This window comes from Oreochromis aureus, linkage group 11, assembly GCF_013358895.1.
Source record: "Oreochromis aureus strain Israel breed Guangdong linkage group 11, ZZ_aureus, whole genome shotgun sequence".
In the NCBI taxonomy this organism is placed as follows: Eukaryota; Metazoa; Chordata; class Actinopteri; order Cichliformes; family Cichlidae; genus Oreochromis; species Oreochromis aureus.
Genome location: NC_052952.1, coordinates 27,085,987 through 27,145,576, shown reverse-complemented (window position 1 = coordinate 27,145,576; position 59,590 = coordinate 27,085,987). Strand labels below are relative to the sequence as shown.

Sequence of the window (59,590 nt, the reverse complement as noted above, 5' to 3'; positions counted from 1 at the left end):
TGAAAAGTCCTCCAGCACAGCAGCCCCCAACCTTTTTGGTGCCACGGACTGGTTTATGCCCGACAATATTTTCACGGACTGGCCTTTAAGGTGTTGCGGATAAATACAACAAAATAAAACCAGTACCGGTACCAAAAAAAGGAAGATTTATTCATAACACACGGGAAAAAACCCAGGGAAACCAAGTTAACTATAAAAACGATTTTAAAAAATGATGATAAAAACAAAACAAAAAACCCTGAAAACCATCAATTTCACACCCGAGCCTCAACTCTCGTGGCCCGGTGCCAAACGACTCACAGACCGGTACCGGTCCATGGCCCGGGAGTTGGGTACCGCTGCCCCAGCAGATTGGGCCTATTGCAAGAAAAATAAGGAATTGTTCGGGTCTACCTGATCAGGTCCTAACTATAAAAAGGAAATCTTAAAAGCAGAGAAACTGTCTGTCTCCTAAAACCAAAACTAGGCACTGGTTCCACATGAATAGGCCCCCCTAGTTTTAAATACCCTAGGAACCAATAATAAGCCAGTGGTCTGAGAGCAAGGTTCTCTATTGGGGTGACGGCGCCTGATTATTCAGGACCTTGTATGTGAGGGGAAGAGTTTGAAATTTAAAATCCTTCCCCTCAGATTTAACAGGGAACCAGTGAAGAGAAAACGCTAGAAAGAAATATGAAAGTGTGACATTGAGGCACATTGAAGGACACATGCTGGTCAAAAATGACTCCAAAATCTTTCACAGTGTTATCATTAGTGGTCAAGCTAATGCCATTTTTAGGGCTGACTATAATAGCCTCAGTTTTGTTCAAATTTAGAAGAAAAAAAAAAAGAGGTCATCAAGATGTTTATGTCTGTAATACATACAAAACTTAATGATTTGTGTAATGTCTGAAAAGAAAAAAGAATGAGATCTTCAAAGCATTCCAGGTCATAAAAACTGCTGTTGGTGGACCCATTTTCTTGAAATCTGGCTCGCTGCATCTTTCTAAGTTAGTGATGAACTATAGCTCAGAGAAGAACTTCCAACGGTCCACAGAGGGAAAGTCATAGGTCCATTTCATATCTCACACGACGTCCAAACTCATCTGACCTGCAAATCGATTGAGGCCTTCCACACAATTAAGGTCGTCAGAGTCCTTTAAGTTCTGTTTTGAGGAACGAGGCAGAGTTTTAAGAGAGCAGAGCGAGGACAGAAATAAGTGGAGCTGAGTAATATGGATAAAATCAATATGATGTTATTAATAAAAGTGAAAGTAGAGACCAGTAGTCCTCCACAACAGTAAAGTGAATGTTGCGTCATAGAGGTTTTTGCTTTACTATAATCTTATTTTTGACCAGTTTCACTTAAACTCGTCAAATTTTTTATATAAAATTGATTATAACTTAATAATAAGTTATAATAATTAATAATATAATCCCTTTCCTATGAAACAAGCATTTCTGATGGATTACTTGTGACTTATTATATTCTGTTTCAGCATCTGTGCGGCTGTTTTCTGCAAAAACTTCAGTGGATTTATTCACACAGTTGTTTCAAGTGATAAATATTGTTTTCTCCATTCACACAAACAGACTGCTTCCTCTTCCAGGAATCCTTCATACATGCACGTGCACACATGCATACAAACTAAATCACACATGGAATATATTTAGAGGAAAAGGTTTTCCAAGTAAACACCTTAGAAATGGAAAGAAGTATGTTGTTGCCAGAATTGTCTGTAGAGCTCATTGGCAGGTTTTCTGCATCATGGGCAGCTTCAAAAGCTACTCACAGTCTTCCATACAAAATCAGGCAACAAAATCAGTGCATGTTTATGGGGTCTCTATTGGCAGAAAGACCATCTGAAGCTTCCTGGCATGAATATATCAATATGAAATGGACTTTTCAAGCAAAAGAAAACTTTCTTTCTTATCCCCGATCAAGGCCGATCCTGGTGTTATCATTTATATGTGCACATTTTAATCAAAGGAATCTACTTGTTTGTGATGTTTTTACTGACCATGTGCCATCTTAAGATCCACGTCAACAAGAAAGATACTGACAAAAAGGGACCGTCAAAAGTCCAAAATATGCACCATGATTTGATCGACAGTACCTTCAACCAAATGTGAGTGTAATCAAAACTACATTTCATATTATATTTTCCATTATATTTAAAGTAATAGCAAAGTAGAAGGTGTGCAGTAGGTGTCAATGTAAATGAGTCAACCTTTCAGTTAAAGAACCTGACACACACTTCCAGTCAGTCAAAGCATCTGGAGTGTTAATTTGGCGAAACAAAGTATATGAGGACTGAAGGTTTGCACAAGTAACCTTGTATTTAGAAAAAAATCAAGGTCTTAAAGGTAAATCTAAAGAGGCTGTTTTAAAGGCTCGATCTAGGGTCACTCCAGAGTGATTTTAACAAAGTTCCAGAAACCCAAGGCATCGTGCACATTGAGTTTTCTTGTAGAATAAACTTTATTCTACTACTATTTGGGTAAGAAACCTTTAAAAGGATCATTTGAATTTAGTGTTCTAATATTTCTAATACAAGTGTGTCTGACTAATGTCAGTATGATCCTGTAAGTGGTGTCAAGGGGTTAACGTGAACAGTCTAAGATTGAGGAGAATCTCACACATGCATTTATGCTTTTTTTGACTGCAAACCTATTCACAAGGGGTTGTCACAGCAGATGGCTCTGCATATTTTGGATTGGCATAGATTTTTACACTGGATATAAGCCCCCCAGAGCTTTGTGTCTCATCCTAGTCTTAAATCAGGGATCTTTGCATGTTTGCATGTTAAGCAAATGTGTTAACCACTACACTAGTCTACTAATTATGATTAGGAAGAGGTGAAGGGGGTAAAAGCCAACAAGAAACTGACAGCTGTTTATTAATATTTCAGTATCCTGAGTGGGCATAAAAAAAAAATCAGGTTTGCAGTTGAAAACTTTTGTTCTGTGATGATGTTTACAGCTCAGTTACTCGGGTGGTGTTTTAATTTTTTTCTTGCAGTGTGTTGCTGATTTGACAATGGTCATCATTCCCACACAGAGTGCAGTGTAATGCTGCAACATCCTGCGATGCAAACCTTAAGTTGTCTTCCTAATTCTTACCTTATCAAGTCAGTGCTCACCATGAATGCCCCGTGCAAGACAAAAGTAATGAGGAACAAGTGCAATTAACTATCAGCAACTGTGATTATGTTATTTCATTTGAGACGCTTTTTAGCTACAATAATTGTTAGAATGGAATTAGACTGCTATGTTGTCTACGTTTAATTACAAGTAAATTAAAGAAACTGATAAATACAGAGTTCTTTGAACAAATTAGTGTGTTTATTTGAGTTTTATTAGGTTAATCTTATGAGACAGGTGAATTAAAGTGCTTATTAAGTTTAAATAAGTTGACTTACATAATAAACAGTGCAATGAAAAGGTACAAGTAAAAAACAATTGTTTATAAAGCTATTTCATCAGCTTAAAATACGGCAATTAAATGTCTTTTTAAAATTACATTATAAATTACATTTACATTATTTGGGTTTACACTGTACAGCTGGTGATTAGTGTACAGATTATAATATTGCACATCAACCTGTATAATGAGCTATAGGCAGCTGTCAGAGTGAGCTGCAGGGATGAAACAATAAAAATCTATCTTGAAATCTATAAACTCTCAGTAAATTGCCAGGCAGTGATGATAATGACATGACAAATAGAATATTACTTTTGCGTTACGTTTGACTTTATTATATATCTGATTTTTTAAACTGACTAATCCCCACCTCCATAATTTGCTGCAGAAGCAATTGACTATAATTGGAAGGAAATCCCAGTAATTTTTTATGTATCCAGGAATAATTAATATAGATGTTTCCGTAATGTATATGAATGTATAACAGATGTCAGCAACATGCTTACAAGTATGAATTACAAATTTAGAGAGGAAAACTCATGTATGGGTTAATTATTGGGTAATTACCCAATAATTATTATTATTATTGGGTAATATTATTAATTTATTATTATCGGAAAACATATGTTGAATAAGCTGTCAAACTAAACCCTAAACCTAAACCTATTCCACTAAAACCTATTAAGTTAAAAAAATGTAAAAGCTGTAAGTAAAAAGACTATTTTGGAATGAATGTATTTAAAAGTAATCTACTTTTTTTCCATTTCAAAAACAGAATTATCCACTCACTGGACACAGTGGGCTGTGACTTGCCTTTTATTCTCCGTGGCATAGATTCAACAAGGCGTTGGAAACATTCCTCAGAGATTTCTTTGAGTAATGGAGCGCATCAGTTATTCACAAGCACATTTGTTATTTATGTCACCTATATTGTTATTTCTTGTGTTATGTTATTTCACCACAAAGGCAAGTTTACATAATTCAAATATAACTGAGCAAACGCGATCAAACGTCAGGCTGAATTTAAGAACGTGAACCTGTTTAACCATCATCATCATCACTTCTTGCATATTGCTTACAGCTCTCCTCCCCCTGGATGCGTCTTCTCTCTCTCTCTCTTTTTCATTCTTTCCTGTGGGACAGTTCCCTGCTCTCTCCCTAACTTTGATGCCATCTCTGTCCCGCACTTATTCTCTAGTGAATTTTGAGATCTACCACTTTTCACAGTGGTAAAGTCACAGTTACAGATATATATCTGACAGCTGAGATGGAGTGCAGGCTTCATCCAGAGGAGGGCTGGTTTATTTCCAAGTATTTCACCATGTAAATCTAAAGCCTGTGTTACAGTTTTCCTTCATGGTGCTTATAAGAACACAGCCCATTACTTAGTTACTCAGTAACTGACACATCGCCATTGTTTTCTTTCTGCATGCCACGTCATTGTAGCTCTTTATTAAGGTCAGATTTATATACTGTAAGATTCTTGTATAAATAAGACCCCCCAGAGCTTTCTGAGTCCCATTAATTGGAGCATTTTGACAGACATTTCAGTGCTGTGTATTACAGATCTGAGAGAAGAGGTAAAACACACTACATAAAAGTGATTTGTGGTGTTGCAGAACTCTATGACTGCACTTGGGTTCATTATGGACTGATTTCTATAATTTGACTAAAAATCTGAAACACTCCATCGGCTCACTTTCAAGAATATCTTGATTGCCTGCAAGAGAAACTCCTACAAATACATATGTGATAAGGTCAACTGCAAAATTAACTATGTCCATGGGCCAATTTACTTACAGTTTGCTACAAAATTGGCGTTAAAAAGCTACTGCTGGGATTTGATTCAACCCCAACAATAGCAAAAGGTGCAGTTGGTTTTGTGACTCAAAGGTTTGTACGTTTGTAGGAACTTTTGTTTCATAGGACGACATTTTCAGAGGGGAATATTTAAATGAAGTTTGAGGCACTAAATTTAATGCTAAATTTAATACTGCAAAAAGGTTATTTTAGTTGTGGATTTGTGACAGTTGGAGTGTTTGTTTATTTAGGATGACACGTTCATAATTGGCATGCATGGATGCTCCGAGATGTGCTAAAACTCTGGCTCTGTCCTGTAACTTTGAGTAAGCCCTCTCCCTGCATGTTCAGAGCTGAGTCCCTGTCTGCTCCTCAGTAATAATACTCATATTTTATTGAAACTGAGAAGAACTGAATTGAACTGTGTTCCAGGTTTCCCAGTCACATTTCTACAGAGATATTGATACAAATTTTTTTTTATAAAAGCTCTGCACATCGTTTTTCAGCAGCGCACACACACAGAACAATTTTCTCGTAGCCTTTTCCCTTTACTTTTCTCTACTAAAGCCATACATTCAATTTTCCAATCCATCCAACCATTCTTTCTCTTCCGCTTATCCAATTCAGGGTCGCAGGGGAGTTGGAGCCTATCCCAGCTACCACAGACCATACTCCCTTTACAGATCACCAGACTGTCACAGTGCCAACATAGAGACAGATGACCAATCACATTCATATTCACACCTATAAGCAATTAAGATTATTTTTGAAACTGTCTGTCAAAATACAGCGTGTTAGTGTGAGATTAACATCTGATTCTTAAAATATGTAATATTGACTTTAATAAGTATCCTCAACAGTACACACAATGCACAGTATCTACACATACAGGCCAGCTGTTCAGCTGAGTCTCCGATCATTTCTATCAGAAGAGTTATCCTTTATATCAGGGTTAGGGAACTCCAGGCCTCAAGAGCCGGATGTCCTGCAGGTTTTAGATGTGTCCTTGATCTAGCACAGCTGATTCAAATGGGTAAATTACCTCCTCAAGATGTCTTGAAGTTCTCCAGAGGCCTGGTAATGAACTAATCATTTGATTAAGGTGTGTTGACCCAGGGTGATATCTAAAACCTGCAGGACACCAGCCCTCGAGGCCCGGAGTTCCCTACCCCTGGCTTATATGAAACCCACATTCTTCTGCCTCCTCTCATTTACCTAAATGCTCACGTTATTTTCAGAGATAAACACACATGTAAAACCTGTGCTGACACAATATCCTCTTTGTTTGGACATCACTCATTCCCTCACACTCCCCGATTGGCTGTGCTCGTTTTTAAACCAGCAGTTTATTGTGCTCTTGGCAGATAATTACTAAAATGAACTGACTACTTCTTTGTGTATAAATTAGCAGTCTGTTAAGAACTTTCCACTCCCCTGGATGCGTTTTTGGGAATTAATCATCACACTAATTTGCCCCACAGCTTTCAGTTGTAGACACTGCTCCTCTTTGGTAAACCTTGACAGTAACTTTTTGATGCCAAAGTGAAGCTAGCTAACTTCAATTATGTTTTGTGTGCATTGTGCTGGAAAAAATAAACAATAAAAAAAAAACATATTTCATTCATCACTTGTCTTTTTGATAAATGAGGAGGAAGGATTATGTCAATGTCTTGTTGCAGTGTGACTCAAGGAATAAGCTTCTGTCTTCCCCCTGGAGAATACAGGGCCCTGCTGTACTTGCTCAATAATAGTTGTTGCTAGCAGGAGAGTGATAAGTCTTCAGTCACATACCGTAGAGGAAAAATCGCTGTTTTTTTTCCGTGATTGATTAAATTTGTCTCCGAGAAACAAATTTCCTGTGGGTATCTGAGTCCATTAAAAACTGATGCCCATGTGGTATGAGGATATAGTAAGATGCAAACAATCTCAAACTGACACATCTAAAGTTGAGAAAATATAACTAATCACAAATCCAGGCCCCACAGCTTTCTTCTTCATCCTATTACTCATAAACCTCTCAGTTTCTCCCAGCTGTCTGCGTGGCACAGATAATAAGGGAGCCAAACATTTTTCTCTCTGCTTTATGAGGCTCCCCTGTCTCCAAAGTAGCTGCCGCTTTTTCAGATGTCTTTTTATTCTCTCCACCCGAAGAAACACTTCTGACGTGATTAGCTGAAAATATTTAATAAACAGGACCTGGTTAACGAGCTTTTCTCAGACTGAGGACTAAACATGCAAATTTATTTCTTACCTTTGTAAAAATTTGATGTGCTGATTATACAGGATTGGAGCCAAATGTCAAGGGTGTGTGACTGATCGGAGAATGTTTTCATTTTGAAACCGGGTGGAACATTGTCATGTATACAGTGTATGCTCCATTGACTGAGAACAGCTATTATTTGTTTCATGTGAGGGTGATGTTAAGTGGGAGGTGAATTAGACTGTGAGAGACAGCAGGGTTTTTGGATGATATTTTGTCCCTGCCAGGACCATCTGCACTGTTGGAGCTGCTCTCATGTTGAAGCCCTCGGTTTGGTCGTCACATCTGTTTGTGAATTCTCTCACACACTGCTGACATGACACGTATGCACATGTGCGTTTCTCTTCTGTCTTTGCAACAGATATTATGAAATTTACTCTTTTAAGGTAAGGACATCTGTTTAACATATGCAGACAATATGGACAGACCTCACAGTGAGCTTATGATTTATGAGTATGTTACGATATGACATCAACGTGTTAAGAGTTACTTTGACACTATTTAGAATTATATTTCATTAAATACTTCTTTTAGAAAGTTGTAATGTTTTGTTTCAAAGTTACTTCTACTCCTGTTTTCAATGCCTAATTCTACCAAGACCTCCAAATATTGTGTCATATACTTCTTTGAAACTTGTAAAAGTTGTATAAGTTACTATCAGCTCTGAAACCCTCGACTTCCACACACCTGCCTTTTCAGCCTATGGTACCAGATGTGTGAAACACTTTGCCTGGATCAGGTCCCATCAGGTCAGGCTTTTAACTTTTTTATTTACTAATTTGTTCCTATTTGAAGACAGTATAGCCCATGATTTAGTACGTCTAATTTACACATGTTCACAGAAAATGTCAGATATAAGCAATAATTTATTTAGTGTGTAAGAAACTCATGTTCAAAAAATGGTTTCATGACTTTTCTCAGTGAATTCACTTCTCACAACAAAAACAAAGACCTAAGACAAGCAAATACAATTAATTAAGAAACGGATATCTTTGTGAGAATGAGCTTTAGACAATCACTCATTTTCTTCTGCCTACTCTATATAATTCAGGGTCATCCAGCGGGCTGGAGCCTGTCCCAACTACCACAGGGCTTTTCTACAAACCAGAACTTGTTGTAAGAGACATTTTTTTTTTTCCCACAGGTAAAGGGTTAAGGCTTTTTACAGCTGTCATGTTTATGGGACAAAATATGATAAGTTTTACCCTTAGTTGATGTTGCTTAAGATATAATTAAGAGTTTTGGGAATGTATTACTAAAAAATGCCAAACAAACATGCCTCTGTGTCTGCATGTGTGTGTGTTTGTGTGTTTTACAACAAATTCAGAGTGCAGCAGACAGGAACCACTCTGGTAAAAAAGAAAATGGTAAAACAAAGAAATATGGGGGCCACTCTTAAGCATTTTCTAAAGGTTGAATTAACAAATAATCTTCACTCCTTGTTTGAGACTTGTTTTGTCAGCAGTGGTTGGTCAATTAACCGACTCATTTTGTTGCAGAGCAAATTAATTAAATACCTTCAATAATGGACTTTTTTGTCATTTTTTTAAAATGAAAATTTCTCTAGTTTCAGAAAAAAATCTTTCTTATCTTGTTGCTAAGAGCAAACTGATCTTTACAACTTGTCACACATTTTTCATAGTAAGAGCCACTTTGGCGACACCTGTCTGAAAAACTGCAAAAACCAAGCCTTTTTCCCCCCCTCACTGTATTTTGCATAAATAAATATTGTAAAAGAATGGTTTTGCCTGTTTGTGGAAATGAAAAAATTGCACATGATGTGCCAGAGATTATATTTAAAAAGCTCATCCAGTGAGATAAACCATTTAGCAGATGAGCTCACAGCTAGAAATGATTCGATGGGGTTTGGTGGTCCTGAGCCAAACCAGGACAGCATTTGGTCCATGGCTCACCCTGCTGGGTAATAATACTATTCACTCGGCTGCTCCTGTGCCCTCACCATCTGGGGATTTAATGAGCCCAGAACGGTCTTGTTGATGCCAACCAATTGCAGAGCTTGCACTCAGTCCCCCTGGTTAGTCAAACTCCAGCATGAGTCTGAAGCTTCATGGAAGCATAGATACGTGAAGTGTCACATGCAGCGAGTTCAAGTGAGGCGCTGCATGATAAGCATAGTTTTGTGGGCCCAGAGACACACCTGCGTATAACACTTTCTTCACGTATCAGTATACTCTTCATCATAAGAATCATAATTGCTTCAACAATGATTTAGGAAATTCAGTGAGGAGGTGCACTATCTTTGCAAAACATCTATAATTTGCAGGTCACACCATTTGACTTTTGATTAAGCCTTAGAAACTCTCCTCTATCTAATTTCAAACTCTCCATGAATGTGCCAAGTTTGCTTCTCTCGAAATTCCTCTTTCCTCACAAGGACATCAGATAAGACTGCGAGTGCTGAAGCAGGGAAGGTGAAGGCGGTTTACAACTAAAAGTCTGGCCGAAATTCTTTTTTCTCACAGTATGAGTCAAAAAGATCAATAGTCTGTGTTGCTCATGTTGAGCCCTGCGGGTCTTTGAGTGGTGTCTTGACATAGCAGCAGCGGCAGCTGCTGATTCAGAGTGCATTGGTGATGGTGAAATCCTCCCTGTGATCGAGAACTTTAAAGTGACAGAGCTCTCCCAGAAGGCCTGAGTGGGGCTCAGTCAAAGCCTTCTGATGCTGTTCTAGATGCTCGGAGAGTGAGCAGGACTGTAAGCTGCATGCATTCAGTTACACCAAAGCACAATGCAGTACAGCTGTTCTTTTACATGACTCGGAATCACAAGCATGATCACGGGGTTAAATATGTTTGTGACGTTTGGCAAGACGTTTTCTCAAAGAAACAAAAAACAAAACCTGTGTGTATACACTCACTGTAGAGCTGCAGTGATTGGTTAGTTAAACAGCTGGTTAATTATTTTATGTATTGAGGAACAAATGGGGAAAAAAAGGATCTGGTTTGAATCTTTTCTTTCTCATGCATGACAGTAAATAAAATAATTGGGGGATTCAAACCTTTTGTCAGACCCACACTTTTCACTTTTTGCTGTCATTTTATTAACAAATTAATTAATGGGTTGTTAATAAAAACAATGAGCTGATTAAGCTTGAACTTGATTAAAAATTATAGACATTTGGATCCACTACCAACTGAATTTTAGTAATGTTTGCATTTACAATTGTACTTGGAGAAAATTCAAGGAGATAAAACTGTTTTCCCTGCTTTCCAGCGCTGAAAAAGAAATACATAAAAGAGCATGTTGGTGCCAGTGCGGCTGAACAAAATCCCCATTAAATTATAAACAGAGGGGAGCTCTGACAGGATCTTAAATTATGAGACCATCTGGCGCTCTCTTATTAATTTCTATATGCTGATATACTAGCTTTCATTTAGGCCAACATTGGTTTTATTGGGTATCATAAAACTCATTAATACCAGATTTTTAACAGCCAATCCCAAATGTCACAATTGGACTTATCCTCATTGTGGGAAGTGACAGGAGAAACATACTGGGGTGCTCGGTACAGCAAATTTAAGAAGCAAGCACTCATATTTGTTAAGTTTAGGCACAAGAGAATAATGGAAATGGCATCTGCCTTTTATGAATTCAGACAGCATCATCACACAGTTGATTTAACCCTACCTATTATTTTTCCAAAGCTTTTATTTATTCTCGTGAGAACAATCCTGCTTGTTTAAGCCGCAGAGAAACCAACAGCACAATTATGACAGGAAAGTCAAAGAACTTTTTTCCCCCAGAAATGTGCAGCACAACAGCACAGCCATGGAGGAACTAATTAACCACTTTTTCCTCTGCTTCTTTTAACTGACACCTCACAGATAAAAGTGACTTCGCTGGCTTCTCAGTCGTCCCTTTGACCAAGCAGACTTTGTCAAGACAATTCAATTACTTCTTCATTGGTTACACACAGGGCTTGTTTATTGATGTTCCCAATTTTATTTGCCTTTGATTCTGTTTTTCTCTTCAAGAGACTTGCTAGTTATGCCCCACAGTTGCATATAGCTAATGAGGAGCTGTGTTTATGCCTGCTGCTTTTTTTCTCCCAACACTCTGTCACTGCCTCACAGCCCCATTCCCCTCTCCTCCTCCCAGCTCACGTAATGTGCCCTTCAGGAGACCCTAAAACTGCGCTCCACAATCTGTACGGAGGTGATCTTCTCTGTCTGCACCTCTTCCCAACTGAGACTGTAATTAACTTGCACTGATTGAGCCATCAAGCCCACTCAACGTGTGTTCCTGCTCATTTGAATCCCATAGAAGAAACAACACGAAACACCAGACGTACTGCTGTTAGCTTGATGACGGTTGCATTGTTTTCTTCCTTCTCTCAACTTATATTTTGTTTCTATTTCAAACGTTTGGGAATCTGTCTAGACAAGAATACATCAACACGCGAATGAGAGCTCTGTCGCACAAACACACACACTCACACACATGCAACCCATGCTTTAATCCAGAGAGCTTTATTAGCAATAATTCTGAGTTATCTCTGTAAAGCCTCATAGGCTCCGGCTCAGTGTGAGGCAGCACTCGAACCACACAGAGACCTCCCTATAGTGCCAAATTATTAGAGCTCAAAAAAGACTCTTCAAAGGCCTTTGTGACTTACTCCTCCAATCCTCAAGCACTAATTTCCAGCTGTGGGGTTTGTCTGGGGTCAGGTGGGGATTGTTAAAATTGTTTCAGGTCCAATTACGCAGAGAAAATAAGCCATGTTTATTGCCCAGCCGGGACTAAACTACAGCTCACTGATCTTTCCAATTTGATTTAGGAAGTTTAGATGCACTTGATGCGTTTTCTTGCATATTTCTTATCTTGACAGGTTTATTAGCTCGGGCAGACTGGCTTAACTCACTCAGAAGGGCACTGCTTTGTAACAAGTGATTTTCAGGACTTTCGGAGATGCCATCTTTCAGTCATTTTGATCAGCAGATTTGACTTATTTAGTGATTCTGTGAACTCAAGAAGGTCTTAGTCATACTTGAGATACCGCACTGGCCTGAAGTCTGTCTGTGTTAAATTAGGCAATGCAAACATGATACAAACAATGTTTAACTTCTAAACTTCTTGTTCGTAATTTACAGAGCGATCATGCTGACTATATCTGAAACAGCTTCATTGCAGAAACAATTCTAGCAGTGCTGCCCACGCATGAACTTTACGACAGGCTGTCTAAGTATATTTACTGACCTGTTTAATTCCTTTATCTGTCTGTGAGAACAACACAGTCTGTGATGAACAGTCCCATCAACCTTGTTTTCAGAGTTTAGTTGGTTGCTTTTCATTTTTTCCCTGCTAGCTATTTTTTTAGCCAGCTTTTTGCTGTTATGTTGTTGACTGGAACATCACCTTGGCTTCAGAGCAGAGGTATGCTCCATCCAGCATCTTTTTAAATGTATGTAGGAAAAAGAAGCATGCTGATTATGTAGAGTTTCAAAAACTCTGGTGTATCAAATATGATACACAGAAGTCAGAATTTTCTCTGTCACAAAGAGGCTCTCTTTTTGCCCTGCTAAACACTCCACCTAGGAGCAGGTTACGTATCCTCATATTTCCTGCATATTTTAGGTGCAATAAAGATTCTCTGCTGGGGGAATACATTTTAAATGTGCAAACTGATAAAATATGCCACACTAATATCGTGATTGAACCCCAGCTGTAAAGTTGGAACAGCACAAACCACGTATCGAATTGTCATAGGAAATTGCATGCATTCAGCTGGTAATAAGAAAATGTATATTCTTATTCTTCTAACCTGCTGATACATCTTTTTTTTACACTGCTTGAATTGCAGATACTAGAACACAGAACAGTCGCCAAGAACGCTTGTTCAAGCTTCTTTAGGCTGTGCTACAGTCAAAGCTGAACACACAGAGTAACCTTTGATGTATCCAGTTTAAGGTTTCAGAGCTCTAATGTGCAGCCGTCATGTCAGAAATAAACATCAGCACCGAATGTTTAAACACTGAAATCAAATTAAAATGTTTATTTTACCGCTCTGTGTGTTAAATCCAAAGGTTAATGATTCTCTGCAGTTTTAATCTCTCGTCCTGTTTGCAACAGTGTTTCATTTGCTTGTTCTTTACAGATTTTTAAACCATTTTGTCATCATCTGATAATATCTTTGGAGTAGGCATCACTTGCAGGGTCTTTTTGTGTGGAAGAATAATCATATGATGAATAAAATACCCCTTGAGCTTGAAGAAAAACTTGATAACCACTGTTGTGATACTTGTAACGTTGTAGCTTACCCCCTCATGGGAGCACCTTTGGTGCCATGCAGTCCTCTCTAATGTACTCTGCTAATGGACACAATGACAGTTGCATAAATTAAGCATAACAGGAACGACTACCTGGTCAACAGGTCTCCACCTGTCCATGTCTGCAAGTGAGAATAATCCAGGCTTACGAGGCTACAAGGATGTTGGCACAGTGTAACGCTTGTTGGTGAGCTTACAATAGTACTTATGGTGACAACGTGTTGACAGCATGATTAAATATTATTTCACTTCAGCTGTCTCCTGTTGGCTCCACACCTGTGTGTGAGGAGGAAGAAGGAGAAACCACTAAATTTAAGATTCTAGGCACTGCATCTGCAAATGACTCTCACGTTGATACTTTTTATTCTGGGATTCGTTTATTTTTTACATTTTATTTGACAAAGTTAGCAAAAATGTTAATGTTGGGCTTCATCTTTCCTGACACAGAACAGAAGGATTACAAGTCTCTTTCTGATAGTGAGGGATGAAGAATAAGAATTTAACACTGGTATCAGATCGTTTCTCTGTATCTGCAGATACCCATAGCAAAGATACCATAAAAACCTGGCCACCCCAAAATTTTCTTTCCTTTTAAAAACAAACAGACAAAAGCAAAACAAAGCAAAAAACCCACAAACCTTAGAGGAAAAATTGCACAGCAGATAGTGGCAGCTTAACAGTGAACAGGTGTTGTGGTTAAAAATACATAAAAATACAAGAAGCCTGTGGTAAAAAGTTTGGCTAATTAACTAAAGTTGGGCAGTCGGTCTCACGTGTGACAAAGCTATTTTCATAAAACTAAGTATACCACTTTAACACTGCCATCCAGCAAAGCATGAGGAATGTAAGCAGATACAGTAAACACCAGCAATTTGTCTTTTCCCCTTCAAACAGCAAGGCTCTTAATCTTCCTGCAACAACAGCGAACACTGCTTAGATAACTCCCATTTGCTGATGTAAATTTAAACAAATGACTATTGCTGCGAGCATTTCAGTCTGAAGAGTTTTTAAGGATTAATAGTGAGAAAGAGCTGCAACGTACAGACGATCAGTCAACTCGACTGCTCCACCGAAAAACCATATTTTTTCTGTATTTTGGTAATCTGTTGTGTCCTTGTCATTTTTCAAGTGAAATAGCCAAACGTTTCTAGGTTTTGCAATGTGAGCATTATCAATTACTGTATAGAACAATGTACATCTACTGGACTGCTGGTCCAATCGTTTTTGCTTTTCAGACACTTTCTGTGTTTCAAAAGATTAAGTCATGTTATGGTTTACACAGAAATTACACAGAACATAAGTTAAAAGAACAGACACTGTGTCTTCAGCTATTCCCATACATGCAATGCAATTGTGAGTTGTTAGAAGGATACATACAAGGAGAAGTTTAAGATTCTAGGCATTGTTTGGGAAACAGCCTGGAATGAAATTAGGAGAGACAGCAGTGAAATGGATCCTGGTTGGTCTCTCGCTCCAGTTAATCAGATAACAACAAAAGGCACCAGAGCATGGGGTGAGGAATCTGTCAGCGGGAAGTTGCGGCCTTGAAACTCTAGGAGAGGCAAAAAGAGATGGAGCGAGTGAACGGCACATGTATTTGGGGGATGAAAGAGCACAAGAGTATCCTTAGAGGACCGTGCATCTAATTGCTTTTGTAATAGATGCACCAGCAGGTGTCAGCAAAGCAAATGCTAACTAGGACACACTCCAAACCGCCCTTACATGAATTATTCTCCTTAATCCCCATTCTTTGGGCAAAACTGGAGCATGAAGTATGAGAAAGAGACTTTAAGTGCGACCTAGTGATGACAGTGACTCGTAAGCAGAGCGAGCTCTGTCATCTGGCTCCCAGTTTATTCATAATAAGCCAGGCACAAAACAAACACGGATAAGCTTACATCAAAACTCCATAAGTCCATTTTTTTTTGCATTTTCCTAATGTTGGGAGATTTGGATGCTTTGGTGTCTGCCATGAACAAAAATGAAACAAATGACACATTTGACCGTGTCAGGATGACTCACTGCCTCTCAGTGTGCAGCAGTAGGGGGTCCCTACTGTAACATTGCCTTTCATATCATACTGGGAAGAGCATGAAAACCCTCTTATTCAGTACATGACATCAACACAGGTCCCCGTGTGTATAATAAATACATCAATCAAATAATGAAACATTAATGTTGAGTATTGAAGTGTCAGCACATTGACAAACACATTGTGCTGAGATGGTTTCTGAACGGATGGTTTTTGGCTCACATGTTATAAAGACCAGCTTCTTCCAGCTTTTTCAAGTAGAGGATTTTTTGCTATTCTGTAAATTAATTAACACTGTTTTTAATTCAGTCTTAAACTGTATTAGTATTTAGATCTGTGAAACACAGAGACCGATATTTAGATCAATTAGAATTGAAATACAGATGAAATATGAGGGGAAGTATTTCAGCTGGGATACACATATCACTGGTTACCTGCAAAGCTGCTCTGGTGAAGATGTAAAGTTGCTGCTTTATCACTTTGAATTGAGCCAGCACTAATATACTGTTAACGTTACTGAATTTAATACAGCAGCTGAGTCTGTAGCTCTTGTGACATCGATACTGCTCTGCACTCTGATTTCATAATGACCGACCAATCAGTTTAAAATCAGAATCAATAATTGAAAAATATCAAAAGGAAACCGCAAATTTAAGAACAAAAAAACTCATTAATGTTGTCTGTTAACATGTGAATACTGAATGGAAGCTCGGTTTTAAATAATATATCTGCAAACTGAACTGCACTCTGTCTCATTCAGCCCTATGCTGTTACACCCTGTGACGTTATGTCAGCAGTACGGCTGACAAAAAGTGGCATTTGACAAGTGCTTTCCTCAGGGTACTCACTTGTGGTGCCTCATGGACTAATTTTCAAAAGCTCCTTTGGATGCATAAAGTGGTAATTATGGATTGCCTGTCTTGTAGGCGGAGGGTGGAGGACGTTTGGATGGATTGGCAGCTGTCTCCTGAGCAGTGTCAGGTCTATTTGCATCTCTATACGGTGTGAGTGCAGCCGTTAGCTAACGTCTGTCTGTCTCGTGTCAGTTAAATCCCAGAGTCTCTCAACTGCAATACCTCTTTTTCCTTTGTTTTACAGTTTCACTCCCAAGAGCTCTGACTCTAACTTTTCTATCTTTGATGTGTTTCTCCAATTCTCAATCTCCGTCTGCCGTCACTCTCTTACTTCCTCCTGTGAAACCCAGGATAATTTTATGATTTCTCACTGAAATTGTGACAGAAGTGAGCACACAACTAATATAACTCCCAGTTCATTCATTTATACACTTTCATAAAACTGCCATTCTTCCACACTTCCTTTATTCCTTCATTCCTCTGTTATGTCATATATTTCATGTGGTAGGAAGGTTTCAAATCAGTGTCAAGCCTGACCTTTCCTTTAAAAATTGCCCAACATGTACAACATGTATTGTTAGGTGTGCAGGCACGCATGGGTTCAGTGTGTGTGTGTGTGTGGGTATATATACTGAAACACAAATTCAATCTCCAAAAATAATAATAAAAAAGTAATCAGAATGCCATGGTCATTACCCCTCATTTTTCCAGAAAAAAAGCTGCAAGTTTACAAGAATCTATTTGTAAAAGGTCATGCATGACAGTCCAACAGTTCGCAATTTCATTTTCATTTTGTACTGCCGTCCTCTTGCGTGCATTTCTCTTTCTCACACCCCCTCCTGCCACCACTATCTCCTATTCCTGTCTGTCTTCCTCCAGAGCATTTCTCATCAGACAAACAGAGCCCATCTTGCTTTCCAAAGCAGCCACACCAAGTAGCTATCAGCCTGTCACATCTTATCAGAGTTTATGTCTTCTTTCCAGGGAGCGGAGACACTGGAATCATGGCTCGGTAGATTCCTAACCATTAAATAGTAATAATAATGTGGACCTGTTTCCATAGTTTGGGGAGCTTTTTGGTCACTGGAGTGTGCAAATTTGTCACAGGAGAGAGGGCCGAGTTCAGCTGCAGAAAACACAGATTTCTTTTAATGGCAGCCGACATGCTGTCAGCTTTCAAATGGTTCGTCTTTGAATTTTGTTAGATTACATTTTTACTGTTTTTCAGTGTATCTACCAAAAATAAACATATTTGAGCTAAAATGCATGTTTGGTGCTTTCTTACACCATTATGTGTAACTTTAAAATGACTGGCAATGTATTTTACTAAAAAATATTGTACTTTGATGCCTTATTAATGATATAATTTAATGTATAAAGTGTCAGGAAGGAGATGCAGCAATGGGAATGTAGAGACACCAGAGCCAAGGTGTTACATCCAGATGCTGGTGTTGGATGAGCAGCCTGCAGTTCACTGCAGTTCATTTACCCTAATTGACTGGAAGGTAAATGAACACGTTCTGCCTCGAGCCACTGCAAACTTTCATAGTTTTAAACAAGAGCATTCTCTTTCCTACAGCTTAAGAGAGCATTGCTTTATGATATAGTGAGAAATCTGCAAATAACTGAACAAACATTTTCTATTGGGTTGTAGAATCCTGATAGTTTCCATTTCAAAATTCAATACTTTTCCAGATTACTCTTATTATTCTTTAAAATAATAAAGAAATTTTCTTTGCGCAGAACTCGGCTGCACTGATAGGCTGATAAAAAAACACTAATTTTTATATTTTACAAAACTGCAAAAAATTCTGTTTTTCTTTTTACCTACATCACATGCTCTCAAATGTGTAGAAACCACGGATTCCTACAGTTATGCTCTAAATGTTTTGTGAGAAAATTCTGTAAACCTTTAAGTTAGGCCTCAGTCACACAGGCCTAGAGACCAGTTGGCAATGACCCGTCACTATAGGGAAAGATGTGTGTGGATGGTAAGTGGTTGCTTGCAGTTGCTGAGTGGTAGTTAAAAGTGTGAAAAGTTGGATGCAAACCAGAAACAGAGGCAGTTCACCTTCAAAGTAAAAGTTGTTCCTGTTGAAACACGTTGGTTGCGGTCGTGAGGCACAACTCTCACTTGCTCCGTTTTTTGTTGGCTTTGGAATTTTTTCACGTTTCATTACGACTCAGTGGGCAGTTGGTGACTCCTTGCAGGTAAGTCCATTTCAACCATGCAAACTGAGGGAGAATCTGCCAGTTTCCAAAGCAATAACAAAGACAAAGAGGTTTTTGGTGCAGCACCCTCTTTGTGACTGATTTCACCTTCCGTCAGCCAACAACCTCCAGCAACCACTCACCAACAGTTTGAGGAAATACACATTTTTCCCTAGGTTTTTCCGAAGGTTACCAGGGGTTTGCTCAGTCTCTAGAGCCATGTGACTAAGGCCTTAAGAGTTTGGGAAAAAACTGATACAGTATATTTTATTATCAAACAAAGAGATTTGAAACCTGTGCAGAGCAGTCCTCATGCTTGCTTTTTTATTTTAGTTTTTCAGCTTTCTTGGATTGGCTACCCTTCTGTCTGTCCGTACCAACTTCTAATACTTGATGGATACTGAAGAACAAAGAAGGGGTTGGAACAACTGTGTGGATAGTGGCAGATAACCTTTAGAAAGTCGTTTCATATTTGTGCGGCTTGAAGAGACTCATGAATAATGAGAGCCCCAGGCCGGAAAGTCTCCGCTGTTGAACTCATAATAAGTTCAACAACAAAGAAAGCTTTACATCCTCAGTACAACAACATTTCTAAGACCCATTTGCACCAAGGTCAAAGACCCCAGAGAGAAGTAGTTAATATTCACTTATTATTTCTAAAGAGCCTTTGCATAATGAATTCAATTATTTCAAAAAAATAAAAAAGGACATGGGAAACCTTGGCAGTAAACCAATGCAAAAAAGTAAACTTTATTCTTTAATCAAAAGACATGTAGAAAAATTCTGCCCTTTTCTTTATCCAGAAGGTTAATGGAATAGGGACTTATTTAGAGCCTTCTAATCAGAACAGGGACGCGGGGCAAATGGAGAGAGATACTGTAAATCTCTGACATCAGTAAGTCTCATTTATTTCCTCAGCTCTCTCTCAGTTCTCTGCTTTCCCTCTTAATTAACTGATAAAAACAGAGGATATGAAGAAACGTGTAATGGTCATTTCAGTTGTACGAATGAATCATATTCTATTACAGCTCCACAAACTGAAGGTGTTGACATAAAATTAGTCATTACTTCAGAAAATAAAGGCTTCTATTAATTGCTCATGATGGCTGGTTCATTCTAAAAGATGTCTTTTTTATTTTTTGCTTTCATTTGATGGGAAACTAGAAGAACTACATGCACATAGCAACTATTCTGATAAACTATGAATTATGTTTAATAACCATTTAAAATCACACAGCAGAATACCATGCCTTCTGTAATCAGGAAATATAATTAAATGTTAATTTTAATAACAAATATATAAGTTCATAGACATTTCTGTGCAAAAGTCTTGATTCACCTCAGCTATTTATTGAAGCATGCATACATGCATGGAAAAACAGTACAGTGATATAAAACATGGTATAAAAACAGTACAAAAGGCAAAAACTGAGGTTTTACATTTCTAACAAGCTTGTTATGACCTTTATTCTCCAACACAGCCTGAACTCTCTTAGGCAAACTTTCTTGTAATTGCTTTAAGTAGTCTTCAGGATTGGTTGTCCAGGCTTCTTATAGGTCAGAACTTTTCTTTGGATGCTGGCTATTTCCATTCTCTATAAAGATGATCCCACACAGCTTCAATAATGTGGAGGTCTGGGCTGTGGGGTGGCCAGTCCGCCAGTTATAGCGGTCCATTGTGTGTTTTTATATCCAGGTATGCTTTTACTGCACTGGCAGTGTGTTTGGGATCCTTGTCATGCTGAAAAATGAGCCTGTTGCCAATCAGATGCTTTTTCCAGATGGTATTGCATGGTGAATTAAAATCTGACAGAACGCCACCGGCTGAAATGCAGCCCTGAAACCTGACAGACCACCATTTTTTACACATGGCTGTAAACACTGACTACAGTACCTGTCTTCTGGCTTCCTCTATGCATAATAAAGACCTTCAGAAAGCCTGGAAAACCATTGCTCAAAGACCAATTTAAAAGAACATCTGGCTGCTTGGAAGCAAATTATTTTTAAAAAATGATGATGGGGAGTGGCTCAAGACTTTTGTCTAGACACTGGTATCATTAAAGTCAGATAACGTCTGCAGTAATGTGATGCACAAGAGACGATGTGTTCATCACAACTTAATTTAAACTATAATCATCCCCAAACCTTATTTGACTAGGGAATGGTTGTTGTAAATCCTCACTCAGACACAGAAATAAAAAAATGTACCTTTGAGCATTAATCAGGCAGTGATTTATGAAAACGCCACTAAATCATTTAACAGCATAAGCTTAATTTACAAGAAAATTGAGTTGCATCTTGTGCCTGATCTGACGACAGCTGGAGACAAAATTCAAAGTATGTTGCCTCACTGTGGTCTCTACAAAACGCTGAGGCAAAATCAAATGAAGACTGATTAAATATTTACAGGCTAAAGATTAACTGATTAAAGATTAACCTACACTAATTAACAAAGGGTTCTGGAAACTGTAGCACTCTCAAATAGCATTTACCTGAGGATTATACTTGTGTCTGGTACCAAAAGACACATAAAAACATTTATGTGTAATGGGTTTATAAAAGTTAAAGAAAAAAAGGTTCCCCAAAAGAAAAACAAATATCTTTGGCTCAGTCAGTGACGTGGTTTACATTCTGCTTTTCATTTATATATTTTCTGCTTGTTCAGCACTTGTTCTACAGCTTTAAAACACAATAAAATAAAATTTGTTTACTTAATGAAATATTCTAGGAGGCAAAACTCCCAATGCGGCTTTATTTGCATTCATGTACTAGAGTTCAACTTGAGCCCTCCATTTCTCTGTGATATATACTGTATATATGGGCCACTTTACAGGCTGGGCCAAACTAACGAAGCCTCAGCTCATCACTCGATGTCATGGATATATATCTTCCTTCTCTGTCTGACTGGTGATGGTTAGTCTCTCTGCTCACCTATGAAGTAATCAATACTTCAATTAGGGTAAAAGAGAGCGAAGGGTGGGAGGCAAAAGGACAGAGGCACAAGTCAAGGGTGACTGAAAAAAGGAATACTGCTGATGAGTGTTCATGGATCTGTGTGTGTGAGAGATGACAATTATAGGACTTGAACTAGGGTAAACGATGCTAAAAAAGGAGTACAAGCTGCATCAGTATTTTCTACTGAGTCACTTGCTTTAATCATAATTAGTGAAATAACTCCAGAGATTAACAACATTAAATTCTTTATTTCAGAAACATTAATTTAATTTGCGGTACTTCCAGGACTGAGTCAGTGTTCTGGGAACTCTTTGTCAGAATTTCCATTTTTTAAAATATCTAATCCAAATTACAAGCCAAAGAGCAATAACATAAAACTTACTTTATTGATCGGCGGTGGGGGGGGGGGTAGGAAAATTCAGTAAAAGTAATTGAACTGAAGTTGGTCAGAAGCCAATAATTTACAAGCAGGTCACAGTTTATTTATACATATTTATAGCAATTGTCTCACATGATATATTTGGTACCAAGTGTGACACCTGCCATTTGGTAAAAAACAAATTACCAGAATTTGCACAGAGAGATTGCTGGAGTGACCTTATCATGTGACAGTTACTCAATAATGACCTGTGATTACAATTTGGAGGGAATTAACTTTCACTATTAAAGGAAGAGGTACTTTTTCCTAAAACACAAATTTTACAAACATGTGTCTGAAAACAAATCAGAGGACTTGATACTAAAAATAATGATTTAAAATAGTAAGTGTTTAGAACCTGTTATAGAAAGTACAACCTAATACACTGTACTACACCACATCTAAAATCTGATGTGAGCTGTAATTTTGACTACAGCAGCGGGTACAAAAACACATTAGTCACGCTGACAACAACAACGAGAAAACACTGGGAACATATTATACAGCGGCACAGACTTTGACATTTACTGCATGTGTATGGCTGAGGCATCAGTATCTGAGGAGTTTCTAAGGACTCGAGAGATGATGTCTTAATGATTCATAACAACAAAGATCTTTTAAAAAAATGGTGTAATTAATGAGCAGTTTATTTTTTCTTTGTTGTGAGTTATTTACATAATTTAATAAGAGTCATATTGTTCACAGCTATAGTTAAAACAATAATGTAGTCCCCTCGCAGCAAGATGGTCGTGAATTCAAAATACACAGCGACACACTATGGTTAATATTCGCCCCAGGGTCCGACTACAACAGGATGTCACAGTCTGTCCGTGTTGTTTTCCTGTCTTGGGGACAAACAAAGATTTTACACTTGACTGGATGTCGTACGTGTTAATGTAGATTAAAAGCAGTAAATCACATGTGATTTGGGGCCTTTTTCTAGGCACAAAAAATATTTTATTTACATGAAAGTTTCAATAAACAGTGTTTACAAGGTCTCAATAATGCCATCTTAATATAAGATTCAGGCTGAGATATGATCATCCTATTCAGGATTTATATCAAATCATATAAATACACTTATTCCAAAATTTGCCTCTGCCACCACCAAACAATTGATTTTCTCAACTGAGGATACTCTTCATTGAGTTTTTATGGAAGAATAGAAACCCCAGGTTGCACCTATTACTATTGTATTTGCCTTAAGACAGAGAGGCCCCTTCAGGCCCCTCATCGGTGGAACCAGCTTCCAGTTTGGATTCGGGAGACAGACACTATCTCTACTTTTAAGATTAGGCTTAAAACTTTCCTTTTTGGTAAAGCATATAGTTACGGCTGGACCAGGTGACCCCGAATCCTCCCTTAGCTGTGGTGCAATAGACGTAGGCTGCCGGGGGACTCCCATGATGCATTGAGTTTTTCCTTTCTAGTCACCTTTCTCACTCACTATGTGTTAATAGAACTCTCCGCATTGAATCATACCTGTTATTAATCTCTGTCTCTCTTCCACAGCATGTCTTTATCCTGTCTTTCTTCTCTAACCCCAGCCGGTCACAGCAGATGGCCCCGCCCCTCCCTGAGCCTGGTTCTGCCAGAGGTTTCTTCCTGTTAAAAGGGAGTTTTTCCTTCCCACTGTTGCCAAAGTGCTTGTTCATAGGGGGTCATATGATTGTTGGGTTTTTCTCTGTATCTATTATTGTATGATCTACTATACAATATAAAGTGCCTTGAGGCGACTGTTGTTGTGATTTGGTGCTATATAAATAAAATTGAATTCAATTCAATTGAATTAGAAGGGCTTAAATGTCCAAACCCACTACTATTCGGCGGCACAGTTGAGAACGCTAATGTTTTACTATTCATAAGAGAATGTTCCATTGTGGAGAGAGATGGAAGGGTATACTCTGAAGTTGCCTCTTCCTATTTACCTGTACTCGGCTAATTTTATGAAACTCAGAAAAAACACCAAGAATCCTATGGTCAAAAATATGCATGACTGGGGTGTGGCATTAAGTTAAGATCCGCCTCAATGAAGTTGACTCACTCTCACTATTCAGTCCAATATGGGGAAATGATACAAAAAATCTTTACAATCCGAATAATAAACACTTGTTGATGAAATTGTTGCCAAGCATGACATAGCCCGCAGCCAGTTCTTATTGTGGATATTAACAACAAAGATTTTATTAGAACAGAGCAAAACCAGTTCTTGTCCATTCCTGGCGTATCAACACTCGAAGAAATGATGGTGAAAGATTGCCAGAGATGTGGCTTGATTTCTAAAATGTATAATGAACTGGTGGCTGCCTCTCCATTGAAGAGTGGGAGAGGGCTTTTGCCAAGGCACAATCACAAACAGTGAACACTCATTTAAATTTCTTGAAGTACAATTGGTTAATGCGTACTTATGTGACTCCAGTCAAACTTAACGCTTTCTACAGTACCATCCCGGATGTTTGCATTAAATGTGATGAGGAAAAGGGCGCAATTTTCTATTTTTTGTGGCAGTGTCCTGACACAGTTATTCCCCCCCACACTTAAAAAAAAAAAAAAAATGGTGTTATATAGTTAATAGTGTAATTATTTATATAGCACATTTAATTACAACAGGAGCATTGACCAAAGTGCTGTACAAGAATACAACATACCTAATAAAACAACTTAGAGTATTAAAAACAAACACCAAATATGAATTAACAAATAACTCTCATCCTGTATTAAAAGCCAGTACATAAAAATGCGTTTTAAGATAAGATTTAAAAAGATTGACAGTGGGAGCCTGTCTGATGTGTAGGGGTAAATTATTCCACAGCTTAGGCGCTACGACTGCAAATGCTCGATCACCTCTATGAACCAGCCTCGACCATGGTACAGCTAAAAGCAAAAGATCACTTGATCTAAGAGATCTAAGGGGGGTATAAGTCTGCAAGAGGTCAGACAAATACCCGGGAGCCTGTCCATTCAGGGCTTTGTAAGTCAACAATAAAATTTTAAAATTAATTCTGAAGCGGACAGGGAGCCAATGAAGGGAGGCAAGCACTGGGGAAATGTGTTCACATCTTTTAGTACGTGTCAGAAGACGAGCTGCAGCATTCTGGACCAACTGCAGCCTTGCCAGGCAGGTCTGGCTAACTCCAGCATATAAGGAGTCACAGTAGTCCAGCTGGGATATAATGAAAACATGAATCGCCCGTTCAAAGTTTTTAAAAGATAAAAATGATCTCACCTTAGATAAAAGCCTCAGTTTGAAGAAAGACCGCTGTATAACTGAGCTAATTTGTTTTTCAAAGGTGAAATTACTGTCAAATATAACCCCCAAATTTTTGGCATGCGATTTGACAAAAGGCTCAAGACTGTGCAGGTTAAAATTAGAAGTGTTGAGATTGCCGCTTGGTCCAAAAATTATCACTTCGGTTTTGTTCTCATTGAAGTTAAGGAAATTAGAGGCCATCCAGGATTTAACTTCACCGAGACACTGAAGTAAGGGTTCTAGTGAGGCAGGACTGTTTCCCTTCAGTTGAAGATAGATCCGAGTATCATCGGCATATGAATGAAAACAAATGTTACATTTTCTAAAAATTAGACCTAAAGGCAGCATATAAATGGCGAACAATATTGGCCCCAGTATAGATCCCTGGGGAACACCACAAGTAAGGGGAGCTGAGGAAGAGATAAAATCGCCAAAGCTCACAGAGAAGGTCCTGTCAGACAGGTATGACCTGAACCACTCTAATGGGGTGCCCTTTACGCCACAATGCTCCAACCGTGTGATTAAGATGCTGTGGTTAACAGTATCGAAGGCAGCGGTCAGATCTAAAAGCAGAAGCACAGCTGAGTCACCTGAGTCAGTGGCTAATAAAAGATCATTAAGAACTTTTAAAAGTGCAGTTTCTGTGCTATGAAGAGTTTTAAAACCAGACTGAAACCTCTCAAGAACATTGTGTCCATTTACAAAAGATTGCAGCTGAACAAACACAATCTTTTCCAAAATTTTCGACAGGAAGGGGAGCTTTGAAATAGGCCTGAAGTTAGTGAGGACGGAGGAGTCAAGATTAGGTTTTTTAAGTACAGGCTGTACAACAGCCTGTACTGTTGTACCATTGCAGTATGTATAGTTTGTAGTGTATCCACTTGTTTTGTTACATTTTAGCAGTTGTGTACAGGTGTTATGTTTGAAAATAAATAAAGACTGTTGGGGAAAAAAAAATCATAAATCCGTGAGGTATTTTTATGTATGCAGTTTGGGCAATGGTTATGCTGCGTTTCAGGTAATTTTGAGATGTTATTAAGCTTGCTGAAATCTAAATTTTATTTGATTTCACAACTTCTGGCACACTAAGAACAAAACAAAACCTCAGACTGACTAGATAAAGTTAATCCACAGAGGGGAGGCTGGCAGAGACGGGTAGACACACCTGCATAGAAAGGTCAGCCCTAATCTGACTGTTATTTACTGCATCACTCACAAGTTACAATCGAGGTATGTTTTTATTGACTCTCAGACTCAAAGGTCTGCTGATGATCTCTGTAAAGGATCAGTTTCCACTTTCCCTGTCCAGGCGTTTACAGATGCAGGAAAAAGAGGACAATGTCCTGCAGATTACGCTCTGCAGGAAAGCAGAAAATGTCTGTCATCAAAGCTGTCTTTTTTTAAATTGACAGCATTTTGCAGAGTTCATTCATGCTTGAAAATGTTCCAGTGTGGCTGAATTAAAACAGTTCTGCAAAGAAGCATTGGCCTCCACTCCTCCTTCACAGGAATGTCAAAGACTTATTGCCAATTATCGCAAATGCTTGATTGCAGGTGTTGCTGCCAAGGGTGGCTCAGCCAGTTATTAGGTTTAAGAGGAAAAGCTTTTTCACACAGGCACAGGTAGGCTTGGATAGCTTGTTTCCTTAATAAATACATTTTGATGATTAGAAATATTTATTGTGACAAATATGGAAGGAACTCACACAAAAAACACCAAATCAAGAAGAGGACAGGATTTTTCCATGGCACTGTATAGATGTGCATTTGATTTAGTGGCTTATTAACTCTACTTGTTATCATGTCTGTCCACGGGAATCCTGAATCCTTGTCTATCAGTGTCTCTAAACAGCTCAGGCTCTCTTCAATAATCCAACTTTAGAAGAGACACTTTTGCTGGTTGAGAAATAGAATGGTTTCATTTAACCATCTTCTCTCACCAGCCAGTTGGAACCTTTTGTTCTCTTCAGTATCTTTGGTTTAATTTAATTTCAACGTTGACTGATTTTGAAGAGTGGTGTTGTGTGCTTTGGCTTAACGTTGCCCATGCTGTCAGAATGGGTAATCAGCTTTCTAAATGTGAGAAAAACCCACGGGAGTCTAGCCACACACAAAACGTCACTACCATGCAAAATAATCCTGGATCTGAACGGCTTAGTCAGTGTGGTTTAATTGCATATACGTTGCTCTGCAAACAAGGGCATGCAAACTCTCTTCTGAACTACAAAAAAAAGTTGTTGTTGAGGGAAGGAAACAATCCACAGCCTGCCAAGTCTGTGTCATGATGTGAAAACCCGGTAGATTTGCAAGTTGCTTTGTCGACTCTAACAAAACTACCCGACACCGTAAAGCTGACATTGTGGGAGAAAAAAGGATGACTCAACCTTACTGTTGTACAATTTGTTTTGGTCACAGTGGTAAACCTAGCTTGAAGGTGGGAAATGGAAAAAGGAGGTGCTACCAGTTAATTTGCTTTGTGCAGGGACCTTAGCTTTGTAGTGACTTGGTTTAAAAAATAAATAAATAAATGCAGTGAGAGAATGCTGCACAGAATCCTCTGACAATCAAAGATTTACTCCAGGCCATGGTTGGTGTTGTTACTTGTTAGGCATGACACGAATATTTGTGATGGAGTGAGTCAGCAAGTTTCATCTTTTGATGCGAGAATAAAAATGTTTAATACTGTGTTGTATTGTTATTGGAGGTTCTAAATCTTTGTTTTTTGTTGTGCCTTCTCAAATTTATGGTGTGGCTGCTCAGGGAAGATCCACGCAAGCTTAACTTTATAAAGAACAAATGTTGACAGTGGTGAATCTTTTCACTTCCAAGAATCTATAAGTCTGTGTAAAGGTCTCAGTTTCGGTTCAGAGCTGATACTTGATTTAATAAATCAACGTGACATGTTTTTTAGATTGTGTTCTATGTCAGAACAGCTGTAGATGAAGTGAATATAATATGATAATCCAGATGATTTGGGATTTATGTTTTTAAAAAAAATATTATAATGTTCGTGCAAAGTTTTGTTCAGTCTCCCACTCATTAAGGAGACAACTATATACAGACATATATACATATGGCTGATAGGATGAAGTATAAGACTTTACATGTGTTACATAGCTACTCATCAAGTTGTTTTTTTCGTGGTCAAATGAGTCTCGTTTCTGCTGCAAAAACAGATGCAGGGGTTGGATTTTGGTGTAAACAGCATGAAAGTATGTCCATCTTGCCATCACTTCCTCCAGCACCCGATAGTGTAAGAGTGTGTAGGGGATATTTTCTTGTGACCCTTTGGACCACTTGATACAAAGTAAGCATCATTTAAACATCACAACCTACCCATCCCTTTATGATCACAGACTGCTCAGAGTCAGATAACACTGAATGTGATTAGCTCAAATAATCCTAAATGTCATAATCCTTGGTGTTGTTATCTAGTCTTTAGGTTTCTCTTATCATGCCTCACCTGTGTTCCACGTCACGCGTTTAGTGTTTAGTCATTATGTTGTCGATCTCTCGTCCGTTTCTCACCAGTCTCGGTATCAAGCTTGTGAGTTTGTTATTTCCTGTTTTATTTTGATAGTCTCTCGTCCTGTGTGCGGTGTATTGTGTTTTGCTTCCTTTGTCTCTTTAGTGAGTAATTAGTTCCAGCTGTGTTCCCACCTGTTGCCCATCCTCTCGTTATCTGTGTGTGTGTATTCATGTCCTCTGCTCATTGTGTTGTCCCCTTAATCTGTGTGTTTTGCCTTGAGTCTCCACGTCTCCTAGTTTTGTGCCTTACAGAGTTTAGTTTTGTTTCAGAGTCCTGCCTTACCTGTCACACAGCCGTAGCTGACATCAAATAGGTTTTTTGAGCATTGTCATAAGTTCACTGTACTCACAAAGCGTCCACAGTATACCAGATCTTAATCTAATAGAGTACCTCTGCGATGCGGTGAAACAGAAGATTAGCATCATGGAAAATTTGCAGCAACTGTGTGATGCTATCATGTCAATATGAACCAGAATCACCAAAGAATATTTCCACCACCTTGTTGAATCTAAGTCATGATAAATGATAAAAGGATCAAACCCACTGCTAGCAAGGTGTACCTTATAAAATGTCAGTTGAGCTTATATAAATGTAGAATTTAACTTTATTGTTGAATAAGAAAAAAACAAAACAAAAAGTAAATTGTTGTAAGACAGCATAATGATGTTCTGATTGTATTATGAAGATTCTGAAGACAATACATCTTCTGTACAAGCTAAAGGGCTGCATTATTTCCCAGTTTCTTTACCCAAAAGGACTGAATAAAAAACTTGTTCTTTGGGGTCAGGGTTTATAAAAAGACAGTGATATCATTATTTATAGCCTTGGCAGATGTTTTGAGGAATAGATCTCTTTATCGTGCAAATCCAGACAAACAGCCAAAGATATAACAAGAGACAACTGACTTTTGAGACCTGAAAAAAATGCAGCCCTTAAATTCCTCCCTGAAAATGCAATAATGAGGACAAATGCACTCGTAACATGGAGGACACCTTATTCCTTTCGGAGGACACATTTATGACTCCCTTATAATTCAATACCCAAGGTGAAGTGAAGATCAGTAAAATATTGCACTGGCTACAGGCTAGGAGGTGGTTTGGGCCTTAGAATTGTCACATTTTGATTTGTGTATCCTCAGAGAAGCCCAGAAGGGGCTTGCATTCATTTACGAATTATTCTGTTGTGATGCATTTTGTCTTTTATCCACGTCCAATATACTTGCTTTCCTGGGAAGAAAGATGGATAGTAGTTGTCAACCCAGGATGACGCATGGGGCCTGAGGTAAATTCTGCCACTAGCCTGTATCTTCCCCGGTTCTCCAAGGTGCCTGCTTCAAATTCACAACTCTCACTAATGTTGTGTTAAAAATGACAAGGCCGCCATTGAAAAATCTCACAGCCAGGTTTGCTGCATATTGGCTGTCTTTACTCTAATAATCATTGATTTACTTAATGGATTAATGTTTGCTCCTACATGGACTGAGGCACAGATCTGCAGCACATTTCCATTTAGCTGAGCCGGAGCAATTTAAATGAGAAAACAAGCTTTGGCTCAGTGACCCAGGCCTGTTTTCTCCCTGCTCAGAATGGGACAGACAGTGTTATTAAGCAAAGAGTAAATTAGCATGTCACATACATACAGCATACAGTAGTACACATTAAATTACTTAATGGCTTATATACCATTAAGTTCAGTATCTTTCTTTTTGCTTTCTTTTTTACTGACCCACCACCAAAGTGGTCATGCTGAATGATTTTACAGGCAGCATGTTCATGGCTTCTCCAGACCATTTTAACGTCCGTCACATGTACTCAGGGTGAACCTCCTCTGTGAAAAGAACAGGGCCCCAGTGGTGGACCAGTGGTGCCAGTTCTGGTATTCTATTGCACATCCCAGTTGAGCTCTACAGTGCCAGGCAGCGAGCACAGGGCCCACTAGAGGATGTCGGGGCCTCGGGCCACCCTCACCCTCTGACTGTTTAGTTAAAGATCTGTTAGATTTCTGGCAGTGTTCATCCTGTTCCTCTTTGCACAAAGGAGCAGATACCGGTCTTGCTGATGAGTTAAGGATGTCAGGAGAGCTGCCCCATCTCCTGGATTCTCATCCCTGTGCTCAGACCATGGGAGGGAGACACAGAAACATCCTTGTGATGGCACATGTTGATGTGATATCCCAGAGGACCTGGACTATCTGTCCAACCTCTGTATGGATCCAGGCACTGCCTGATTCTACCATTAGTGACACCGACCCTAATTGTTGCCCCTTTACTGCACTTGTTGTTAATTTCATTTACAACAAGGCAGCTGAAACTGACTAACAACTCCCTCTACTACTTAACTGACCAGATCAATATCCCAGAAGTTTAACTGAGTTGATGCTATACTTTAATTAGAAAGTGTCCATTTTATTTCTGAGCAGTGCATTTGAGAGACAGACACAGAAACACATAGTTTTGTTGTGGTTGTCACAAGTGTGTTCGTGGATGTCAGTCAGGAAAATCCTCCTAATTTCTCAAACGTCTTTGTAGTCTGATAATCCCATCAAATTCTGTCAATATCCAGGAGAATGGGGCTGAGATGTAGTCATTAAGGTACCACTATTTAACCTTTATGGTACATAAAATGTGGCCAATAAAAAGCACGTCTGCTGCTAGCAAGAGAGAGAGTTTTATTCATGACTTCAGCTCACCATAAATAGAATTTAGACTATAACTAGATAGATATCAACCCAAATCTGTAAAATATTTTAGGTGAAAACATTTGCTTGGCTCTTTTTCACATTTTTTTCCCCTTTGAGCTGCCCAGCTCATTCAGGATAGAGACCAGGGAGATCCACACAGCAACAATTTTCACTGAGTAAAATCAGAGTAGGTGAAAAAAAACCCCCCACACAACTGATGAATTAGTGCTAACCTAAGACTACGTGGTTTAAAGTAGGGATAAAAGCAATATTGGGTGTCTGAAAGACACCAGCATTTCAGCAGGATAGAGACACATGTTGGGAAACAACTAGCTTATATAAAATCTCAAACAGCAGAGTCATTGTTTTTTTATGAGGTGGAATTAGAAACAGTATAGAAGGACAGAGCCAAAGGAACGCCCAACAATCACCACTCAAATGAAGCCTAGTTCAATCGCAAGGCCTAAATTTCTACCAAGCCTAATCAGTTTCTATATGCGAAAAATGGCCCAGCCATTTCACTCTGTACAGTGTCCTCACGACTCATTTCAAAGGGTGCAATGATGGGTATAAACTCGTGTCTATATGCAAGCATGCATCTGCACACATTCAAAAAAATCTGTGTGCAATGTTGAACTGCAGATTAAACCACTACCACCCTTTTCTTCATGTGTTATATAACTTTTAAGTGTGTGAAAAAGGTCTGAAAGTTACAAAGTTCTTGCCGAAGGCAGTTATTGCTTCCCTGAGAAAGCACTGCATTGCGAACTCCTTGTAACAGCTCATTTGTAGTCCAGGCTTTTCTTCCATAACTCATCTACTTTACCATGTAACACATTTGCGTAACCCTACTGGCTGGTCCCACACACCCTCCAAACAAATGGGCAGCTGCTTGCCAGACCATTTTTTTTTATCACTTAACTCAAGTGATAAAAAAAATGGTCTGGCAAGCAGCTTCTGCTATGATAACTCAAAGCACAAAAGCATAGACTGCATTAAACATCAAAACATCCCGGCTCAGTAAAGACCAAACCAATGGAACCAACAGTCAACTGAGCACGATAGTCTATGAAAGACTTCGAAGACTGCACACATAACTGGAAATAACAAGACATAACGAAGATCCAGATTAAACACAGGACTGCATAACATGATGTTCATGGTGTTCTGTTGTTGTGATCACTTTTTATGGTTAGACTACCACATCATGAATTTCATGTCATTTATGCTTCACATAGCTACAAAGTTTCAGTTGCATCTAAATATTGTTTTATTATTGCTGTTTCACTGACACTGTTGGCATTACTGTTTGCAGTAAGGAAACTCAAAGCTCCCACTTCACATGTGTTCACCACCTCTGTGTGAGCACACGAAACACATAATGACAGAACTCCATGAACTTATTTCTTACATTTGCTCCAACTTATTGCAAACATTTTGTGTATTTTGAATTTTGAGTAAATGCTGTTAATGTGTTGATATTTTACTTTAACGCTCCCCCCAAAAAGTTACTAGTTTGGAATTTTGCATTAGTTTCCTATTTTATTTATTTATTTACGTTTTCAATACAGTTTTGAGGGGTTTTTTTTCCATTTTCAGTGCAATTTAATTATACATGCTATTTACCAGGAGCAAGAGCAAGTTTTGAATAAGTACTTTAATACAAACACTGAGATTTTTGTGTGACATCCCAGCCTCAATATTCATAATACTAAAGCTGCCTCGTGCTGGTTGCCCTGAAAAATTTGACCAAGTTAACAGCAACTAAAAACATTTCCTGCGTGTCTTCTTGTTGTTTCAGCTTTGTCAATACAAAAATACCCTTAGTTAGTTTTTTAAGTCTATTTTTTTATTTTTAACTTGGTTTAAAATAAGTTTTAGTATTAGTTACTGTATAAAGTTGTTGATACTCTTTACTAGCTTTATATATACAACACAAGAAGCAAAAGGCACTTGAGAAACTTCTACAAAACCTAAACTCGTACATGGACTCAAGACACCCAGGCTAGACCCAGGAAGAGTAACAAACATGACAGAGCTGAAGGAACGGGACCGAGGGATGGAGAGGGCAACAAACAAGATAAAAACCAAGGACTACAAAAACAAAGCACAAGAGAATACTAAACACAAAGACTAAGACAACTTATATTAAAGAAATAAACAAGTCCAGAACCAAACTTAAACTACTGGGTCAATGAACCAGGACCAGGATGGCAGTATTTCGTATATGTCCATGCTACTGTGCTGTTTGGTCTATGATTTTAGTCTCTTAGGTTGTTTCTAGGCAACATGATGGCATCATAATATATCAATCATAGATCAAAGTTTTGTGGATATGAATTACATTCAATTATCATGAAATAAAACGATAAAATGGTTTTATAAGGTGCCACAGATGGGGTCATTTTAGCTCAAAGGTAGTTGGCTGCTAGATAAGGCAATGATATGAAGGTATTGGATATACAATAGATAAGGGGGATGTACCTGTGTGCCAAGAGGAGTTTACGGACAATAATTTAAAAAAAAAATTGTAAAATATGTATCTTAGTATCTCACTATTTTATGAATGATTCGATTAAAACACACATACCTGCATCTTTCCCCCACAAAGCTGACGAATCTTCCACTGTCTTAAATCCTGTTTCTGTCACTTGTGCAGCCGCTCAGCTGTTCCGTCTCATTACCGTTTCCCCAGAAAAACTTCTGTTTTTTAAAAAAATTTACTTCCACTGTGTTTTGTGTGCTTTTACTAGTTTAAGAGACAAATCTACATATCTTAAAATAGTGGGAGCAAAACAAAGCAAAGCTCTTGGAAAAGCATATGAATCTGCAAATGAGCATAACATAGGCACTTTAAAAAGACTCATCTCTTTAAGGATACAACCTCACTCTTCTGCTCCAGTTGCTCTCAGTAATACTGGCTCCTCAAATTGTTTCAAACCTATTATTCCTCACCTGCCTGTGAAGTATTACTATTGAGCTTTTTTTGCTTTTGGTCTTCACTCGCCTGCTCAAACACGGGATTTTGAATGTGTCAGCCAGCTAAAATGCCATCTCGTGGTTGAATGGACAAGGTGTATTAGCTTGGCCTGAAGCCTTCCTGTAGTCACAGACTGCACATTGCTCCTCTAGGCAGAGTGATCCTCCACTTCTCACTGGCTACTCTTTTTGTTTCAATACTTTCGTTAAAACAGAAAGCCAATCACGGCCAGCTCAGTTTCTGTCAACTTGTCTGTAATTACAACAAAGTCTGCTACGAGACGCCAGGAATGAAATAATTTTGTTAATCTCTGACTGACTCACAAAAAAAATAGAGACTCTTTAATAAAGACTCTGTAATGACGCCGCTCAAGCAACTTTTACTGGATATCTTCCCAAAGCCGATGAGTCACACATCACATGTTAGAGTTTCTTAGAAGCAGCGAGAACTTAGATGTTTAAGTTTATACAAAAACTCTAAAACCAATAAACCAGGTTAATCGGCTAAAGTCAGGTGTGTTTGCGCTGCCACGATAACATACCTCGATTTATAATTATTCTTTAATTGCAGAGCCACTGTTGGGTTTTCTGATGTGCCTCATTCATGTGACAGCTGATGATCAGGGATCTGTGGTTGTAATGCATTATTCAAGCAACATAATATCTGCATCAAGAAATCCGGTCCACATCAACAATCCTGTGTTGGAATAAGACTCTGTGAAGGGCAGAACGCATTGTGTGCTTGCAATATAAAGCAGCCACGGCCTATATGCATTTCACCAATAGATTCCCATCTCATCCAAGTATTAATGCTGTTCCAGCTGTTTTCCCCTTTTGACTCGCTGCACTCAAACACCTCCACCTCCTGCTAAAATTATAATGATCTAGTGTTAATTGATGGGTTTGGATAATGTCATGGCAATAGGCCAGGCATGCACCATGCAAATCACATTACCAATCAAGCCAAGGGTCTTCGCCTCAAGACACATGGTAGATGAGTTTTATATTTAAAACAAACAAAAAAATTCTCATTAATTTACGAAAAGGGCACACATCACAAAACCATTATTTGCCCATTAGCGAGTTTGTTGTTTAGAAGAATCTATTTTCTGCTATAGTTTTTCAGAGAGTATACATTCAAGCCTGTTGTGGTTAATTAAATTGTTCAGCTTCTGTCGTATGTTCTTGATGAGCCTAAAGGAGCTTTATATATATTAAAAAAGGCATTAATGCAGAAGTCAAAGAATGTATTTTTTTTTAATCCAATTTGTGCTGGATAAGGTTACTGTGTATAATTATTTTTAATGGAAGCATATCAGCTTCTAGGTTCCCAATGATTACCACTTTGCTTTAAATTCCCTGTGTTAATGTAAGAGAAGTGGTCCATTTACCTGCTGGCTGTTTTCTATCTTTAGCATTTCTTTTGAACTTGTTCTTAATCTGTGTGTCTGGAAACTATGCAGCTCTGTTTGTTTTTGACCTGCCTCTCAGAAATTCGTTCGCTTAAACATTGCGTGAGACACATATTTTCTTTGTATCCAAGAAGTGCAGCTCATCTGTCAAGTGCGTGAGGTTTTTTTTGAGCTGATCAGTTTCACTTGAGGTCTTTCAAAAGGGACTGTTGGAAGAACAATATAAAAGGGTGAAGGTGGCAAAAAGGGGGTAAATAGAATTAGCAGAATTAGTGAAGCAGCAAGTAGCACCCATTATATAAAAGTGTTTGAGGATTGTATCCGTCCGGAAAATGCACAATGTGTTTTTGTGCAACTATGCAACGCCCATCTTAAGTTGCAACTTTGGCCAAGTCTCTCATAAAACAGTGTAACTCAAGACACTTCCTGGATAAATAAAGGAGGTGGATGGGCAGCAATGTGCCACATAACTTTCATGCTCCATTTACTGTGGCCAGAAATATTGGTAGTATTCAAACTTACTACAACATAATAATAATAATTATAATAGAACTAAGAAATCTTACTATAGACAAAACAAGGATTTTCTACAATTATAGATAAACAAAACCTACTATATAACTTGCTATTTATATTTTTACTATAAAATACAGGGTGGAGCTGCAAATCAGGGGAAGGCTGTCATTTTCCAGTGATTTGCAATTTTCAGGTCTTAAATCCAGTTACTGTTTATATTAGTTTATTCATTTCCTGAGTTCTTTCCATTGTCCCCCCCACTTGTCCCTTGTTCACTTGTATCAAGTTTACTTTTTGTCTGTTTCTTAGTTTAGTTATTGTTACATACTTCCTGTTTTACTTTGCTAGTTAGTTGTCTTCTGTGTTTGGTTTTTAATTTTCCTTCATTCCCTGTGACTGTGTTAATGTGTGAGTATGAATAGGGCCGTCTTCCCCTTACTTAATAGTATGCTTTTTTGGGATAGTCAGGCTTTCTTGGACAAGCAATGCTTCCTTACGCCTGCATTCTTGTGAAAAGCGGAAAGAAAATTTGCTTTGTGTATTCAGTTTTGTCAAATAATGAATGACACTGCTGACTGATCAAAGATGCTTCTGATCCTGAACTCAATATATATTTTTTACTCCACTGGTTTTTAATCTGCTTTTCCACTTTCAGTGAAAGCCAAAGATAGATCATGATCATCAACAACAAAGAAAATGAATGAAACATGTTATTTATTTAGTTATTTTAAAGAAATTCAGTCTGTTCTGAAATAAACCCTTATTTGTAATGATTACCTTTGCTTCTGCAAATCTTTCTGTGGCACTGGACAGTAATCACATGGCTTCTCTTCACCATGAGACCTGAGCCAGAGCCAGGACCTGTTCTTTTCAACCCGCGTTTATTGAACCAGATCAAAGATGTGGCTCAAACAGGCTGGTGAGATAACACACACAAGATGCATCTGATTTGCTGTGACAGTGCACAGGATGGTTCATTGATGATGTTCTTGAAGTCCAAGAGTCTACAGAAGTGCATCACATCTCCTCCACAGGTTGTGTCCAACAACATCAAAGCTTTTGTTTCTCCTGTTGTAATTTAATTTGCCCACAATAGGAAAAGCAAAGATTCTTTCACAACAACATCTGCAAAAAAAAAGAAAAGAAGAAGTTTTTATATTAAAAAGTCATTGAAATCTCTGCGCAAAGCAAATATTTCTTTTATATTGTGTTTTTGTTTGTTCAAAGTAGTTTTGATTTGTAGTGTAATTCATCAACGTTGACAGGCAGTAAACTCTTGCACGGTCTGTTTTTCTTGTTTAGCCTCTTCACGGCTAGCATATTGTGTATTTCACCTTCCCATGTCATGGCAAGCATCGAAGCACTAAAGCCAAAATGTTGTTGTCAATAATAAGGTGTCATAGACCATAACCCACTGAAAACAACGCAATGATAAGCAGATTGATCCACCTTTATGAGATGTTTATGTAAGATTTAAGACAGTCAGAGACCAACTTGAGGATTACTTTAATGTTACTGACCAATATTATTTCGTTTACTTTTCTGTTGAGGGGGGACCTCAGGCTTGTATTTCAGCAGCAAACTGTTCGCTTTTAGCACTTTTCTTTAAACCTTATTGTTAAAGTAAAGAAGTCTAGCAAAATAGTCTATACTAGTTTCAGTGGCAAACATCAAATCACCATAAAACACTTCAGCCTTTCCTACAGGTATTGCTTCTGTGTTTATGATTCTATCACCTTTATGTCAATATCAAAATCATTCTCATATCCACCACATGTATATACTTTCTCCTAAGACCAGGTTTCAGTGCTTTAATGTATTCATTTAGTCCAAAAAAAGTGGGAAGGCAAAACCAAACAATGACATTTACTTCTTAGCTTTAATTGAACAAACCCACAGATTACAAGAGCATGCATAATTTATCAGAAAACTAGGCCACCATCACAAAATCTAATCACATTAAAACAGGGAAAGAATGAGGGTTAGAGGCCAAGTAGAAATGAGTTTTGCTTTTCAAATTGTGGGAGCATTTTAAATTGTGGCTTACGGCCATAACTCAAGGCTCAGACGCCCAACTCTCAAAGTCAGTCTTTGTCATCTCGTTGTTTTGTTGAATTTGATTATGATTTGCCCTTTGCCACATAAGCGAGCAATTAACGATGAAACTTGTGACTCTAAAGCCCATACAATATTTTAATGTGATCACTTTGCTTCCCCGTGAGACCTGCAGTGTTTCTGGATTAAAGATTAGCTGTACTTTTAACAACCTTAACAGTAAGTATCCTGTGAGTCGGAAGTGTGTCTGTCGGATGGAAAAAATTATGAGTATCTAACATTTATATAAATAAATATATGTTTTTGTAGACTTAAAAGTGCAAAAATCACTTAAGCATGACCGCATCAACACGTAACACTACATTTCCCTTCAAACAGGTCTTGGGAGTGTGAGAGCTACTGGTGCCTAACACGTTTATCCAATATTGCATAATAACTGCATTCCTATTATATACAATAGGCACTCCCAGCTTTGGGATGTCTGCCTACTCATTTAAAAAAAGATAATGAATGGGGACAAATATGTCACATAAACTTGACAACACCACAAAGTTAAGAACCTAAGCTGACTTTATTTGTTCCTAGTAGGGCTTTTAAAACACAAGAAAATCAATAAGATAAACAATTTATATATAAAAAATACACACATTTCATAATTTTCAGTAAGTGTTCTGAGTGTTTCTAAACTCAGAACTTTAAGAGGAACCACGAGGTCACTGAGTACATGGGGAGCCTGATTATGTAAATATTTATATATTAACTTTAGATTAGTGAATGTGATAAAATTATCAAAATTGAACATGTTTAATTTCTTAAGGTGTGCCCCTATAGTTTTTTTTTTTTTCCAAAATTTTAATTGCCTCATTATATATTGTCATAAAGGGCCTAATTGTTTAGTATGCTGCTTGTCGCCAAGAGATTACACATTAATTTAAGTGAGCGGAAAATCATAAAATCTTTTGGTAACCTTGGTCACTTTTTTAATATGTATCTATAAATCCAGATGGAAATCTAAAATTAGGCTGAGGTATTTGAACTCTGAATTGCCCATTAAGCTTTAAACCTAGCTTATGCACTTCTTTTCAGGAGCGAGCCCTGGAGGAAGCGCAAACTGACAGTTTTTTGATGAGTGTAAGACAAGAATATTCAAGCCATATAACCCATGTATTTCCTGTTCAAACAAATCAAACTCTCTGCCATGAGAAACATTAACCAGGCAGTCTACTAGGGCACTGTTTGAAAACGATAGCTGTGTCAACGAACTTGGGTTGCATTCATTTTTTCACGTGATCCTGTTCTATTTCCTTCTCTGTGTTTTAGCCATTGACTTTCATGCACAGCTATTTTATGTCAACAGTACAGCATAAAGAGTTTAATATCAAGTACACTTATACAACTAACTTTTGTTTTACTTCATAATGTTGCTCTCTTCCAGTCTGTTTATAATTGTTGTTGTCAGAAAATCAAGAAAAGAACTTAATAGATTTTCAACCATCAGCAAAATTTTGCTACAGTACATCACCAATCACAACTTTGCAGGCTGAAAAGATGACATGCCATTTTATTTTTCAGGATGCAAATAATTTCAGATAATCTTATGCAATGTTTCAAATAAAAACAAACAAACAAATAATACCTATAAGCAATCTATATAAAGATAATATCTAATTAAAACGATTTTTGGATGGATGGATGGATGGGCATACGCGTCTATATATGTATGTGATGTATATGTGTGAGGGAAGACTTCTGTAACGAAGGAGCAGCCAATCACAAGAAAGCTGTTTTAAAGCAAGCAAAGCCTGCCTCAAAGGTAGAGTCGTTAGAATCACATTGAATTAACTAAGAGGGTCCAACGCCTATAAGTAAGGTTTATATGTAACTGTGAATCATGCAAAGAACAAAAGAAAGATGAGTTTCTAGTATCAACCAAGCCTACTGGCAGATGATCTGTGTGTATGAGCCAGTATCTTGTAACCACTGGGCATTGTTCCTTAATCTTTTCATTGTAAACTCCAAAACAGGTAGAATTCCACAGCACAAAACAAACCACATATCCCACAGCTTTCTGAATCAGATAGTACTACAATTACAGAAACTGTGACATAACCTACACATCTATGTATTTATTGCCTGAACTGTGTGTTATCAGTGTCAACACTGGGCTGTCTCAGCATATATAACAGTGGTCTGTGAGCCATATACACACAAACTGTTTTTTTTCTTTCACTTTCTGTTTTTTCCAGTTTCAAATCTCGATCATTTCCAGTAAACCAAGAAAACCTGAAAGACAAGTCCGGAGAGAGTGAGCGACTGACTCAAGGTGGGGAGGGAGGGAAGAAAAAAGGAAGTTGTAATTCTGGAAACAGAAAATGGGTGGGACATACAGCAAGAAGAAAAACAGGAACAAAGTTATGGCAAGTCAAAGTCCAGTACACCTGCACACCTGAGTAAAGCCACTCCTTTCCCAGAACGCATCAGAGATGGTTGAAAAGCAGAGGCAGGGAAATGCTTTGAAACCTTATTCAGCTCCAATATTTAACAGCGTTTTTCACATTCATTCAGGTTTTGTTTGGGAGGATTTCTGACATCAGGTAGCTTTTTTTATAAATGTGTGTTTGTGTGTGTTTCTTTCCCCTTTTTTGTGTTTTTTTGGTTTTACTTAAAAGACAGAGCAGAACTGCCTGGAATTTTTTTGGAGCCCACATAAGTGATGAAGATGTGGTTCATGAACATTATGATGCTTCTCTTTTTCTGCTTTGGTGAGTACAGCGTGTTAATTTGGATCATTTTCTTTTATTTACAGGTGTCAACTAGAGGCAGGCTTACACTAAATGGATCATTATTTTCTAACAGTAGAAATAAAAAAGAAACAGTTGCAGAATTGCAGAGTTATTCCCTCTTATTTGAAATGAAAGAGTTTCGGTGACCGAGAACTCCTTGGCCATTGTAAACGATCACAAAAAAAAAATGGAGTCTTTAATAGTGGACATTGAGCTGCTAATAAAAAAAAAAAGCTAATTCTGAATTTACTGTGTACTTTCAAGCTTGTCTTTCGATAAACTTCCTGCACTTTAAAATTCAAATATAATAATACACTCTGCGCTGTTGAACCACTAAATCTGTGCGTATGGTTTGACATCGTAAAACTAGCTTGGAAAATATTCAGACTCCAAAATCAGCTTGTAAAGGATATGGTTTCCCATTCCTGAGTCACAGCCTGGGAGATGGCCGAGTTTTATATCCATGTATCAAAGATATGACTGGAAAAGGAAACGAGATCTTCTTGAGTTTCAGCCACGCGTCGAAACAAAGTCCATCTTAAATAATCTCCCAGCCGTCCCAATCCAGTGTGTGCTCAGTTCAGTTATACTGAGTGACTGCTATTCTCTGAAGTTCAAAATTCAGGCAGCTGTACTAGCTGAGGGCACGAATGGTTTTAGACCGACTGTAGTTCATTCCACGAGTAGATAAAAGCAACATGTAAGAAAAAGCAACAGAAATGTCTCATTTTGAATTTATTGGTTTTAAAAATACTATCGAAAGGAATCACTTATTCAAATAAAGGATTATTATTTGTAGCAAAAGACTGACAGACTTTTCCCTTCGTCTTTACAGAATCCTCAACTGGCAATGTCACAGTGCAATTTAACTCTAGGAACTTCCATAACATACTCCACTGGGATCCTGCAAAGAGTGGTTTTCCAGGGCAAAGGTTACTCTATAGTGTCAAATACAGGAGGTAAGACCAGGATGACTGATGAAAGATTATATGACAGCTGTACTTTCCCTGCACTGCTGCTCTGATATAGGGGCCAATGCAAACACACTTTTTTTGCTGGTGTCTCGTTACAAACTGTACGGGAAAATTCATAATGCCACTTGTCAACAAATTAAGAACACCTGCCTGGGCGCCACATGGTTTAGGGTTGTGTATAGATGTGGTGTTGCAATGGCAGGTATGACATGCTGGACAAAACCTAGCTGATTTTTAGAAAAGTCCTCTGTTAACATGACATGTGTAAAATAATCTTAATTGTATGTTTTATCATTTCTGTATGATTACTAAAGACATTTAAAAAGACTAAAAGTGCCACAGTCACCCACTGTTAATGGGCCTTCCATGAACTGCCCCACTGCAGAGGAAAAATACTGTTCTGTTTCTGACCTCACATATAGGCTACTGCTGCAAATTCTCTGCTGCGTGCCAGATCTGCAGAGGCAAAAACAAAAACAAATATTCAATTACTCTGAGTAAATCCTGATAAAATCTAAGCTGATTTCAGGCCTTATTTAGCCTTTTCTAAAGATGCATACATTTTTGATGACAGTTTTTGGAGATTTGAGATCGGATCTCTTCATACAAAAATATAGAAAATTGCCATTCTTATCCTTCAGGATCTAGAAATTCTATTTTGCAAAGAGAAGAGGCCCCTCTGTTTTCCCTCACCACCTCTTTTCCCCCCCCTTTCTCTTCTTCCCTATATGTGTGTTTATAAAAACACAGTAGCTCACAATGTGCCTCAAAAATCCCATAGTTAGTCAAGTTTATCATGCTGTTGTGTGGCTTAGAAAACTAAAGAACGTCTAAATATCTCCAAAGAATAAGGCCTGTTACAAGTGATTAGCAGCCTACGTGTTTCTATGCTGCTTTCGTCACTAAAGAGAGCTGCAATACTCATGAAGCTTACAAGCTGATTTTTTTTCTTCTTTTCAATCAGTCTCTACAAACAGCCTCCACAAAGTGGAAATGTCATCTTGTCCAATTAATCATGATGTAGTTTCTTAGACAAATGTCAAGTGCTCCCCCTATCCAATTGACTTTTCTCCCAGCTACTGTCACTTGGAATTTCTGGAGTGATTTTCAGCTTCATTTTAGCTGCAGAGAAAGACTAGCATGCCTGCAGGATAATGGTTTCTTATTAATACAAAATGCTCATTTGTCTCTCTCAAATAAAAAAAACTTGTGCGTGGTAAAATGATTATGGAGAATTCAGTGCAGCCATTTGAGGCGCATAATATTTTCAGTGCTCCAATGCTGGTTTTCACAACTTCTTATGCTACACAGGGATTATCATTAATCATTATTAATATACTTTGCTACCAAAATCTGATTATATTGTACTACTCTCTTTACAGTGACGATAGCGATCAGTCATACAAGATAAAAGACGAGTGTCAGAATATCACCGCCCTGTACTGTGACCTGACGGCAGAAACGCCCTCAGTTTATGATGTTTATTACCAGGCTAAGGTGTTGGTTAATGGTAGAACTCACGGTTCCACCAAGACAAGGTTTAAACCTTCAGAACACAGTAAGAATATCCATACTCAATCATACATTTCCTTGCATCTTATAGTAAGATCTATTATAGCGCAATATTCATCTATTCATCTTTTTTTTTTTCCATCTTCATCTTTTCTCCATAGCCATTTTGGGTCCACCCATCTTGTCTACATCCACAACAGAGTCATCTCTGTTTGTTAATGCCACCTTGCCTGTGGGACCAAATGGAGTCTCCATTGCAGACATCATCATTAACGGCAGAAAAGTGCCATCCGAGACTAAATTTATCTATATTTTGAATTTAAACTATCCAGATGGGGCTGCAATGGTGAGTCTGAATTTACAATATAAAACATACTGTGCATATCTACATATTATCTATGTATTGTGTATAATATGTCACAATTAAATCCAAAATTATAGTAAGTTAAAAAATATAGTCATTTAATCTACCTCTGTTTGCTGATGACAACAACCGTATGTATCAGTAAGAACAGTGAACCAGTCTACACACATTAAAAAAAGCTCAGCAAACTCTGGTAATTCTTATTATTTGAGCCCAACTAATATATATCGGCTAATATTAGCCATTTATTGATATCAGCATTTATAACACCTGATAAGAGTAAAGAAACAGCCTTCAAGTGCATTATGGGTGTTTTTGCATAGTCTGTCCACCAGAGGACACATCTGCAACTTCCCTGTTGGTAACAGGTTTTTGGAAAGCTACAAACACAACAATTAACTGATCAGAGGAAAGTTAGGCATAGTGTAAATGAGTAATCCACGACATATTATAAATAGTGCTGTCAGCGTGCTGTCAGCGGCGATCCGCGGTAACTCGTTAATTGAGATTTGCTGCGTTAATGCAGTTATGGCGTTAACATCATTTTAACGAGATTAACGTTGACAGCACCAATTATAATGTTTGTGTTTTACACTGCACTGCCATATTTTATTAAGGACTAATGACTCATGAATAAGTACACACAAACACTAGGAAGTGTTAGAGAGAGATATTTATGTTTCATGTGTCTGAAAGGAAAAGAAAATACAACATGATGTACTGGACTTAACCGCATCTCTGTATTTTTATCGGCTGCATCCTTTTGTCAGGTGGACTCCGCTTATCAGGGGGTTTTTGTTTGTTTGTTTATTTTACGTATGTACCAAAATGTTTTTTCACACAGGTATGTAGTAAATAAAAAGCTCACCTGCTAATAAGCATAGAGAAATTAATGTTGTTGGCTGGAAACATTTTTTTTTTTTTTTTAAGCTTGAAGCGTTCAAATGTATAAAAATAGCGTTGAGTTTAAACAGTATCTTTTAAACAATGAGACAATGCAGGCAAAAAATCGGAAAAATCAGCTCAGAGTCCAAAGCAAATGATCAGGGAAAAAACTAAGAGCTACATTAAAACCAACCATTATAAGCATTTTAGATGGTTATAAAGAAGGAATTTTTTCCTCAGAGTCACTCAACATGCAGCAGTGTTGATTCTATTTTCTTTTATAACTGATTACCTGCAGTGGCAGGAAATCCCATCTTTTTTCCAAATATGGACTGCTAGAAAATTACATAACTGAATTATTCTCTCCTTGCATAAGTGTTATTTTCCTAGTAAGGATCAAGACAAAAGGATCGAGACAAATTATGCAGTGCTCTCTCCATGTGAACGCCTTTCCTAATGTCAACACCGTGATCACAACCAGTTATTCCCATACAAGTATGACAGTCACGGTCGGGTGATGCCATGACATCCCAACTGAAGTGAAATTGATCTGGATAAAATCTGATCTATATATTGTAAATAGGCCCCTGAGATGTATTTTAAATTTAGTAATAAGCTGAGGAACATATTCTAAATTATAAAAAAAAAAAGCATTTACCACCAAATCATGTTTAGTTCTGTTGTACTTTATAACAGAAAACACAGTAAAATGTGTTTGATTTCTCTGACCTGTGACTACACAATTATCATTAATATGAACGTATTTTTCCTCTAGCATGTTGAAAGCCACAGTGGTCAGTTCATCATCGACTTAAAGAAGAAGTCTAACTACTGCGGCACTGTTATCTACAAACCATCTTCTAATTGGGGTCGCCCGAGCAGTGAGAGTGCCTCCTTCTGTGTAACACTGCCAGGTTAGCACAATAATGGCCACAGCATAACGTCGCACATAAAAATATCATTTTATTCAGACATGAATATGTTGGTTGTTTGTTTGTTGGTATTAAAGCAATGAGGGGCTGTTTTTGAACAACAAAACTTGATGTCAGCTTTGAATGTAATACTTGTGTACTTTTCTTAAAACTGATAATATTTGCAAAAATCTGATTTCACTTGAGAAAATTGTGTGCTACTTGACAACCCCATAGGAAGCTTTCAAGGGCCCACCTGCTGCAGAGAAAATGCAAAAATTAAGATACTTGAAAATGCTGTTTTTTTTTTTTTTTACATTTGACTTTAATCAGACTGCACAAATTTCTTCAAGTGACTGCAGTCACTTGGAAGCAATGCAGTGTTTGGTAATAAATCAAGATGGTTTGTTATAAATCAGCGCTTTTTAAAGCCTTTGCATCTGCACCACACAGATGAGGCACTCGGTGATACTGCAATGAAGCAGAAAATGAGGCTACACAATAAACACGTTGTTCATTCTGTGAATCTGTATTATAAACGTAATCTTTTTAAAAAAAATCTACCTTATTATTGTGAACTCGATTAGGCAAGAGATAAGATTACACATTGGACTTGCAAAGATAATGTTCTCACCTGTGCTTGCCAGTGTACATTCCTTAGTGCTGCATATGACAGTAAAAGTTTCCTGGGGAAATGCAGTTCTGTAATATTTTAGAGGAGTTACCGTAAACCATGATTCAAGTACATCTCGAAAATACATCTACATACCTGACATTCAGGAATGTCTGTATTCATGTGCTCTGTGTGACAAGTGTAGTCAGGATACTCCCTGAGAACATTCCTAAGCATGCACGTCACCCTGGGAAGTTTTATAGCTCACTGCTTTTAAATGCTCAAGCAGTTTCCTGTTATATGTCTATCAAACAACCTTTGCTCTATTTCAGAAAATCCGTGGCTGCTTCTGCGATGGCTTCTCTTGAGTGCAGCTGCTGTGGTTGCCTTAGTCATAGTATCAGCTGTGTGTACGTGCAAATATGTGAAAGGTGGAAAGTCAAAGAGCATGACACAAGCACTGGTAAGGCCATTGTTTCTTTGTGTCCTTCCTTACTGTCACACAAGGAAATGTTGTCTTACCGGAAAATCAATTCCATTAGCACATCACTAACTGCACACAGGTTCAGTTTGTTAAAGTTTAGCACCAACTTAAGATACAAACAATGAAACACTGTGGGTGTTGTTTTAGTAAAGTCAAAGGAGCATGTGCAGTGAGTCATGGTGGTTTTGTAATTGGTGTTTTTTGTAGCCTGTGTATGCTCTCTTTGCTTTTGCATCAATGAAGCATTAACTACAGATTTCTAAACAGCTTAGCAGACCTAAAAATACTTTTATCAAGTGTTCAAATCGTGTGTTTGACTGACCCATATCGCTTTATTGTTTTAGAAAGAGGCAACCGCTTCTGGAGCGCCTAAGATACTGCAGGATCCAGATAAAAATCTTGTAATTTCTCAAGTCGAGGTATGCCCTCACATGGATGAAACAGTTTATGCCAAAATCCAGATGAATAAAAATGGGTCTTCAGTTAGGAATGGAGGCTATTCCCCCCAGGACATCCCTTTCCCTCCCTGGCAAGACCACACTGGCTCCTCTGTGGACACAAGAACACGCAGAACTCCAAATCCCGAGGACACAAGTGCCCAGTCCTCTGACATCTACAGTTCTGTGGCTGTTCTACCTAAAGAAGATAATGACATTCAGCAGGTTGTCACTGAACGTGGAGAAGTCGTGCACCACTTGATCGCACGCTGTGCACGACCATTACCTGATGCTGATTCTTGTGACAGCAACCCACATGGGAAGCTGCTGCTACACACAGTGCGGGATATCAATGGACAACTCGTGTTGCCTTTGCTCAATTTTCAGTTACAGAGCAGCAATAGTGATGCAATATGCCCATCAAACCAAGAGAGAAAACCTCTCCTATCAGACCTCATACCCTCTAAGGATGAGTCATCATTAGCTTCTTTGCTCAGCTTAAATAGCTCAGAGTGGTCCGATTCTGGATGTGATGATAGCACTGCAACGACACCGACCCACTCATACTGCAACACCCATTTTCCTCCATCTCAACCACTTATTCCAGATTCTGACAAGGAATGTGAGACTACACTATCCAGTGATGTCTCATTTGAATCAGGATACAAAGAAAACTGGATGCCTAAATTATGTAATGAACCTTCTATTATAGACAGTTGCAGAAGGACAGGCTACATGTGGACCTGCAATGGCTCCAAAATGGAAGAAGATGATGATGAGGAAGTTGAAGACCAGGGGGAACTACAGAAATCAAGACCAATTTTCCTGGGAAGTTGGACAATAAGAATCCAAGAATAATAGACTTTGATTGTCTCCTAACCCCCACCCAGCCATCGTGGTCCTTGAATAACTGTAGAGAACATTTCTCAGTAGCATTTTGGTTATTTTTGACGGGAGGACTGACAGGTGCTTTGGAGGCAGAACCCCAGTAGATGGATGGGTTAGCAACACGCTGTGTTGTTCAAGATGAAGAACTGCCTCTGAATTGTTAAGTACATTTCACTCCTATGTGTGGCATATTGTGCTTTTTGTATCTATTTTTATTTATTGTCTGACAATTGCAAAATATTGGTAGAAACCAGCTTTAAAAGCCGGATGCATTTGCTGTTATAAATTCTGCCACTTTTTAGCCACTTTTTTTAAAAACATAATTAGCATTTTATATGAGGTTAAACAGCCAAACTTTACCTCCTTCCTAACTGATAACATCTGTTCTGAATATGTTATTGTGTAATGTGTAAAGTTAAGTGAAAAGATGTCAACAAACATCTCATTTCTCAGTCAGTGAATTTACAAAGAATGTGAAATATGGTATAAAGGGCAACAACAAAAAAGTTGAACACTATTAATAACTCCCAAAACACTAATGACGCAGATGAGCATGCATGTTCGTGTGTTATCGCTATGACAACATGTTGTTGCAACTTAATGCAATCCCTAAATACACAAATCCAGTCTGGTCACTTTTAAATTACAATGTGGATAGTCAGCCTTAAAGATTAGATGGGAAAACAAATGTGATTGCACAGTGGCTGAACACAGCAGCAGACTGAGCCCGACACTTATTGTCACATATTGAGGTGTTTAAAATGGGAGTAAAATGACTGAATGTCTGCAGGGCAACAATATATTACATTTCTTTTCTCATCAGCATGTTTCAGTGTTAACAGAGATGTAAAATTCATGAAATGGCTACGTTTATGTATATAAAAATACATTTTTTTTCTGTAACTCGCAGTGTTTACGAACTCAATGTTTGCTGTTCTTCCAGCAGAAGGAAACAGACGGCGTCACATATATTAGAAGCTGGCGCTGGTTTCAGCCCACGCCATGTAGATAACACTGAGGCTTTTAATAGCGTCAATGCAGACTTTTATATACACCTATAAAGTAATAATGTCAGGTGTGTTGAAACCATGTGATGTGAGTCACATGTGAACTTTGTACAGCACATTTTAGACATCTGTCTGATGATACATAACCTGCCTGTATTCTTTATTAACACTTTGTAAATTTCTACTTACTCTTTATGTTGGAAATTCATCTTTGCAAGTCTGAGTAGCATTAAGAGATAAGAGTTTAATAACAACCATTGAGTAACATGTTCTACAGTAAAATTTGTTAAAGTGTCATTTTCAGTTTTGAGTTATTACTGGAAATTATTTAAATGTCTATATACTGGCAAACTTCCTTAGAAACCGTTCCAGTGTGAGTATAGCAGAGACATAGTACTGTATTATGCAACATTGATTGGGGAAAATTCTGAACATATTCTGAATTCCAACTTTTAAGAAATGTTTTGATTAATTGGCATTCACTAACCAAAACTCTGGTTAGACAGTGCTTATGTAATGTGATAAAAGCATGCCAGCGAAATAAATTTGCACCTGTTTTGTAACATACTGAAAGTTCTTGCAACGTGCCGTACACATTGACCTCATCAGGTAATAAAGAGATGTGGATGTTGCAAAGAATCCAAAGTACAACTCAACAGCCTGTTGCTAAGTGCATGTTTTCAGTCAACTAATGATGATAAAGTAGCTTTGTTTTTCTACTTCTGCCTGGGTGGACATGCTGTAAAAGTCCCGTGCTTAACCGTTTAAAAAACAGTTTCCTGTTGAAAATCACAAGTGGCACCGATTTAGCAACAGACTGCACACCGAGAATAGAAATGTCATTAAATGGTTAAGTGGTTAGAAGACATGCTCAGAGGAGCTAGTTTAAATTATAGCCTAAAGAATCTAAGAAAGGCTGACCCAATTTTGATTGTAATTTGAATTTGTATACAAAAAATGCACAGCATTGTTGGCAACTGTATCTGTAGCCTAAAATGAGAGTCCATTGTTTTGGTTTGTTTTTTTCCAAGTAGCTAAGAAAGAAAATGATCCTTCGATTCACTGTTCAAACTGAAAAGGGGAAAAGTGTAGCTAACTTCAGGACATGATACAGTACAAGCTTTTGTGCGCATCTCAGTCCATTGTTAGTTTAGTTATACAATTGTTACCAGATATGCTAATAAGATATTTTCCAATGAAAGGCTGACCTATAAACAGGAAACAAAGAAAAAAGTAAGTGATATGCAATGCTTCACTCAAAACAAGTCTGAAATATCTAAGCAAAATAACAGATTCATTGTAATTACTATTAGTTTTGGCCGAGGGGGGGGGGGTCAGCTTAAGTGGACAAAATGAAATTAATTATATTTTGCAGGTCATGTCAAGATATGATAAATAATTCAATGTAATATACAGGTTTCAAAGCCAAATTAGGAGTGGCAAATCTAATTTCAAAGTTGCATCAGTAACAAAAAAACAATGCCCTCAATATGACAAAAGGAGCAGCTTCATATATCATGGAAACACAATTTGCAGAGTGCACTTTGTAGGACAGTGACAACATTTTTTACAAACACGCACTATGAAAAATAACCACACAATTAAATCAATACATCCTGAGACACGATATTGACACAAACTTACATTATGAACATGTCAGAAGCTTAGATTTATGACCATGCTGCCTGGTAGAAATTACTTTTATTCAAAGCTCCTGGAAATGCGTGACAGAAGTAAAGCACCTCGACAGCTACATGGAAACAAAGAAGTGATACTGTCTAATGTGACAGATTGTGCAGCAGATTATGGGTTTTAAAAGTCAAAGATAATGCCAGGTTGTCCAGACAGCTTCCCCATGAGGGCTTTTTTGCTTATCTTGTATCTTTTATAAAACTAGAACTGTGTTTTACTTTATTTTTAAAGGGAAAATATAACTCCTGCATTCGTGGATGATGCTGATAGCTAAGGTTGAATTTTGCTTCGCTGTTCTGCGCAAACAAGTAGACACAAAGTATTTTGTGCAATGGAGTTCACAGCCCTTGGGTATTCTGCGACTCTCTTCATCCAAATACAAGCATCTGAATGAGCACAGGGCTCCTGCTCTGCCCTTAACATATATATGATTAGGTTCATCAGTCTTTGAAGAGAGAATAGGTCTGATACATAAACAAAGGGAAAAGCAGATATTGTTTAACATTAGTGGAGTGCTGGAGCTGAAAAAGCAATTCAATTTTATTCAGTTTTATTTATATAGCACCAATCACAATAATAGTCCCTCAAAGTGATTTATATTGTAAGATAAAGACACTACAACAATACAGAGAAAACCCCAACAATCAGATGACCCTCTGAGCAAGCACTTCACGACAGCGTAGTGTTTTAACAAGAAGAAAACTCCAGCAGAAACAGCATCAAGTAGGAGCGGCTATCTGCCATGATTGGTTGGTGTTTAGGGAAGGGAGACAGGACAAAAACATGCTGTGGAAGAGAAACAGAGTTTAATAACTACTAATGATTAAATGCAGGGTGGTGTATAAACACAAAGAGTTAAATGAGGTAGCGAAGAAGAAACGCTTAATGCATCATAGCAGCCCCCTTAGTTTTGAACCAGGCAAAATTAAGGGAGAGTTCAGGCTCACTTTATCAAGCCCTTACTATAAGCTTTATCAAAGTTTTAAGACTAATCTTAAAAGTAAAGAGAGTGTCTTTCTCCTGAAGCTAAACTGGAAGCTGGTTCCACAGAAGAGAGGCCTGAAAGCTGAACGCTCTACCCCCCTCTACTATTAATCATCCTGGGAATCACAAGCAAGCCAGCAGTCTGAGAGCAAAGTGCTCTACTGGGGTGATATGGTACCATGAGGTCTTTAAAATTAGATGGGTGATTAGAATTCAAAACCTAGTATGTGAGGGAAAGGATTTTTAATTTGATTCTGGATTTAACAGAGACCCAAGCAAGAGAAGCTTAAGGGAAGCATCCATAATTAACCTTAATGTGTAAGGAATTCTCCCCATTTACATGACAAACTGTAATCTATATTAGATAGATATTATTCAAATCTGCAGAGGAGTAAATATGACTACTATACTACTATAACTATTCTACAACTACGCTTTCAAGAACTTTTGAAATTAGCTAAGAAATCTAGGTTAAGCAATGCCATGTTAAGTAATGATTTAATTACCACAACCTTAAAGACTTATGGCGTTTAAAGATAGATTGATGATATTCAAGATCAAAGTGTTAATTAATGGTAGGGCTACGCTGAGCAGTCTTGTCAGAATAGAATCTAGTAGATATGCTGATGATCTTGAGAAGGTAATTACTAAAGTTAACTCAGGAAGATCAATCGGAGAGCCTAAATAAATATCTGAAGTATTCAAAGTTGCTGTACATAATGATCCATCTGTAAGATCATTATGTATATTTTTTTATGTTCTGGTTTAATTTTTATTTGGAAAAGAGATTCATGAAGTCATTACTAGTTCTTATTAAAGGAATGCTTGGGTCATCAGAGCTCTGACTCTGTCAGCCTGGCTGACTGGCTAAAGTGCTGAAAACCTGAGGTTGTTCCAATTTCCTTTCAAACAGTAATGAACAGTAAGTCCTGGCTTTACAGAGGGCTTTTTATAGGCCAACACATTCTTTTTCCAGGCTAAACAAAGATCTTTTAAATTAGTGCAATGCTATTTCCTCTCCAGACTAAAGGTGTTCTGCTTTAAGGGTCTTCTGATTTAAGGCTTTCTTTTTCAGAGAAACCACAGTAGCCAGAGTTGTATGAAGTGACGATTTAACACTGTTAACAAGATAATTGACCTCTGTGCGAGTAGAGTTTAGGTAGCTGCTCTGCACTCTACTGGCATTGAAGATAAAAGTGGAGGAATTACATACATTAGTTACAGCACTTTCGGTAACACGTCTACTGCAATGAGATTTATTCCCCACTGCTGTGTTATTAAGAAATGATCAGACAAAAGAGGGTTTTCAGGTAATACAGCTAAATGTTCAGTTTCTATGCCATATGTCAGAACAAAATCCAGAGCTTATTTAAAGTGGTGGGTGGGCTCATTTACATTTTGAGAGAAGCCAACTGAGTCTAATAATAGATTAAATGCAGTGTTGAGGCTGTTGTTTTCAGCATTTACATGGATGTAAAAATCACATACTATAACCATTTTATCTGAAGTGAGCACTAAATTAGATCAAAATTCCGAGAATTTAAATGGAAACACCAAGTAAGGTTCAGGTTTAAATTTACATAATTTCCTTAGGGATCTTGTTCCTTAGGGAACGACAAATAATTAAAAACAATTGTAGTTTTCCAATTAGGGTGTACAAAGGTGAGCAAGGCTTTCAAATGATTCAAAACTCTACCGGGTTCTTTGGTTGATTAATAAGTGGAGTAACAGATTGCTCCAACAAAGTTAAAAGAAAGAAAAGAAACTAAAGTAGACCAACAACAATGAAATGAATGTGAAAGGATCTTGTGTGTTATAGTAAGTGGTTAGTCGAGAGACAAAGAAACTGGGTGACACCCAGAACATAAAATAAAGCAGGACAACAACCTACACGAGAACAAACCAGGGTGTGGAACAGTGAGGAAGTGAGGAAAGCAAACAAGAGGATTTTAAACTGTAGCCGCGGTGTTTCAAAAAGTCTTTGAGAAATTAGGGTTTTTCTGTCTGTTGTGTTTAGAAAGTCATGTCGTAGAGCATATTGTCAAGCTTTCAAGCTCATGCCCCGCATCTCCCCATCTGGCTCCTCTTTGGACAGATGTATAAAAGAAACTAGGAGCTGTAACAAGCAGCAGTTTGTCTGTCAGAAAGACGTCTTTCTCCACTTTCAAGCCCTGACAAGATTGAATAGGAGATCTCAGGGCAAACCTTCGAGTCTTACAGCTATAAAGGAACTTACAATGGGGAATAGCAGTTTGGATGAACCCAATGCTTCTGCACCCACAGAGTTTCAGAGAGTGTCGAGGGAGTGTGCCTCCCCTGGATCAATGAATATACTGACAGACTGACTACCTGGGCCACTTAAGTTAAGACAACACGCAGGCAACCATGTTAGACAGTTGCATAAATAACTGCCCATTTCAATTATTGCCAGAAAACTCAGAGGCTGATTGTATTTACAGAAACAAATACCTTCATTACAATTATTTTTTTTTTCTTATTATTTTTCATATAAATTACAATATTATAAAAAAAAAAATCTGACAAATGCCATGGCTCCCCCTCAGCCTCCTAATAAAAGCACCTATTGCATGGTATATATTTGAAAATCCTAGGGATTTTCCGAAACATTGACCTCTGACCTTGATGTCAAGGTTACTGGGATTGCAACTTGACTGAGATTTGTAGTAAATGCACCTATAGCATTAATTTGAAAGTCCTACATCCCCTCGTTCTTGAGTTATCACGTTCATAAGATTTCAAAAAAACTTGACCTCAAGGTCACTGGGATTCAAACTCGCCTGAGATTTTTAGTAGTTTCATCTATGGTATTGGTTTCAAAATCCTGTGTTGTCTCTTTCAAGAGTTACTGCATTCACAGACTTGGTGTTCATGCTGCCCCCACAGTGATGATAATGCCCCATCAAGCCTTTACAGCTTAGCCTTAAAAAAATAAAAATAAAAATGCTGAAACTCAATTTATGACCTTAAACTTCCTTGTTAAAGTATTTAATAGAGATCTCAATATCTCTGATATTTTGTTTGCAAAGCAGTCTTTAAGAATTTATTTTGAGTCATGTTCAGCTAATTTATCTTTTGTATAACCAAGCAATGCAAAATTCTAGTTTGGAGAGATGCAACAAAAAGAGGAAAAAACTTATTTGAAGAAATTACACCACCAAAAAGATATTTGAACATAACAGCACAACATCCCTCCAATCTCAGATGCAGCCATCTGTTTTCTAATTATGTCTTTTCTGATAAGGTGCAGAGAGTTAACTGGGTCTATTGAAATGCATCCATGCCTCATAGCTAATAACTCTGCACTCTGATCTTCAAGGTCCTTCATTAAAGGTTCTCATTATCCTCGTGAGATAATAGAGAGAGAAAGTAAACTTTCAGCTATTAAAAGACTGCAAAAATAGTTTGTCTTTTTACACAAGAGAGCGTGTATGAGTTGCCAGTTAGTTACAGATATAAGACATAAAGCAATATGTGTTAATAGTATGAAAAAGAATGAGGAGAAAAAAAGATGTTTAACAAAGATAATGCTATAAATAGCTTGATATTCTTGGGGATTGGGGATGCAGCCTTCCTAATGTACGGCCCCAAACTCTGAAACAAGAAACTTTTAATCTGGCATTTAAACAGTCCTTACAATTAATACAACTAAAGCAACTGGGTTCAGCCACATTTAAAAATCTGGTAGATGCAGAGCTTATCCATATATTTTTCATCAATATCATATTGACCTTCGGCTTCTGTTACTTCCAAGATTGTTTTCATATTTCTCTGTTTTTGTTTGACATGATTTTATGTTTTATTATGTATTATTTACATGTCTGTGTGCCCGTTTCTGTAGGTATGTATTTCTGATGGGTTTTATGTTTGTATAAATTTCTGCTTTAATAAGTGATTTTTTTATGCCTGTAAAGTGCTTTGAACCCAAATAAAAGTCCATTTAGCTGAATTAAATTGATCTTTGCCATTTTGCATTAGGCCTAAGTCACACAGGCCTAGAGACCAGTAAGCATACCAGCAAGTGGTTGTCAGACGTACCAAGCAACCACAGATTAATAGGGAGTATGAGTTGTGGCAGTTGTTAGGTGAAACTGGTGGCGAAGTTGAGAGAGGTATACTGTGCTGCACCAAAAAATCTTTGGATGCAAGTAGATTGCTGCACTCACCAATAGTTCAAATGGAAAAGTTTTGCCCTCAAATTAAAAGATGTACTTTTTTTTTTTTTTTTATTTCTCGGTTGCAGCAGTAAGGCACAACATTTACTCTGAAGGCAAACATTCCCTGTTTACCTTTTTACGTTGCACTTTTTCAACTTTCACTACAGCTTGCCAACCATTGGGCAACTGTTTACAGACAGTATGGTATCTTAAAGGCACACTATGAACAACCACATCAAGTTGCTAGCGACCAAAGTAATCACAAAGTGGTTTCTGGTGTGGAACCAGCTCAGGAAAGCCATCGAACTACAGCAGGCACCTACCAACTGGTGAGTGAATACAATTTATTCCCTAGTGACCCGATGTTTTGTTTTTGCCTGAACTGATCGGTTGCCGATAATCTATTGATTCTCGATGACCTGTACTTTTAATGTACACTGTAAACCATTTGTTATTTCTATACATATGCAGTTATAGGATTGTGTTGCTGGATAAATCTCAGACACTTTTATATTAGTATTTTTAATGAATATAACTTTAAACTCTACTCACACAAAGCTCATTTGTTTATTAGCTAAATCAGTTATTTATGTTCCTTAAACATCAAAGATAAAATCTGATGTTTAAGAAAAGATTATACAAGAAGAATACAACACTGATTAATTTCCCTATGTCAGAGTAAATTGCTACCTTAATTCTTGTAAAATATGAGTTCTTGTGAGTCATAAGAATATTAATATGTAGATTGGGTTTAAAATATGAAGCTTTAGCTGTTTGTCATCCCCCAAAAAGTGCTTTGAGTGCTCAGGTAGAGTAGAAAAGAGGTGGCAAAAGTACAGACTTTCTTTACTTAAGTAGAAGTACAGACACCTGAGTTAAAAATACTCCATTAAAAGTTGACATACTTTTTTACTCAAGTAAAAGTGAAAAAGTACAGGCTCTGAAATGTATTCAAAGTATGAAAGTAAGAGTAGCTCCTTGAAGGACAATCCTACTAATAATTTTTGTACAAAGGTAAATGAACCTTGTGCTCTATTAATATTGGATTTACACAACTGAATTCAAAACGATGTTGGCAGTTTTAAAAGCTATGATGTCTGATGTCAATCTCCTATACTGACACTATACTGTTTATACTGTCTTTACACTAGACAGTATAAAGCTGGAATTCAGTGAATTAATCTAAGGCTCATCTGCTTCAATGCAAATTCATCTCTGCATTTGATGTAAACCAAACTCTGACCATTTGCATTTTATAACGCAGTTCTTACCTTTATATATAATCGCTTTACTTCCTCCCCTGTGTGTCTGTCTTCCTACATCTGTCTCACTCTTTTCTCTCCCTGTGAAATAGAGCAGCTGGACCTTCAGCTAGCAGCACACTGTGCGACAAACTGCACACAAAAAGTTTGTGTGTTTGCTGATGTTTTTAAGCTGGTAGAAACGTAGAAATTGAAATTACCTGCCACTTAAAAAATGTTACTAGCTTCATGCTCCCTCCTCTTCAGTAGAGCTAGCTAGATGCTAAAGTACTGCAAGCACGTCCTACGGTCACCAGCAGCTTCCAGCCCACTTTAACTCCCGAACATAAACGCTATAGATGAACCTAAAGTGTGAAAATGTAATGAGTAGAAAGTACAGATATTTTTTTTTTTAAATGTAGGGAGTAAAACTAAAAAGTTGAAAAGAAAAAAAAAGAAATACTCGAGCGAAGTGCAGATACCTGAAAATTCCAAAAGTCCACTTACCATTTAACACCAACTTGAAAGCCCCGATCATCAGTCAGCTCTTGTAAGTTGTCAGTCTGTTGAGAGTCAGTAAAGGAAGGTGATACCCCGTCATTAATCTCTCTCTCAGCTTTTCATACACTAAACTGCTTCACCAATCAGCTAATGCAAGACCTGCAGACCTCTTTATTAGATGTGGGTGGCTATTCAGAAGAGCTAAAAGCTAAACAAGCTTTGTTTAGCGTTAATAAACCTTTAATGTCATGACACCAAGACCTACAACAACTACCTACTTAATGCCAACTAGTAAATATAACGGAGAAACCATCATCTTTTGGCTTCTCTGTGGTGACAGGCCTTTTTTAAAGTAAAGACACATCCAACAACAACATGACTGACAACAACTGGCGTCCTTTTTCCTGCCATCCCCTTGTAGAGGGCACCTACGTCTCGTCAAGACCATGTCATTTAATAAATAGAAGTCTGCATGTAATTGGAACCAATCACTTCGCCCCCTTCCTTTCCTCTCTTGCATTCTAATGATCTCTTAATGGGCCCTTGATTAGAAAAAGGCATAGAAACAGCTGTCAAGGCAGGCCAGGAAATGATGGATCATCCTGCAGGCTTTGGTGTCCATTAAGTTCTATTCTGGGCCCGATCACCACTGGGGGAGAAGATGGCAAAGAAAGTTTAGTAATATTTAGTTTCCCAGTGGAAAAACACTCACTAAAGTCTTGAAATTGATACCAAATTAATTTTGAGCGCTGAGAAGAACATTCAGTCTGAACCTAACAGTGTTGTGCATTTTTGCACATTACACACCATGCTGACAAGAGGCAATGTGTCTGAACTTCTCATTACTAACCCCCGCATAGTGTGCTATTTGCTCAAGGGCGCAAAAGGTAAATATGATGACACATAACGCGATGATATCACATGATGATGAGAGATATCCAGTTAATGAGATTAAATGCATTAAAAACCGAGTAATTCATCATATGTTATCAGAAAATAATGATATGACATTGTTGCTTATCAAAACATGAACAACCCCACATGAAAAAATGTAATGCCATGCAGGAAATGTCTCATATCCTTTCATGTTCTCGCCTCTGGCTCAGGTCACGCCAGATTTACTGTAAGCATGAACTGCAAAATAAGGAAAGAAATACCTGGCCTCCAGGTTTGGGGTATGCTAGAACTTTCTGTGATATGAGGTTTAAAAGTCTTACTCAAAAAAGTTCCCAAGTCCGACTGAAAACACTACCTAATAATAACAAGAGACCACATTGTGATTCAGTCACACAAAGCACATCCACCTTTTATTTTAATGTCAACTGCACACCTGTAAAGTGTCTGCTTGTGATGAGGTACCTGTTGACAAAGGCTGATGACTCACCACCAAGCCAATGGTGGTGAGTCATCAGAAGGATGTAAGAAGGATGTATCACATCCTTCTTAGAGGACTCAAGACAGATCATGTATCTGTGACAAGGAGCTGATCTATTTGGTTG

At 37.9% G+C, this 59,590-nt stretch overlaps 1 protein-coding gene and 1 long non-coding RNA gene across 2 annotated transcripts; one reads left to right on the top strand and one right to left on the bottom strand.

Moving 5' to 3' along the window:
* Positions 1-37,213: 37,213 nt before the first annotated feature.
* Positions 37,214-58,334, bottom strand: LOC120442684. Its single transcript, XR_005614860.1, has 4 exons — positions 58,098-58,334; positions 57,812-57,955; positions 57,621-57,692; positions 37,214-37,710 (listed from the first exon to the last, which is right to left on the bottom strand). It is a non-coding gene; the product is annotated as an uncharacterized LOC120442684 (long non-coding RNA).
* Positions 40,965-50,509, top strand: ifnlr1 (interferon lambda receptor 1). Its single transcript, XM_031740720.2, has 7 exons — positions 40,965-41,402; positions 42,259-42,382; positions 43,780-43,955; positions 44,071-44,255; positions 45,934-46,072; positions 47,015-47,145; positions 47,511-50,509. Exons 1-7 carry the CDS (start codon positions 41,354-41,356, stop codon positions 48,459-48,461), a joined length of 1,755 nt encoding a protein of 584 aa, XP_031596580.1. The 5' UTR covers positions 40,965-41,353; the 3' UTR covers positions 48,462-50,509.
* Positions 58,335-59,590: the final 1,256 nt, after the last annotated feature.

Coding starts and splice junctions, on each gene's coding strand:
- ifnlr1 (XM_031740720.2), top strand. CDS start 41,354: ATGAAGATGTGGTTCATGAACATTATGATGCTTCTCTTTTTCTGCTTT. Junction 41,403..42,258: donor GCTTCTCTTTTTCTGCTTTG/GTGAGTACAGCG, acceptor TCGTCTTTACAG/AATCCTCAACTGGCAATGTC. Junction 43,956..44,070: donor GTTTAAACCTTCAGAACACA/GTAAGAATATCC, acceptor TTTTCTCCATAG/CCATTTTGGGTCCACCCATC.